General features: G+C 45.5%; 1 protein-coding gene across 1 annotated transcript; it reads right to left on the reverse strand.

Moving 5' to 3' along the window:
- Positions 1-14,815: 14,815 nt before the first annotated feature.
- On the reverse strand, positions 14,816-55,004 carry LOC146190346 (uncharacterized). Its single transcript, XM_084599789.1, has 6 exons — positions 54,935-55,004; positions 38,783-38,832; positions 35,679-35,694; positions 28,282-28,426; positions 16,690-16,978; positions 14,816-15,062 (listed from the first exon to the last, which is right to left on the reverse strand). Exons 2-6 carry the CDS (start codon positions 38,819-38,821, stop codon positions 14,826-14,828), a joined length of 726 nt encoding a protein of 241 aa, XP_084455915.1. The 5' UTR covers positions 38,822-38,832; positions 54,935-55,004; the 3' UTR covers positions 14,816-14,825.
- Positions 55,005-72,089: the final 17,085 nt, after the last annotated feature.

Genomic DNA, 72,089 nt, shown 5'->3' on the forward strand with positions numbered 1-72,089 from the left:
TATTGAGAGGCACCGCACTATTAAGGGAGAACCAAATGTGGGGTAGGTCAAAGCTTATGCTTAAGGAATTTATTTATATGACAACACATCGTTAAAGGCTCCCTCAGTGGCTCTGCTTGTGGATACATCTTTCGCGTACAATCACTTTGTAACTAGCTTAATCACTTATCTCTTAATGTTGCTTCTATATCTCACACATAATATTCCGCACCAAGTCTTAAGCTGCCATATTACTTATAAGGATGATCACCCGACATAATATAAATTTCTACTAAACAAAGCTGTGCAAACATGCCTGCTTGTCATAGGGTTAGCGTGTCTGGCTTGGAATGCAATGTTCCTATCGCCCTTCGATAAAATACTGAAAGAGCTGTTCAATATCATGAGCTAAAATAAGGTAACCATATTTGATGTGGAAACTTATAGATAGTTTGTTGACTGCAGGTAGTAACAGCCATCTGTCAGCAAATGCAATACTGATAGAAGCCTTTTTTATACCTAGGTTGCTTCATATTTTAGAATTTTCATATGTTGTGGACGATCGGACAGAGAGACAGTTGCGTTCAGCTAGCTGTGAAATACATGCGAAATGCATTCTTACCGAAATGTATGCCCAGAGCCTGAATTTAAAAAAAATATATATGTGAGACGGTAAATATCTAATAAATTTATCCAAGCTGAGTCGTATGGCTACAATCGGAAGGTGTACAGCATTCCATAAATTTGAAATTATACTATGAGTTCTCCTCTTCGAGTAACTAAGAGTTTGGCCTCGGCCTACCAGCAATCGGCGATCCAAGTTATATTAGTTCGTAGAATACCCCGGAACGCTATGTTCTTGATCTAAATATCTTAGGCTGAATATAATTTTCAATTGCATATTTTAAAAACTTGTATAGTTTTCTTTCCAGTCCGTGTAATTGGGCTTCGGGGGGTACTACTGACTGATTTATCTACTATTTCAAATTACTCCAGCTTGGGTATTATCTTCGACATTGGGCTGCTATGAAGAACAAAATGATATTTTTTATGTGCTGTATTTCTACTGCTTAGGGAGGGTGTTTTCTTAACGTTAGTACACCCATTACGATGTGTTGTGCATTTAAAATTTTTACGCCACTAACAAGGCAACGTTATGTTCTTGTCCGATCATAATTTCTCGCGGCCACTTTCTTCCAGGCACAGTGTCTAATACTTACCAGTTATAAAAATATTCAGCTCTTATGTTTGTAGGAACAAAGCGAAAATAACCGTGCACAGTATTCGGATGTCATCCATGTCCGATGAACATTTTTGAACGCCTCCGGGAAATAGACTCCGACATAAACCTCACTCTTTCCATCGAAACCTACTCTGCGTCAGCATGCTCGTTAAGCGTTTAACAGTTCATGTCTCCACAAATAACCCATAATGACATCCCAATGGTCCTCACCGCGACTATGGAATGCTTCATAGTTTGAAACTCGAGCACTCAAACCTTTTTCTTTTTACTTATACTTATTCTCTCTACAAGAATTAAAACAGTGGAAACCAAAATGTCTCCTGTTCTACCTCTGCCATCAGGTCATGAACATGACCATTGGCTTTTGTGTAAATCGTACTCATAATCCTTTATAAATTGCCCTCCTACTTATCTCATATTCTTAATTTTGTAGAATAATTCCTTCTTGGCCGCTGTCAGCATTGAGAACAAATCACCCAACAAACCGAATAATCAAGGATCAGTATTATGGCAGCCTTAAATACGTAAACTAGGAAGTGAATACTAAGTCCAAATAATACACGTATGTTTATTGTCTCAATCTCTAGTCACGCTATTATCATTCTTTCAAGTCAGTTCCTGTGATATTTAAATGCAGCGAACCTTATTTCAAAGCAAAAGTACAGCGTAGAGAGGATCGAGCGCCGCAACTCTGCTTAACACACAGTAAGTATAATAGGTTTCTCACCTTCGCTTAAGCCCACCTGTAAAACAAAAAGCATAAAAATTGTGAAGGAGGCATCTGCAGTTGTAGAAATATGGCATGACGTCACGCGCGCGGAGAAAATGTCTATCTTCATAAGCAACGAAAGACAGGAAATGGTTGAAGCTATTTCAATAACATTCATTTTCAGATTTTTTTTCTACATTGCCTCGATGTACCTGCGTCACGTTGACCTAATATCATTCAGCTAGATCACCCGATTCATGAAAGAGAAATAGAACATTCGTTGCATATTGCTATTACAGAAGTTATGCTTAAAGCGTCGTGCAATGAATTCAAGTGCCCTTTCCATGTCGTTGCGTACTAGTTCCCGCTCGCGAGAAGTTCTGGCCCTCTTTTGTGATTCTTCACGAAATTATGCCACGTTAAGTAGCGTTTCATTGCCAGGGTTCGTAAAACCCATAATCGTGATTATAATTTTATACTTGCTAATAAGAAATAAAAAACACCTCTACCTGGTCTTTCAGATAGTCCAAACATGTAAAATACAGAACAAAGTAGCAGCCAGCATTACGGCACAAAACGGCCTCCAAGCAATAAGCACAATAGCATGTTCCTAAATCTAAGTAGTTCGAACTTGCTTCATGTACAAAAATGCGCCTCCTTTCATTTCCTAAATAAGGAGAAAAACTCCAGATATACATTAATAACACAATGTAGAAAAGTTGCTGTCGGTCGTACTTACAAGTAAGAAAATAAGCCCTATAACCCCTTGACGATGAGTTTCAGTGTAGGCTGCTAGCTGTGAAAAAAAGAAAAAAAAAGATTTAAATAAAAATAACAATTTCAGTCATCTTAGATTAAAAAATCAGGAATGGCAAAAACAAAATCAAAGAAATACTACTCCGGTATTAGCGTTTGCGATTTCCGTCTTTTCTTTTTGCGGCGTTGTCTTTCCGCGCTGTCATCACTGCCAAGAATGACGTGAACCGTAAAATAACATTTCTAACAAACAACTTGATTGATCATGCACTGTTCTGAAAAGAGTTCGAAAAGAGCTGAATTTCTGAAAGCGCATCCTTTAAGCTACAGCAGCTGGTACATGCCTACATTACACTGATATTTAGGATGTGCGCGAGAGTGATCGCAACAGCAGATAGCGGTAAGTTACAGCAAAACTGGAAGCCGACGTATAAAAGCTACGCATTAACCGCCATGGTGGGTGAACTGCAATGCTTTTGTGTTGCCTAACCGTGGGTTTTACCCCTGAAAACAACGGCGGCGAAATTTGACGCACCTTAACTTATCGAAGGTAATCACGAGACTATTGAGGCAAGCGGTAGTGCAGGAAGGACCGCGGCCACATTTACTGAAGCGCAGAGGACCTAAGTGAGATAGCTGCCGGTCGAACCGAACCAATAGCATGTTCTCGTGGGTTCGCGCTAAGCTCTCGTCCCCCTTGTATGCATGCAGATGCGATGGCGCTACATAAATCTCCGCTCAGCGCGACCAATGACATCCGCATGTACATCCGCAAGATGAAACATGCGGAAAAAAAAAAATAATACGCCGAACAGCACTTACAGAGAGAGAGAAGGAAGTATATCCAAAGTAAGGTGAATAAGTCTATGCAGAGCTGCCGGGTCGGTGGTGAATGGTCAGGAGTGTTAGATTGGCTGCTTTTCAGTGAGCAACGGTGGCCACGTCAGGGGGAGTCAGGAGGAGGAGGAAAGACAGGAAGGTTACCCGTAAAAGAAACCGGTTTGAGTGGATATAAAAGTGGTGGAGTCAGAGGGACCAAGTTAAGAAACACCGCCTACTGCGTTCACATCAACGTCATGGCTGACGAGCGCGGACAGCAATCAGAAAAGTGGACGCGAAGGAATCGACAGCAATCAGAGGGAAGAAATGGCGTACACGTCTTGGACGGGATGGTCACAATCAACTAAGTTGAACGGTGCCGGCATCAACAGCTGCAGGGACTCTGCTTAAAGGGCTATCGTAATGCCCCGGGTAAAACAAGTGCCTTGGCGACTGATGCCTCAGGCAGTGAAAAAGACAGCGACCCCCGCCAGGTGTGCATTGAGCGGTGCAGCACAATTCTATCGGACCGTGCTACTTAAGCGGGCAGTATAGCCGCGTGACTGACGACAAAAAGCAGAACACGGCTCACCAGGTAAACATGGAGGGCTCAGCAAGTGGCGCGAGCAGTCACAATATATTGCTAGCTGGTCTGAGGTGGAGTTGCTCTGACAGAAGCTTTGGCCATGTTAGAGCTTGTCACCGATGCACGTTATGGTGTGCTACAGTGAGGCGTTGTTAAAACGTTAAAACGGCTTCTATGCACTCGAACCTGTTAAGGGGGCACGTCAATTTGGTCAAAGACATCGGCGGTAAGATTCCTTTCAGCGAGAAGTGACCGCCTAATCTGGGATGATATGCCGTTCACCTGAAGCTTTTCCGTCACTTTCACGAGCCCCATAATGATGCTTGGCGGGCGAAATTGCCAAGGCTATCGAGAAGTGTCCTCGGCGTGATCGGTTATCATTCATCTTTCCCTGTGTTCGCGGCAAGTGCAGGAGAACCCTCTGTTTTTCATTAAATGGTCTCTCTCTCTCTTTCTTTCTCTATCTCTCTCTCATCCGCAAGTTACGTCGTGCTATTCGCTAGGGCGAACATGGTCACCAGTATGTGTCGCACAGTGGGGCAGGAACACGAAGGCGACCGGCCACATTGGTTGCCGAATTAACCCGGCCATGGATGAGGACGACTATGCAAATACCCAAGAGCTAAGCGAGGTGGCTGGCCGTCGAGCTGAACGCTTTGCCTGTTTTCGCTTTTCTTTTTTACTTTACAAATGCTGCCATATATCGAAACAGGGGAAACGGACTAAGACTGAGGGGCAGAGATAGCGACCAACCTTTTTACTTGGATGGAAAAAGGAGAAAATACGCAAAACACAAAAAGAAAAACTAAATTTTAAATGAAGTCATAAAGCCCATGGGAAAGCAACACCATGGTGCCTGCAGCCAAGCTATACTAGAAAATTACGAATGCAGTTGATCACATCCCAGTGAGAACTTTTTAATGACGCAACGAACAGGCACGAGGCCATACTCACGTAAACGGGGCCAAATGTTGGCATAATCGGGTTTCTCTAATAAGCCAAGCTGCTGCAATAACTCCTGAAACAACCATCTCCTGAACGTGGTGAAGGAGCCGAAAAAACAGCAATAAATGGTCTATTGATGCTAATTCATCACAAAATGCACCGACGGAGGAAAGCACCAGTTCAGAGCTGCGTAAATAGTTATGGTAGCGCCGCCTCGTTAGAAAGACCTATGTCTCTAAACGATTCTACGTCTCCGAAAACTCGCACCTCTATCGTGCCTTGCTGCTGGCAGGATAGGCAAAATGATTTGAATTACGACTTCGCGGAGTGATCAGCTTCATTTATATAACACTGCTGCGACTCGGTACGCATATTATATGTACAATTCTATTATGTTTGGCTCGCGCTCATCCCGCTTCACCCCCTTCGTGCGTGGAGGAGCTGCAACGCTACACCATCCCAAAGGCGAGCCTCGCTGCGACCTCGAGTTTGGCAAATGACGATATCCGTGTTATTTTCGCTATCACAATACACATTTGAAGACGGCATAACAAAAAAAAAAAAAAAACATTCTCAAAGCTTTTGCTTGTACCTTTATATTAGTTCTAAAAGGTCGTGTTTGAAGTAAAACGTGCTGAGCACGTTAAATGAAAAATAAAAAACTGAATCGTATATGTAGCAGCCTAAAGTCGATTTAATGAGCCATTGTCTCGATGGAATGCACGCGAAGTTGTTAATTAAAAAAAGGCCTGGTTCTCATAAATCGCACGCACTATTTTTTGTTGAGAAAAATTAAATTTTAGGCAGCACTATTTCTCATGTTTTAAAATAGGAGGTAATCGCCCTAATTTCTTTGGGAAAAACGTGTTCGATGCTTCTAATTTGCGGCTCATCTGAACCCTTTGCTCGGTACTAATTTCTAACCAACCGCATATGTCCATAGTAACCTTTACTTTTAAAGATTTCGACAGCAAAGACACTAAATATAGGTGCCATTCCATCACAAAAAGGAAAACACATCTTGTAGACTTTATTTTGACATTGTCCAAAATATGGGCACTTTAAAATACGGCTCAAAATCTGACAACGTTATCAATGTGCACATTCTTGTCACAGGAAGTAAATCATGCATAACGCTGTTTTCTCCTAAACTCAGTCTTACATTTATTTTTGTCGTTTTATTCTAGGCTTGATAGCGACGCGATGAATCCTTCGCAAAGAGACTGCGTCGGCTAAAGCCAATGCTGCTGCCATGGTCACACTCGAAGGCTGCGTGAGTGATTGTTGAATCAATGACGATGTCGGTTTCTCTGTTAGGTGTGCCTTCTAATTATGCTTTCTCAAGGTCATCCAATTTAAGGCGGCTATTTGTCAAGAAGCACCCTTTCTTATTCTCTTAAATGGATGAGGATGAAAGATCGTGCTGACTATGGGCGCGTTGCATTTCTTTGGCCAGCTGGGTAGCTGCCATTTTTTTTTCGTTAAGACAAAATTGAAGAACGATGCTGCTATATTCATTTATTGTAAGATGCGTCTGTTCAGTGATACATCTTTTAACATGGTAATGGTTTTTGCGGTCGTGGGTTAGTTTCTGGAGCTGATTAATTTCAGTAAACAACTTTGTGCACAGAAAACAGGCTGGATTATTATATTTCGCTCTTCATACTCGTACTCGCGAGGTATGCTTATTAACAACTTCAATGTATTTTCTTCAGGTACAGCGCTTTGGCTGACGTAGTTCGAAAAACATTAAATAATCCTTGAGGTTGGACTATACTTGAGCCAAGTTGCACGCATAAGCTCCGCTCTTAAGGGTATTTCTTGCCTGAGTCATCGGCTGCCGTCTGCGGCTCGTCTGTTGGATAGCTGTTGGAGTACATGCACATTACTAATCGCTTAGCACTGCTATTTACTTCGTGCCGCTATTCACGCATAATCGTTAGCATGCAATCACAAGCTACCACATGAATGGCCACCTGGCACAGGTGTAAAGTCCGACTTTAACCAAGCCGTGCAAGCATGCCTGCACGACCGAAAGGTAGCGTGTCTGACTTGGGTTCTGGATTCGATACCCAACTCCTGCCACTTCGGCTGTATCATGTGGTCTTGTGACGTTGCACAACTGCCAAACAGTCAGTCCCCAGCCATCTATGTCCCTGTGAAGCACCACCTACACAGGAATACTTGCAGTTTATTGCTCACGACATTTTTACTGAAAGGTGCGCTAATTTTGTTGTATTAATTACAACATTGATCGGCAATCTTGTATCTTAATTTGATCATTTTGATGAGTATAGTGCATTGCCCAGCTTGGCCACATAGAGCAAAATTCACATGGTAGCAGCGATGATTTCCTTGATGTGCATTTTCTAAATCTTGCCAGTTCTTATTCCTGGTCTTGAGGCCAGCTGCCAAATACTTCTTGTAAACATGCGACCCTCTCAACAGTAACTAGGAAAATGCTTCTTAAACTAACCTGCATCTGAAGAACAAGAGAATATGACGTGAAGACGACGGAAAGGATAGAAGGAAGAAGAATCAAACTAATTCTCGGAGGAGATAGGGCGGCTAAGAGGAGTAACAAATGTGACTGCAGAGGTACGAGGCCCGATACGCGATGTAGTACTCGCAGCGGCAGGTCATTACAGAGGACGAAGATTGCTAGCTCCTGTAACAGACCTCTGCAAGAGGTTTGGCTTTCAATATGGGGTCACGGATTCAGTCAAAACTAAGTGATTGGCGGACTCAGTGTTCCAGACTGCCGTATTGTGAGTGGAGCTGAGGAACCGTGTCATGAGGTCTCCGACAAGATTTTATGAGTGTAGTCAGAACGAATTGGAGGCGAACTGCGGTTAGCAACAATAGATGAGTGTCTATCGCAATATCTGGATCTTTCTTCTCAACATCCGTTGTATTCTCTCATATCTCCCGTATCTAAAGTGTCGTATGCATATTTTCGTAATTTCGCTTTCACCACGGCCAGTCCAGACCCACCCAATAGTTTAAGAAGAGCAATGTTCCAGAGGCTTCCTAACGCCTTCCATCTTACGCACTTCAGTCATGTTACCGCTTCTGACCAACGCGTCTAACTTTGCGTCAGATCTCAACCTCTTCGCCAGGTTACATGTTTAAACTCAGCAGACAGTCAGACAACAGTTGAAGCAACGTAAAAGTTTGTAAACTGCACTTCGCCCGCTAAAACGGCATGCACAAGTGCACTTCTATCCGGTCACTTGATTGATCCATAATAGTGAGCAGTACAAGGATATTGCACGTCTCTTCTAGCTATAAAACGACCTCAGCGACTACTCTACAGCTTTCCCCAACTGAGCTCCAGATCGCAAATTCAAGCTCGGCCGCTGCGCCAGCGTCTTAATAACTTAAACGTGCATAAACATTGCGTATTAAAACCTAAATGTGCTTAAAAAAATCGCAAAGAATCTATTTCATTTCGATTTCCCGTTGTACGGTGTACGTTACTGCTTAACACACGTCGTGACATAAAATATTTTTTGACAACATACCTACATACTGGTTATGTTGTTTCGTGGAGTTTAACGTCCCAAAGCGACTCAGGCTATGATAGACGCCGTAGTGGAGGACTCCGGAGATTTCGACCACCTGGGGTTCTTTAATGCGCGCTGACATCGCACAGCTCACAGACGCCTTACTTTTCGATTCCATCGAAAAGCGGCCGCGGAGGCCGAGATTTGATCCCGCATCCTTGGGAACAGTAGTCGAGCGCGGTAAACACTGCGCTACCCCGACGCGACGCATACTGGTTGCATGTTCTGGTTACTTATATACTGGTTACATGCTTCGACGTTAGCGGCGTCGCAGCGTTTAGAAGCTTTATATTTTAAAATCACTGACGTTTTAAACTTCGGAGAGTGCAGTAATACAACAAAACATTACTTTACTAGTATCAAGGAACAGTCAGTGTTGTAGTCAACTTACTGGGAACATGGTGTTTCCTGAACTCTCCTTTCCTGATGTTATGATAGCGAAGTTAGAAAAGTGACTTGCAAGAGCTGCTAGGGCTTTTTTATCATTTTTATTCTATATTTCTTTCTCTGTTTTTTTTATTTTCTCAAGCGAAAATTCAGCATTCGTAGGTAACAAAAGTTCTACATTAACGGTTGAAAGGTCCTGCAGCTGCAGCCTTCCGACCATAACTGATGGGTGAGAAAATATGACATTTAAAGAGGATTTATTTGCTATCTCATTTCGATAGCACATCGCACCAAAATACTTTCGCAAAATATACTTTTAGTTTTGGTTTTAAGCCCATACAACAACTTTGTCATGACATTTTGAACAACTTTATTTTCTGTTTCTTTTTTCTAACTGCGGTCTATATACCATACCATCCATCCATGCATCAACCAGGAGATAGAAAAATGCTCGGAATATAACCAGCCCTTATACATAGCATTCATTAATTACGAAAAAGCATTTGACTCATATAGAGCATGCACAGCAACCATAGTTCGGCATAAAGAAGGTCACAAAATTCCTATAAAGAAAGGTGTTGGGCAAGGAGACACGATCTCTCCAGTACTATTCAAAGCTTGTTTAGAAGGAGTATTCAGAGACTTGGAATGGGAGCAGTTGGGGATAAGAGTGAATTGAGAATATCTTAGTAACCTGCAATTTGCTGATGATATGGCCTTGCTAAGTAACTCAGGGGAAAAATTACAAAGAACGATTGATAACCTAGACAGGAAAAGTAAAAAGGTAGGCTTTAAAATCAATATGCAGAAGACTAAAGTAATGTTCAACAGCCTCGGGAAGGAACAGCAGTTTACGTTAGGTAGCGAAGCAATGGAAGTATTAGGCGAATATATCTATCTAGGACAGGTAGTAACCGCAGACCCGGACCACGAAATGGAAATAACAAGGAGCATAAGACTGGGATGGAGCGAATTTGGCAAGCACATAGAGATTATGACTACCAGCTTACCGGTATCGCTCAAGAGGAACGTATACAAGTGTTGCATCTTACCTGTACTTACCTATGGAGCTGAAACGTGGAAGCTAACAAAGAGGCTTCTACCTAAGTTAAGGACCACGCAAAGGGCTATCGAAAAAAAAATGATAGAGATAACGTTAAGAGATAGGAAACGTGCAGAGTGGGTCAGAGAAATAACTCAAGTCACTAACATTCTAGTGCAAATCAAGAAATGGGCATGAGCAGGACATGTAGCGCGAAGAAAGTATAACCGATGATCGATTAGGGCAACAAACTGGTTTCCAAGGGAAGGAAAGCGTAGCAGGGGGCGGCAGAAAATTAGGTGGGCGGATGAGATTAAGAAGTTCGCAGGGGTCAAGTGAAGGCAGCTAGCATAGGACCGGGTTAATTGGATGAATATGGCAGAGGCCTTCGCCCTGCAGTGGGTATAGTCGGGCTGAAGAAGAAGAAGAAGATGATGATGATAATGATGACATAATTTGAAGGCCTATGTCGGTCCTGATGTAACCTTCCAAGCATTGCTATCTCCTCATAACAAGAAAAAATTTAATAATTTAGAGGCTATATGAAAAGTCCATTGATTACGGTATATCCTGAACATTGTGAACGAGAATTTTTGTCTAGCAATAGAAAAAGACCCATGGGTTGCAAACATCCACGGTCAGTTATCTCGAGCTGTGTGTGCACTTTCTCAAGCATGAAATATTCGCTGTTTGGATGGATGGATGGATGGATGGATGGATGGTCGGTCGGTCGGTCGGTCGGTCGGTCGGTCGGTCGGTCGGTCGGTCGGTCGGTCGGTCGGTCGGTCGGTCGGTCGGTCGGTCGGTCGGTCGGTCGGTTGGTTGGTTGGTTGGTTGGTTGGTTGGTTGGTTGGTTGGTTTATGGGGTTTAACGTCCCAAAGCGACTCAGGCTATGAGAGACGCCGTAGTGGAGGACTCCGGAAATTTCGACCACCTGGGGTTCTTTAACGTGCACTGACATCGCACAGCACACGGGCGCCTTGCTTTTCGCCTCCATCGAAAAGCGGCCGCTGAGGCCGGGATTCGATCCCGCGTCCTTGGGAACAGTAGTCGAGCGCCGTAACCACTGCGCCACCCCGGCGGGGTGGATGGATGGATGGATGGATGGATGGATGGATGGATGGATGGATGGATGGATGGATGGATGGATGGATGGATGGATGGATGGATGGATGGATGGATGGATGGATGGATGGATGGATGGATGGATGGATGGATGGATGGATGGATGGATGGATGGATGGATGGATGGATGGATGGATGGATGGATGGATGGATGGATGGATGGATGGATGGATGGATGGATGGATGGATGGATGGATGGATGGATGGATGGATGGATGGATGGATGGATGGATGGATGGATGGATGGATGGATGGATGGATGGATGGATGGATGGATGGATGGATGGATGGATGGATGGATGGATGGATGGATGGATGGATGGATGGATGGATGGATGGATGGATGGATGGATGGATGGATGGATGGATGGATGGATGGATGGATGGATGGATGGATGGATGGATGGATGGATGGATGGATGGATGGATGGATGGATGGATGGATGGATGGATGGATGGATGGATGGATGGATGGATGGATGGATGGATGGATGGATGGATGGATGGATGGATGGATGGATGGATGGATGGAATATAGGAGCGTCCCCTTTGGAACGGGGTGGTAGCAGTAGCTATCATGCTCATTTTTCTCCCTATATATTAATTATTGATTTAGAATGGTTAACTAAACCATCATTCTATTTATTAAATTTTTGTTCCTACAATACTAACATTATGTCACTTCTCTGCTTTTAAGCCACCAATCTTCCAGTCGTTTTTTGCTAGTTTCCACCGCCGGTTTATTCAACCGGCCACTGTTATCTCTAAACCCCAGAGCTTCAAGAACAGTGATTGCGCCTGCATCAACTTCCGGATGGATACCTTTACATTCGAGTATAATATGGTCAATTGTTTCACTGGAGTTTCCACATACAGCACATGCGTCATCTCCATTGTTAAATTTCTTTTTGCAGCTGCGTGTTCTAAGGCACCCTGATCAAGCTTCAAAAAGTAGGGCACTGCCACTTGAGTTATCAAAGAAATCTCCTTATTTTCACCTGTGATGCACGCCACCATGTGGCCGGTTGCTTTGTGCACTTTGAGGTCTTGGTGCTACTCTGACAGTGACCTCACCACTTCTCATCCTCCTCCACTTCACTGAACTTCCTCAGAAAATGCCCATTGAGGTAAGTGAAATTGTGTACTAGTACAAGGCCTTTGCATCGCCTTCTCTCCCATAAGCGAACATTACCACAAGCGGATGACCGATAAAGATCAGCCACTGAATCTGCGCGTACAGACTTGTGTAAAAGAGCCAGACGACATCATTTCCCGTATTCCGAGTTTGCGTCGTTATCGAGAGAGAGAGAGAGAGAGAGAGAGAGAGAGAAAACTTTATTTCAAAAATAAAAAAAAAGAGAAAAGAAAAAAGAAAAAAAAGGGGGGGGGGGGCAGTGAGTGGAGTCTTCATTTCAAGACCCCAGTGGCCTGGGCTGCCGCTCTTGCCTGAGTTACCAGCCTACGCTGGGTCTCTAGATCATAGCATTGCAGAGTGGCCTCCCACTGCGCCTCCGAATGGTGCATGTTTATGTGTGGAGGTTTGGGGCCTGTGCACCCCCATGTGACTAGGTAGGCGGTGAGTTGGTCGTTGCACCAACACTACGCCAAGTCTGTGTAGTGTTCTGGGAACATTAAGTTGTATTGATGTAGGTTGGGGTAAGTGTCGTTATCGAAGTGTCGCTATCTCACATGACCTCGAGTCATCTGATTGCTGGAAACGCCGGAGCCGGGTGTTGGCACTGCGGAACCGAAAGAGGTGGCAACCTCATGTTCCGGCGTTTCCATCAATCGATGACTCGAGGTCACATGAGATAGCGACACTTTCGATAATGACGCAAACACGGAATACGGACCCATGTGACTCGACTCGATTCGCGCTCGCACCTTCATTTGCTGGTACTTTATCGCCGTCCGCCTGTCGTGACGTAGGCTGCTGGGGTTAGCAGGCCCTGTAAAGTTCTCGGTGGTGTCGGCATGACACTACATGTGCCTGTCTCACTCGTATAAGACACGCGCACGCTGTTCAAACGCCGGTAAGATATGTCTGGTTCTGGCCCAAGTGTCAGGCCTGTGAGCGCCGTACAGCGCAAAAAGCGTGCAAAGCGATGCCAGTAAATCTAAAAGACGGGTGGCTGCGTGCCTTCTTTTCCTAAAATTCGTGCATCTTTTTATTTATTTTTTGCTTCATTGGCGAAATCGACGGATTTCTTTTTTTTTTTTTTTGCTTTCTGCAATATTGGAACATTAAACTGTAAATATCTAATGCATTGCATAAGGCACGTTTTTATGGCCAACAAATCCGCCGTAAACTCGGAAGCAGACATACGCCGCGTGCGTTTCTGCGAGCGCCGCCGACTGCCGATCCCCACTATCGGAGCGAGGATGGCACCACGTCTATGCCGATCTCGCGTCGAATAATCAAGCGTCAGCCTGTGACGTCAGTGGAGATGCGGCAGCGCAGGCGACACCAATGACTTTCGCGGTGTATATATGCAAAAGGCCGGGCCGTCTGCAATGGATGCGCATCGCTTGCGGTATTTTCAGGCATAATTCCCGATATTCGTACGAGCTGCGGTGTTGCACCACGAGGCACAAAAAAGAAACCGGAACCTGTTTTCACAATTTGTTGCGATCGGATAAATATGAAAACGAAGGGGAGCTGCGTTGAGCGCGACAAGTAAACCCTTCGGCGACAGATGCCTTCGCGGCTAACATGCGTTGCGCTTCTGCACTGAAACTTGGTTAGTTAGTTTCTAACTCTTATATGTCGTAATTGCTTTTCGGCCGCACGACGAAGAGCGCAGTAACAAACGCTTGCACCTTGTACACGTTTTGTTGTATATTGTTACGGCATGAAAGACGAGGAAGTGCGGCGCTAGCGCGTGGAACAGGGAGCGCGATGAAGGAGACGAAGGAGTCGATGGAGAGGAGAACAATAACAACTACTACTGTGTCTGTGACTGCGTCTGTCTCCTGCGTCAGTGATCCTTCACCGTATGTGTCTATGTCCTAAGTGTACCCCAAGCCCGTATCATTTTGATGGCAGCGGCGGGATAATGCCGGAGACCCGCTCGCATTACCAGGCTCCCGATGTGGTGAACGCAAGCCCATGCCGCCGAAGACACGGCGCCGCTAGGCCTAGATACTCGGAGGGGCTAGGTCCTTCCCAGCGGCTGGATGCTGGTGCTCATCGCTTCCGGGAACTATTCTCCCAGCGACTGTATGCTTCGGAGACCAGAATGGCTGCCCAAACTGCGGCAGTGGCACCTCTCCGGCGCGAGGTTCGATACCTTATGACGGCCGACTTGAACATAGCGGGACAGAAGCTTTTGGGCATCTCTGCCGCTGATTGCGACCAAGAGGCCCACTTACGGAAGCAGCTGGCCGAGCGGGAGCGCAACCTGTAGAAGCAGATCGCCACCCTCACGCAGCAGGAAGCCGAGCTCAAGAAGAAGGCGGACAAGAAGGGAGAGGTGGCCGCGCAGGCGGAGGATGCCCGCAAGCGGCTCCAGAAAGACATGGACGCTAGCAAAATCAATTACAGTTTTTTGCTGTGACTAAGCTTGGTAAGGTTGAAGCGTTTTGCGTGTTCGCAGCGTAAGTAATGGTATGGCCGCGATGTGTTCAACATACGAATCATCAACTCATATCATCTGCCATATGCACTTTATTGCTTTTTAAGAGACCGCTTCTTCCTTTGGATATCATCATAACGACATAACGTTTGGACGTACTCCCCGGTCACATTGTACATGAGGTGTTTTCCTTGTTTTTCAAGGTTATATTCCACATTTTCGAGCGATACTACGTTGACACTATGATAGTGAGGGTTGTCACCTCTCGGACGATGTACATGAAACGCGAAGTAGCCTTCGAATGTTACCTGGGCTTCGAAGCGGCATGACTGAAAAATAAGAAAGACAGTGTGCATGAGGACCACACATACACATAAGAAGCTAGATCAATCGCGCACAAATTGAAGGCAGTGTATGCTAGTGGACAAGGCCTTGTCCAATCAATAAAACAATTTGCATAAATCATGGTTCTTTAAATTTAAATAGTACCCCGGCCAAAAAACTCCTGCCTTTTTATTTCGCTCTTGCGACCGGTAAGAGAAAGCTGCAAGATGCTACACTCCACAATAAGCAGCCACTGAAGCTCTCTGATTTTAAACAGTAGTGCCGTTACAAATAATATTATGTTAAAACCTCTACTTCTATGCAATTAAATCAGGTTGCTGAACACTTGGTTGACAATAAAAAAGGCGCTTTTACTTACTCTGCTCTTTTATGGACAACCAAAGGCAAGAAACAGCGCAGTAATCAAAATGTGATCTATAATCTCGAAGCGATGCAAATGACTTCACATGCTTCTGGATATCATACACCTTCAGAAAATCCAGAAGCTGTGCTGTAAGAACTCTAAAATGCATGAACCACGTAAAGATTTTCTTTTCCTAAATACAGGCTCCTCTAGTTTGCAATCATATGTCTCTTCGAATGAACTAAAACACATGAAAACCGTAGTACCTATTGTTGCCATAATATTCTTTAGGGCAACTATTATGGTGTTTTGCAATACTTTTCTTCGCATTAACTGAAATCACACCAACGATTTTATCTACTACCTTTTGTCCCCTTTTGTCCCCGTGGAAGGAAAGTTTTAGGACAAAGTTATTTACCATAGGTTTGGTTTCGTTTGGTTTATGGGGTTTAAAATCCCAAAGCGTCGTATACTATGAGAGAAGCCGTAGCGGAGGTCTCCTGGAATTGCGACCACCTCGGCTTTTTTAACTCCGCTGACATTCCACAGCACACGTGCACCTTAATGTTTGCTTCCACGGGAAAGCGGCCGCCACGGACGGGATTCGATCCTGCATCATTGGGCACAGCAGCCGGACGCACTAACCACTGCACCACCACGACGAGTTTGCGCTGCCGACTAATCTTGTCAATTGAACAACATTAGCGCACGCAAACGTCCTACCATCTTGTATTCTAATATGCGCTTCATATTGCTCCTGGAACTGCAAACCTTTACCCACTTTTAGATTACTTGTAAAAAAAATCCCTGCTTTAAACTGGTAACATTTTATACTCACATAGAATCAATCATATGACTTGATGTATCTTCAGCTGATGTATTTCTGTACTGAAATAATTAAAACTTCCGAAAGAAAACTAAATGTGCAGCCGTGGACAGCGCAAAGTTGCCATTTGTCTGAAGGAGTGTTTTATTGCGGTTTTGCAACATCGAAATAATATTGTTCTTGGGATTAATACTTGCGTTTACACAGATAATCCGGAATATTATGAATGGGAAACGATGATCTGTTAATAAATCTTAGTTGTTCTGAGCTTATAAAACCTTATGAAAGCTTATGAAAACGTAGCTTATGGAAACTAATAGATATGCAACCACCTAGGTTTCATATTCTTAGCATAAGTCATCATTTCCTGTTTACATGATGAAGTAATGAGAGATAGATTAATGCCAAGATAGAACACACCACACCATGATACAATACTGACCATGGTGACCCTCCTCTGTGCAGTAGGTTTTTCTCGTTTTATGCGGTTGTCCAGATGTCTTGTTATCACAGTTGCATTGTTAATGTCCAGTTGAAGGCTTTGTGTCCATCGCGCGTTTGACTTTCGGAGCATGGGGATGGTGACATTGACTAAAAGCTGGAAAGGGCTCTCCATACCGCGGCTGATGTTCCAGGTGAAAGTTTCCCTGCAGGGAATTTCTGGGCCACTCTCTACGCCCTTTTCGTTGTTCTCGCAGCGCAGGTACGTTACATTTGCTTGGATTGGGTGCCTGGAAAACGCGCCATGTTCAATTTAACAGTGGATCTGGGTTCTATCTCAAACAGTGCGCTTCGCAAGTGCGCGTTATTGTATAGGAGCTGAAAATCAATGCACGCTCTTAGTCGAACCCAGCTCGTCTGCGATGTTGGCAGTCCTCAATGGGCTTGGGAATAGAACCTGTACTGATGTCTATTAGATCCATTTTCATCTGTATACAATCCATCTGCCAAAGTATTTTCAAAGACCTCTGCTGCAAAGTCAAATACAAAGTGATTCCTCTAAACGAAGCGTTATGATGCAATAACCTTACTTGGGGTTTGTGCTAAATATTGTGCTAAATATATGACGATGTAAACTATAGTACATTTCTTTACAAAGCTTATTTGAATCTATAGCCTGCGGGTTTCTTCAGTAGGGATGCAAGACTGAGTTCCCAGGGATTTCGGCTGAACATGTAATTTTCAGGAGTTAGGGTTTTAAGCTGTTTGCTAATAAAATAATTCCAGCAGTCCTTTCCAATAAATTTTTATTTAGCACAGAAGCATGAACAGCATACAAGGCAAGTAGCGCGCAATCTATAACAGTTTTTCCATGGTCCCATTAGTTCACAAAAATACCCTGATCAAAAACTTCTTCCTGGAGCACTTATATATATTTTTGTTCAAACTTAAGGGCTACTTTTTGAACCGTACCCACTACAGCAAAATATTAGGCTTCGTTCTTTATTACGCCATCACATGTTATACATGACATTTTAATAAAAACTCTACCTACGTTATGCTCCCCACGAATTATTTGGTATGGACCCAAGCGCGGCAGCGCATTACCTCCGTTATACGTCCAAGATTTTCATAGAAACGTTTTTGAGTCTTTAGAAACATTTCCTTTTCGCCTGCTCTATTTGCCTGCCTACTTTGCTCAAGGTGTTGAACCAGAGTTAAAGCTGAGCCTGTATTCGATGAAATAGAAACGAATCTTCATTTTTCACCATCTTGGAAGAGATCCTAATCAACAACGACTCTCAACTTTTTGCGAACTGTTTCGGCCCAAACTTCAGCCTAACATTTAGGGCATCATAGCCTGTATTTTTAAGACAAAATAAAGAGGTATTAAGCATAAACTTAAAACCAAGAGCAACCCTAGGCAGTACGTAAATAGCACCTTAATGCGAGATATATATCAAAGAAAGCACCGGCGTCTACCCGCCCCAGATTGCTTAGTTGTTACTTGTAAAGCATTTTGCGGCAAACCGATTGGCAAACTTGATTTTAAGGCCTTTTCACATATCTGTTAAAATACATATATTAACCAACTGTTTAAGACTGCGCTCTTTTCTTAATGACGTGTACCACCATCATATGAAACATATGTGTAGCAACTAAGCGCTATCGTGCAACGCCTACTTTAAGCAGCCATTGGCTGTTTTTGGCAGCAGCTACAAAAAACATCTTTGGAGAAAGTTTAGGCTCCACCTTTAGGAGTATGACGCATTACCATTAACGACTCCAGTATACTGCTTCCATGGCGGATCCCCATTCGCATGCATGCTACTTTTCTACTCACCTAATCACTAATGCCCTAATTTGTGGCTTCGTTATTTCCACATATTAAATGGCATACTGCCGTTAGCTACCATCCTAGTTGAAATACCATCTGACATGAATATTAACCTCTCCTTAACCACGTCGTATTGCCATGGCTGCGTTGCCTAAAGTTAGCCCGTCTGGCTCAAGGTTCAAATGTTCTGTTAGATTTTAATTTTCATCTGCTGCCAACTCGACCTTGTCATATATGTCGTGACGCCGCACAACCTGCCGAGCAGTCGTTATCTGGCCATTGAGTCTGCCAATACCATTTTCCAGAGGTATCCTTGGGAGTTTTCTCCCACACCGACGACTACCACAACGCCGACGCAGTTTTTTTTTTTTTTCTTCAGTTCACTTCACTTCACTTTAATACCTTAAAGACCCTCATTAGAGGGTATTACATAAGGGGTGGGGCGCACAGAATTGAAAAACAGAATAGGTAACATATATGTGTAAGTAAGTTATACAAATACAAGATTTTCACTGCGCAAGTACACGTGTGATTCGTTCAAGAAATAAAGATGGACATGTGATAGCAGCAAGTTCTCGGGGAAGGCCGTTCCAGTCGTTGGCAGTCCGGGGGAAGAATGATGAAGAAAATGTAGCGGTGCGGGCGCGAGGTCGGGACACTTGCTGCTGATGACCGGTGCGGAGGGAGATACGTGGTAGGGGTGCGCAGATGTAAGGTTCCTGTCGTAGCTCGGAGTAAAAAAAACTTGTGAAACAAACATAAACTAGCAATGTAGCGACGATGAGCAAGGGTAGTTAGGTTGGACTGTGATTTTAAGGATGATATGCTGATATCAAAAGAATACGATGAATGAATGAATCTAGTTGCTCGCTTTTGAACTGCTTCGATTGAATTACGCAGATATGCTTGTTTCGGAGACCAGATGGGAGATGCACATTCTAATTTTGATCTAACTAGTGATTTGTATGCGAGGAGCTTGACATGCTGAGGTGCTGAAGTAGCCTCACGGCTGCCGCGTTAAATTCTAGAATAACCGCACAAGAATATTTCAGCTCGACGAGATTGCAGACATAGAGCAGAAAGGTAGAGGGGCGCTTACGTAATAATAAAAAAAGTCACTTCTCTGTAGTTCAATGTCGCTTTCAGTTTGCGATATTTTGCTTATCTTCCGAGCATTTATAGTACCGGTACTACTTCTCGTGCTCTTCAAGGAAATTTTTATTCAATAACAACCGTGTGACAGTGTATGTGTACCATAATAAATCTAAACCAATTGCTGTATCTCAAGTGTTTACACGTAAATAAAAATTGATTTTATTTGGTTTGAACTATTTCTCCACAACTTACTCCTTTACTGCCACTGACACTCCCTAACGGTCCATTCACACTTGCGAGTCGCGATGGGCAAGTGACCAGCTGTCTCATGCGGCCACTCAGCCCGACCGAAGTTCATCCTTGCAAATGTCACCCGAATCGGTATCGTTCGGATCGAGACTTGTCGATCTCCACTGTTTACCAGCAATGAGAAGTCGGATGTAAAAGTAACTTTCGTTCATTTCAGCTGCGCCGCTTATTGGCTGCCGGTTTGCGATTTGCAGTCCCAAGGCTGGAAAATCTAGTAGTTTTCGACCAGCTTGTGACTATTTGCGACACTTACTTTGCAGCCCAATGGTCGTATAACCTCTGTGAGTCGCAAGCGCGAACCGGGCTTAAAGCATCGCGAGTGACGACGGTTACAGCGCAGGCACAGACCAGTGAAGTCCGCAATGTAAGCACTGCGATGACATGCTCCCGCATTAACGGTCCTTGTGCACAGAACATTTTTGCGAATCATTGAAAGCTTTATTTTTGTTGCTTTCAACAGCCCCCGGCATGCCACCTTATCACAGTGGTTGTAGCGCACAGAGGTATCTTATGCTCTTTGCTATATCTTTACGCTGGGTATCTCGACAGGCGATTTCGTCGTTTTAATTATTTCTCGTGCAGATGTAACTAGATCTATCTCGAGTGATTCCAGCCACTCGCGCGTGCTTCCACAATGCTCCAGTTCCTTCTGATCACATTTGCGGCATTATATAATGTTTCTTCGCTGAGAAGTGCAGCGGGCATTCGTAGTTCGCTGACCGCTGAACACGACTGCTGCTATCACCGCCGGTGAGTTGTTTAATTCTTGTGAGGGCGTAAGTCAGACTAGTAAAGAGCTTGTTTAAGTTCAACCTGTTTAGTTATCTGTTGCTTTCAGTATCACCGCCACGTGACAATATATCTTTACAAATGCAAACTCTGGATTGCCGTATAGGCGAAATGACCGCACCTACCATTGTTAACAGCGAATAAGAAGTTGAGAAATTGATTGGAGATTTTTCATTCTTTATGGCACACTTTATTTTTGGGAACCTTGACTGTGGTTATAAGGCGTGGTAGCCGCCGTAACGCTTGTTATGACAGCCACTGGCAAACTTTCGAAACCCAGAGACGGCGATTTCTAGGGCATCGTTCTGATATTTCTTATAAATGTAGGTAAACTAAACCCGGTTGAAATTAATGTGGCTTCCACCATGAAAATACGCCGAAGATTTTAGCAGGAAGCCACATGTTTTGTCAAAGTTTACCGATATCCACTATATAGCGATTTGGAGGCGTTGCTTTGATATTGCTATATAAAGCCCGGTATGCGTTTTGATTGCCCGTGCACGTGTTGGTGAAATACAAGTCTAATGAGTCCCATGATGGTCGTTAGTTCGCCATATGTAGTAGAGCGTGTGCCCAGATATGTAATAATGCTGTACCAGTTTTCGGCGGCTATGGCCGTGAGCATTAAATCTCGTTGTTACCTGCATGCATGTAATGAAATCATGTGTTGTAGAAGTGAAGCTTCTAGTTTCGTTCGTTTGTTCGTTTGTCGCACTATGTCTTTCACTGTTTTTTGTAGTTGTCGAAATTCATGCGTACAGCTGTAAGGTCCACTGAAATATATGGGATGAGTTCCCGTGGAAGGGGTGGGTATGGTTGCATGAACGGCAGAGGACCAACTGCGGCATATAGACGACGGAGAGCGTGAGTCGAAGTTCCCTATACATGTCAAGTCGTCGTGGCGCATCTCGCTAGGGTGTTGAATAGGGCTGCTGCTTAAAACGATGATTGACTGCGAAGCCAGGGACTGAAAGTAGAAAGCAAGTGACTTTTCTTTTGTTTATGTTTAGGGTACTTGTCTGGATGACGCTGAAGTGCGTATGCGGGTACTGGTAGAGAATTATGGAGAATATATATTGTCTAAAAATCTATGATTTAGTTGGCCTCCGTAACTTCCCTGTTTGTTTTTTCATTATTCTCAGCAACAGGCACAAAAGTTATGATAGATGCGACAACGAAAAAAAGTAACTTCAGCTTTTTGAAAGCGTGTATTTACTTTTCCGCTCAGGATGCATCACACTTACAGTTGAATATGTTTACACCTTTAGTTAAAGTCGTCACTGACGTTCATAAATTCCACTTGTTTGTAAGATATCCACTACTCCCATTATGGTGTTTTCGAAAATTGAATGAGCAGTGCGTGCATACACAACCAACTAGGTTTCCCGTCAATATTTCCCGTAATGAGCTGGAACGCAGGCTACTCCTCCGGTTCGCGCATTTTTCTTCGAAGACGTTTATCTATATATTCTATATATGTTATACATAGTCTTATTATCATTACTTCCACATTGAAACATTTTCAAAGTTGAAACACAGCTTATTAAGCTCATAAAGATGCAAACAGAACTCGGGAGAAGACCCCAGCATATTCACCACACGACGAAGACTTCATCTTAACAAAAAAGTCTCACTGGCTACTTGGAGAAAAAGTGACCTTTTTGCACGGATTGCAAGGTTTATAGCTCGATTGTTTCCTTTCGATTGTATGTTATTTTGTACATCTATACACTTCTTATCTCTAGAAAGCTTTTTTTTTTTTATTGGGGAAGGGGGAGGGGGGTGTTTATCCATTAAGGCATAGCGCATGAGGCAATCGAACTGAACTAATCCGCAGGCAGTCAATGACTCACGCTGCACATACGCTTGGGCGTTACATTTCTACAGCATACCAAGCGATTATGTTATTGCCAATGTAAAAACAATAAAGGTATTAATGCTCGTTTCTAAATTATTTATTGTATTGTGGCACTTTATTTTGTATGATGTCTGATACTATTTGGGATGTCCAGTAGCTTTCGATTTTTCATTCATGCGTAGGTTTAGAATTCAATGGGACCGTCACATTTTTTTGAACAGAAAAGTGGACTGTGCCCTGTAACTTGCTCAAGGCATGTACGTGATTCTTCCAGGCCTTCAGCCTTCAAGCTGGAGTTGCGATTGCTCTGCTTTTTGTAATCTGCCCGCCATCAGCTCCCAGAGGCATGACTATTCGAGGCTGGGACGCTTCAATGCCCGATGCCATCGGGAATTTTTAATTTCCGAACATGAGGGCAGTAGACGTCTCATAATAAAAAAAAATGACGAGAATAATATTCAAGTTAAAAGCATGCGACATCAAATTAAATATTGAAACTGTTTTTTCTTTTCCTTTTTTATTCTCTGGCTTTCACATTGCTTTGACCTTAGATTCATCTACTTTTCACAAACATGATGTACTAAAACGGATTACATCTAAATATCTCGTATAAGATTAGGCAAATATTTACCCTGCTAAACCAATGTAACCAAACCGAAAGCAGCGGCATATTTCGCTCTACCCGCCTCTCCTCGTTTGTGTGCGGCAGCCTCTCGGTGATCTACGTCCACTAGATGATCGAATTCGGCCTGTCGTCTTCGCAACCTCTAAAACGCAGGAAATTCACGAGGTTTTTCGCCCAGATAATGGCGCAGTTTCAACAAATGGCAGCCAAATCTTCACCACAGCGCTATATAACGGCGTGATCGCTGTGGTGAAGGTTTGGCTGCCATTTGTTTAATTGCGGGTCTCTCAATATGCGCTCTCTCACTCCGAACTGATCGTCAATTGCGTGAAAAATGAGACTGTGGCACTAGAGTTATCTGCCTACCAAGACTTTTATCCCAGTAGTAAACTTACCAGGTTACTACAGCTGTCATCATTCCGGCTTCCCAAATATTGTGCTGTAGACCACATCACCGTAAATCTTGCCCTTTTTTTTAACGCGAAAGCCTTTAATGCCTCATCGTTGCCGCCAGAAGGTTGTCAGCAGAGCTGTTATGCTTTCGAGATCTAGAGTTGAAATTACATTAATAAACCTTGTCTCCACCGGAAATCGAACCTCCAACCCTTGGATCCCCAGCCCAGCTCTATACGAACTGCGCCCCACCTCGAATTTTTCTTTTCTTTATTTCCTGGCTTTGGCAAACGACATAACCCGAAATTCCGATCAAAACATGAAAAGAGACACACAAGAAAATATACATGAATGAATGTCATGATCAGCCAGTGTTAGGCAGCCTTCATCGCATTGAAACTTCACAGCGGCAACAAAGGTTTTACCTTTGAGAGCCATTCGGGAGGTTCTGCAGCCACGTTTTGAATGGCAATAAACCACTTCCTACTTTCTCGAAAATAAATTCGAGCAGGTCTCGCATCCCTATCACAGTAATAGCCTGCCATTCTGGAGCGCCATATACAGTGGAGGCCCATAAGCATAGTTACGTCCAATAGAACCCTATCCTCATTCTGCTCTATGCTTAAATATCGATTGCCTTGCGAGTCATGTGGAAAATCCTTCTTTATGGTCCGTTGTAATATCTCCCAGGAATATATTCCTTCCCAACAATGTAACAAAAGCATACTCGATTATTTCTGGCTGCTTACAGACTAAACAATGTGCTCCCAACGGTAAAAAAAAACAAAGCCCCTCCCCTCCAGAAACTTCTTTGCTGGTAATGTTCCAGTATGTAATTAAAAAAAAAAGTTCTTAGCTCCTGGCGGAGCTTGAATTTTCTTTACTCTTTTTAATACATCTGTGCCAGGGCCTCCACTGTATATGGCCTTATACAAGTGTTCTGGGAAATAGGAAATAGAAATAGAGAGGACGGTAACGATCCCCGACGAACTTCGCAAGTCCCTCAAGGTAGCTCCAATCCCGAGAAACATGGACCCTAACCTCCACCAAGGTAGAAGAGAAGCAAGGGCCGATTTTATTAAAAAAACATACGCTCCTCAAGATACGACCGTGTATGCAGACGCGTCCTCGAGAGGAGGACACAACAAAATTGCAGTGGCCACGGTGGTCGATTCGTCTCTACGCGAAGTGACCAGCACCTCTATACGACACTGCACAGTAGCAGAGGCCGAGGAAGTAGCCGTTTCTCTAGCGGTGGCGGAGGGCTATAGAGCTGGGCGGTCGCTAACGATACTCACGGACTCTCAAACAGCCTGTCGAAATTTCATGATTAGTAGGATTGGTCGTCACGCGCTCCGTATACTCCTCGAAGCGAGCGACAGAATTAAAAACCACGAAGAAAACAAGACCAGACACAAATTTATGTGGGTACCGGGGCACATGGGGGCGGCAGGGAACCAAGAGGCTGACAGGATAGCTCGAGCATACACTACTTTCCGAGCATCCAACGCGTCCGCGGAACTTTTGCCAGCACACAAGGCATACTCGGCCATACTAGAAAACTATAGAGGAAGAAGAATGCGATATCCCCCACCGCACAGTTCTCTCACCAGAGAGGAAGCTGTCATATGGAGACAATTACAGACGGGTTCATACTCAAAACCTACACATACTAAGCAAAGTGCACCCTACCATATACGCTGACAGATGTCCGTGGTGCTATGAAAAACCAACACTATATCACATCACATGGGCCTGTCAAAACATAGATGATGTCCCCAAAATTCGAAACCCGAGTGCGGAGCAATCGGAGACTCTGCTGTCCAGCGACCGCTGCGAAGACCAGCAAGGTCTGGTACAGCGAGCCCAACGGGCGGTAGTAGCCAGCGGAGCCCTGGACTGAGGGCAACTGACCATTGTGCAAAAGTGGGCGAAGTCGACGGAGAAGGCTTGTGGATTCAATATGCAGACATCTCTGAAGACGTCCCAAAACCCACCAAGTAATATAGGGCTACATAAAGTATTTCCTCCTCCTCCTCATCTTCCCTAGCGTTCCTGCCATCTGCAATCCCACACTTGAGCACGCGCCAAGGAACGCCACGCAACAGCCGCCGCAAAAGCTGGACAGAGTTTGTCCACGACAGTACGAGCCATTAAAGGCTTTCGCCTTAATTATAATTGCTTTACAGGAGAGGAAAGGCGCAGTATCTATCACACTTTTTCCCGCAAGTGTGAGAGTTTGGACGGTACACCACCGCTTCTGTCGCGTGGCGTTCCTTGGCGCGTATTCAAGTGTGGCTTGCAGATGGCAGGGATGCATCCCGCCTTGGTCATACAGAACGCCGCAATCGCCGGACACACTTTGCCCATGACAGCATGAGCCATTAAAGGCTTTCGCCTTAATAGAGAAGAAAGAAAAAAAATGGCTGAGGCTTAGCTTGGTTAAGCCTGGTCAGATGCGAAGCATATTGATTGCTAAACTCGGCTTTCCATGGTTACACTTGGCTAAACTTTTCTTTCCTTGGTTACACGTGCTTTTACACGGTTTAAACTTGGAATGCACAATGTTTTCCCATCGCATAAAACTAGGACACGTCGTTTCTTCGTTCTTTCTCGCCGTGTTTTCCGTTCCTTTTCAAGTCGCTGCTCTCGTTGTTCGGGGGGTTTCTTCGGCACGCTTCCGTCGCCTAGAGGTATTCCAACGCTCCAAACGTGTCGACGTACTACTAGACTCACTGTCCATACTAGTGGAAGCGTTGCTCGTATCAGTGGAGCATCGTTGTCGCCGAGCCGCATGCCGAGCACGCTCCTTGGCCAAACGTTCTTCCCGCTCTTCTGGGCTCTCTGCAGCACGCCGCAGCCTTCGCTTTTCATTCCACCGCTCGGCTGCACTCCCTGGAGGCATCGCCACCTTTTGTGAGGGTCTACTGGAGGCGAGCGCAATAGTCTCCCCTTTATATATAAACCTGCGCTATACCACGTTGTCCGCACAGCTTGCAACCGCAACCGACGGCGCGAGCCGGTCCCCGTCTCTCCTCTGTCGTGACGTCAGCGTATCACGTGGTGTAACGTCACCATACCACGTGGTCCGCACGGCGTGCAACCGCAGCCGACGGCGCGAGCTGCACCCCCGTCTCTCCTCTGTCGTGACGTCAGCGTATCACGTGGTGTGACGTAGCATTCCACATTCTTTTCACGGCGTGTAACCGTCACGAAGGGCTGTGGTTTACCTCTAGCAATATGCTTCGCATAAAAGAAGGAGAGAAAGTCGCGCACCGCAACAACAGCCGTCATCCACAACCGAAGCAGTGGCGGGTGCAATGACGGGCTACAACAGATAAAACTTGGTGGCAGGCTAGCCCCCACCGCAAGCGGCGGTGGCTTACCTGTCCCATCCCCATCAGGGCCAGGATCAGCCACACTTCAAAACCTCCACTTTTTCCTCTGTTGTTGTTGTTGTGGCTGTAGGAAGAAGGCAAAAAAAAAATGCACGGGCCTGCTACTGGCTCTGTAGCCGAGCCACCGCCGCTGCCTCGTGCGGATAGAAGAGAAAACAGAGAAGAAAGGAAAAATAAGAAGGAGAGAAAGACGCGTGCCGCAACAACAGCCGCCGCCAGTGGCGGGCGCAGTGACGGCCCACAACAGAAAAAACTCGCTGGCTGGCCAGCCCCCGCCGCAAACGGCGCTGACCTACCGTCCCAGCACCGTAGGGCCAAGAACTGCCACCCCACTTTTTCCTCTTTACATCAAACGAATATTCCATAGAAAAACGCGCCGAAATAAATCTAACACTCTCCATGACCTCCCTGTAATATCCATAAATCTCACACACTGCTTCTTCGGTGGAGACAACAAACTTAGGCAGCAGGCGCCGCAGCCTAACATTTGGCAGACGGTGCCCAAGAATGGGTCGCAAAAGGCCCGAAAAAACAAAAATCAATTGATCACTTTGCGTAAAAAGAGATGGCCGATCCCGAAACCCCCAAAGATGAAGAGGGGGGAGAGCGGGAGGGGGGGGGGCACGCCCTGGATAGTGAAACGCTCTTCATAATTCCCCTTACAGGCGCCGGATCATCTGGGATTTCAAGCGTGTTTCAACACGATGCCCGCCAGTGCTTCCTTGCCAAGCTCCGCTGCCTTAAGAAGCAGCACCGGGGTTACAAAGGGGGTGTTAGCAGGAGAAACGATGTTCGGCTGGATGCAAACTTGTGATTGCCCGGCACAGCAAGGGGCAATTGTGGCCACTACACGTGCTTAGGAGCCATCCGGTAAACCGGTGTTCGTCTCCATTAGTACGTCTCCGCTCTGCTAAAAGCCTGTACTATCCGAAATGCAGGTATGATGAGGTAGGCTACCTTGAAAGCGAATTAAAGCAAGGCAATCGAAGCAAATTAGGTTAATTTTAAAGTACCTGTGACAACCTCTTCTCCTGTCTTGTAGCATTTGTCGTCTTATCTGCACAGGTTTCTTCAGAAGTGCCCATTACTTGACAAACTTCCTTTTTCGCCTGAATCAAGAACATAGGCGTTTTGCTACGTTTTGCTAACTCTGATATCTACTTTCCTCTACGTCGTAATGTAGGGCATCATAGGGCCTTCATCAAAACGCGGATTTAGCATGCAATACACGACTCAGAAGAACTCCTGGGTTTAATATAACAGCACTCTCAAGAACAAGTTATACGCACTCGCCCCTAGAGTAGTGTCGTCCCTTCCAGTAGTCGTAATCCGCTTTCAGGCTCCAAGTGTCAATGTCTCCCAAACTGTATTCACTCGCCATTTTCTCAATAAATTTATCCGCAACCGTAGTAAGGTTAACCGCCGTGCTTGCCCCTGAATATAAAGAAGAAAAGGTAAACGCCAATCTGTTAGAAGATGTCCCGGCGCCTAGAAGAAAATATACTGAATGAAAGTAGACAAGCAACCTTCTGGCGCAAAAAGGATTATAACTTCAACTTCAGCAGCCGCTTTCTACGTGTTCTTTCTTCAAATGCAAATATGCACTTTCTTCATGTTTTATGCACTCCAAAAAAAAGGTTACATTCAAGCCCTGCTGAGAGAAACAGACGACAGAACAGGGGAAAAAACGAGGGCGAAGGAATACACGCAAACATCTTGTGTTTGAGTGTATTTCTTCGTCCTCGTTTTTTCGCGCTGTTCTTTTGCCACATTACCACAAACCAGCTACCCCTCGCAAAAGTGTTTATTCAACTGAGAGACATCCCTATTTTTACTTCGTGCGCATGTCAATTGGCTAGTTGCAATTACCATTCCCACAATTTAACTGAAGTTAAGAAAGGTCAAAATACCGAAAGCTATGTTCCACCCTCCCTCATGTATAACACAAAAATGTTCGCTGTGAAATACATAGTTTTAAAATTGCAGTATAATTTTGAAGCTTGAAGATTTATGAGGTGGGCTTCAAGTTACATTATTAAAAATACACAAAAGGAGGTCCCGAAGTCAGCCGGTCAGCGACACCTCCTGTAAACAAAATACATAATATTGATACGTGGCGCTCACAAGCAGTGCGATGAAGCCCGTGCGATGAAGGCAGTGCGATGATGACGAAAAGGGTGCAGAGCAAAGGCACGAGGGCTAGGCAACTGGCCGTTCGCTGACCATTCCGCGACGTCCCTAAGCTTTGCAAATAAATTAATTTTGCCAACCGCTACTTCGTAACAATATACATAACTTAACTTTAACAGCAAAGTGACAACACGGAAATTGAAACTAACAAATGTTTACATAATGGTTACATTTATACACAGTTCCTATTAAATAAAATATTAAAGCATAACTGTGGAGAAAAAGCTGTAACCTCTTTCGTTAAGATAAAATAAAAGGACGTGAAAATAAAAGGTAATGAAACAAACAGCAACAAAATGATGATAGGGTGAGCAGGAAAGCAAACAATCTTTTAATGCAAGGAATTTTCCAGGCATTCTCCATCAAACCATTATGTAAGTGTAACTATAGCCCTCAGAAAGCAGAAATATTACGTTCCTTGGCGTGCGAAACAAAGAACCAAAGATTTGACGTGGCATAGAACAGGAACCACTAGTGACGTCTAGAAGTGAAAGTAAAAACTGAAAAGAAAGCTTTTAAATCTCTAAAATATAACGTCTGACTATAGCACCTACAGCAAGAATAATATTCAAGCAATGCGAAAATGCTTCTTAGTACCGAGATTCGTTTAAAAATTCACAAATCTAAATAAATCAATAATGCCCACGAACTTAGCTTCTAAGACCCATTACTGTAACCTCGTACAACTGTTAGAAAACTTAAACGTCTCTACCCCTTGCAGAAACTTTTACTCTCTCCTTTGTTTTAATTTGAAGCTTTGGCAAGAGGCAGACACTGGAACTTTGTACATACTGAAAGTAGTTACAGAGATTTCGATCTTGCCGAGTTCTGTCAGAGCAGGATCCACCTCATTTATGAATTTACTTGTTAGGGGTGGACCTAGGTTATTGAAATGTTTGCCTACAAGCACATGCACGACCATACATTAGCGACAGGCATGAAACATTTTGGACATGTTCCAATTCTGCATGTCTTTTGCAGCCCCATCAACGCGTGACGCGCAGGGTGAAGAGTTCATTCATTGTAATGGGCGTGCCCCTTTTTACGCGAGTATACGTTCGCTCGTAAAGCTGCCGCCGGACCCAAGTTTTGGTTCGGATATAGCCAAAATTGTTAGGAACATGGAAACAAAAACAGGGGCCTGTAGCAGAGGCGGTGTCTCTTCCCTTACGGCGCGATTCAGGTGGTTTGCTGGGTATGAATGAGTGGGTTAGAATTCCAGCGACGTAGAGAAGCGCTCTCCACGTACGCCCTCTTCCCTCAAGAATGGCACTCGACAAACGTTATGGCTGGCACCTGACGCGGGCAGTAGCTCTCGCTCGCTATTATGGCTCCCAAACGAATTTTATTATGTGGACGCCTCCGACCCAGATCGTGGGGGATGGTACACGGCCGCAGTCGTCCACAAGGTCAAAACAGTCAACACTCTTATTCAGGGCCCGCAACTTAACTCATCCGGAACAGATCAAAATAGGATTGGAGCTTCCTACTCCAACGCAAAATATATCATTTCGGACTCGTGATGGACCTGTCGGAACGTCGAACAGGGCTATAACCTTTGTTACCGGCGGCAGTACAGTCTACTGTATCCTTCAAAATAGCTCCTACATTGGCAACCCCGCCAACCAAAACATCATTGACTGCTTCCTACTCCAACTCAAAATATATCATTTCGGACTCGCGAGGGACCTGTTGGAACGTCGAACAGATATACCCTTTATTACCGGCGGCAATACAGTCTACTGAATCCTTCAAAATGGCTCCTACATTGGCAACCCCGCCAACCAAAACATCATTTGGGCTCTTGATGACCAGCGTCTGGCTGGAAATGAGGCTGCTGACGCTTCCACCCGTGAGCTCTCTTTCTGAAAGGATTCCTTCTCTCCCTCCGACTAGGACGCAGATACTAATCCGGCTTACACTTTCAACGATATCATCAGTTGCTGTCAATTTGGGCAGCGCCTTTACGTCCGCCAATGTAAAGGCCTTTCAAGGCGGATGAGTGGCTCTTACTCCGCCTGTATAGCAATACATTACTGTGCGCGGCCGCTCCAAAACATTTTGGTTCTGCTTTCTTTGGCAGCTACGCTCCCTCTGGAATGCTGTCTAAAGACATCTACCGAATTGTGTGGGCCTTCATCCGTTTGAGGTCGGGATAAAACCCGGGTACACCTCAGTGGCCGGGCGTCCTAACCATGGAGCCACCGCGGCAGGGCGTATTCTATCTGCCCATAAAAATGTTTTCTACCGCCACCGATTCAGGTATCCATCGCGCACTGTGACAGATACAGCGTCTTTACGTACCTATTAACCATATTGCAAATTAAGCGGAAGGGTCCGGGTTAGAACCCGACCGCCTACAGTACTGAAATTCTTTGATCCCAACATCGATGGGCGTTGCCAAGACTGTGGAAGGATCTGCAAGATCTATTGCAGGGTGTGGTCATGTGCTCAGAATTTTCACCTCCCCTTTCACCCTCGCCGAAAGACATGGCGGACTACTCTCTTCAACTGCTCCACACTGAACGTCCAAAGGGCTTTAGTAAAACGGGCACGAGACGGGGCATCGTCGTTCGGTGCTCCGGGCTAAAGGTACTGACCATATAGCGGTGTCCTTCACACTCCCAAACATTCCTTCTGAACACTAAAAGGTTTCACCACCCCCACAGGCGGCGGCTGCGTTTCGATGGAGGTGAAACGTGTCCGTGTTCTGCGCGATGTTAGTGCGCGTTAGAGATCCCCAGGTGGTAAACATTACTTCGTCGCCCTTCACTACAGAACCTACTTCTCTCTTTCCGCTTTCACTCGTACCATTCCTGCCTTCCCTTAGGGCACGGATCAGATGTCCACGGAGAAAGTATCAGATTATGAGTCTTTTCTTTCTTGTAAACCAATTTACGTTCACACAAAAATATTTAAAAATACTCGGAACAAAAAGGCAGCGTTAAAAGCGCTATCGCGTTTACTCTCAAGGCGAAGCTTTTGCGTCTGCAGTTTGTTATGGACTGACTGTTTTAGCAGAAGCCACATGAAGCATGGAATCAAGCAGAAACCAGCTGGAGGCGGCATTTGTGTTTAATATTTGCATTTTTAAGGCGTCTGCTGCTCATGTTTTCTTCTCAATGTCCTCTTACTACCAATGCATCTGAATTTGTTTCGCTGTTGCCTCGTAGATTACGTACATTTTCTCCATTTATTAGTGACTCATTTCAGTTCCTTTCGTTAGGAGTGTTGGAGGCGTCACTTCGTTGCATGCAGTTTCAGTGAACATGACGTTTACATAGTTTAGTAGTCGTTAAAGGGGGGATGAAACGGCTAGAAAGGTCACTGACAAACGTTTTCAATGCGCAGAACAAATGCTTCCGAGCATTCGTTCAAAGTAAAACTCATCGGAAAAAATCCAGCGATTTGTTATTAATTTTTAAAAACAGCGTTTTTTGAAATTCGCGGGCTGCGCCATTTCCGCGTGGCGGCGAAATTTGGGACTATTCTGCCGTGATTTTCTACGTCACCAGTCCCAGAGTGACAGGCCACGACAGGCTGCCATTGGGTGCAGCCGCGACGCCCACTACGTCACTGACACACTTCTGGTAGCTGCGAAAGTCGTCTGCTCGAGTGCTGCAATGCATGCGTGAACCCGAGCTTGGCGCTTCGGTTCGCGATGTTAACCGAAAAGGTGGTGGCATCCGACTGAAAGTGCGCGTCGGTGCAGGAGTGCGAAAAGAGCACTAGCTGGTCCGATTTAACACCGTACCGATTAAATAGGCAGCATCAACCTTTATGTACCGACCGACGGCGCAGCAACGTACTGTACTGTAGTCCCGTCTCGTCTTTGCCGCATCGACCATTTGTGCGGCGTGTTAATAATTAAATGGAACGTGCGTCAAAAAAAAAGGTGTACCCTCAGCTTCATCGCGAAAGTACACAAATTCGCACCGCTTAAGTGCAGCACCCGATGCCGCCAGGCGCGGGCGCTGCGGCCGACGGCACTCCGGTCGTGCGCCGCTCCCTGCTCGTCGATAGGCCTTGTTTCTTTTGCATCGCAGCCACGGCGGACGGCATTTTAGAATCGTCCGCTTCGCTGCGTCTCTAGTGTAGTCGCTCGCGTGCTCCTGTGCACGATTCTTGCGTGTAGCTTCGGAAAACAGTGACAACCTGCGCTGCCGAACTGCATGTGGCGAGCTGCATTGCTCATGTTTTGCGCCGTTGTTTCTGGATCGGCCGATGCGTACACATGAGATAAAACACGCGTGCACGTTACGCACTGACACTTCCTAAACTGTGTGCGTCCGACTGAAAATGCGCGTCGGTGCAGCAGGCAGCAGTGCGAAAAGAGCACGCAGGTCCGATTCAACACTAAAAAGGCAGCATCAACCTTCGTGTATAAATGAAACGTGCGTCAAAAAAGGTCTCTCCTTCGCACCGCTTATGTGTAGCACCGGATGTCGCCAGGTTACCGCAGCGATGCCGTCCGCGGGCGCTGCGACCGACGGCACTCCGATCGTGCGCTGCTCCCTGGTCGTCGCTAGGCCTTATTTGCATCGAAGCCACTGCGGACGGCGTTTTGGAATCACCCGCTTCGCTGCGTCTCTAGCGTAGCCGCTCGCATGCTCATGTTCGCGATTCTTGCGTGTCGGCGCGAAAATCAGTGACAACCTGCGCTGCCGAACTGAATGTGCCGAGCTGCTTTGCTGATGTTTTGCGCCGTCGATTCTGGCTCGGACGATGCGTACACATGACATAAACACGCGTGCACGTTGCGCATTGGCACTTCCTAAACGATGTGCGAAAGGATGTCAAAAAAAAAACACAACACTATCTTTTTTGTTAATCTCAATTTTAAGATTCGCGGACGAATAATTCGTGCTCACCTGTCATATCCGATATCCAAACTCTGTAGCGACCATCAGTCCGTGCTCTCGTCGGTGATACGTACGCGCATACATTCCATTCGTTATGCACAAGAGATGCTTCTCGCCGACCATAATGAAAGCAGCTCCGGACTAAAAGTGACGACGACATATGTTTGCACGCGGGCAACTCGCACGCTCGATCGTCTGCCAGCATCCATGCAGAGTCGATGCTATCGCGTCAACTCCGCGAGGGGTCACCGGCCGCCGTTGGTCAAACCGCAGAAGACGGTACCAAAGAGACTGACCCAGGCAGCGCGAGAGAAGAAAGCGGTCTTGTAGAAAGCCGTGCTCGGCAGGAGTGCACGCTAATTTGCGCTGAATGGGACAGGGATATGAAGGGAAGTGCTCCCTCCGCGGCGGCCGCCGGTATGTGTGAACTCCCACCTGCAGGTATGCGCTCGCGAACGACCCGAGTCGTTCGGGCTGCTGTCGCACACAATTCCGAGAGGTCAAGAAACTGAAGACACCGGCGGCCGAGGAAGACAGCAGGCAAGGTTGAAAGCTATGCAAACGCAGACGGGACGGCAAAGGCAGACCGTGAATGCATAGGCGACGCTCGGGGTAGAGTGTAGTACACTCTACTCGGGGGAAAACAGGCGCGACGACCGGAAGTCTGAGAACCGAGCGTCACCCGATGGCGCTTCGTGGGCGGGGCTAGCGGGGCGGAGTTCCCGAGCTGTTTTCTTCGTTTTTTTTCTGGTGTCTCGGAGTGTTGAGTTGAGGGGAGCGAGGAGGAGCGCCATTTTTAATCGCCGATATCTCTGGTGTTAATGAAGCTAGCTAAAAAATTCTTGCGGTGAATTGACCTGTGAGGGAGTACCTATCTCTCGAGCGATTTGTTTTACCCCGTTTTAGGCATTGCATGACCCCTTTAAGAACACGAGACGTTCTTTTAATGTATTGAGCTCTCAGTATTCCTGAAAGAATAAAATGGGCGTCAGATTTGCCAGTCCTGTCAGGTGCTCATTTCATCTCTGGTAATTTTTTCCACTCCGCCCTTTGCTGTCTCGCCATTCGTTGGAACTCTGCCGGATGAAGCGTGCGAAAAGGATCTATTACACAAGGCTTCTCTGGCTCAAGTGAATTGAACGTATTCCGAACAATTTAAATAAAATGCAGCATTACGACTGTCATCCAGAAGCTACGTAATAAGTAGGGAACTGTGAGCTCGTATCATTGTCTGCTTAAGAAAATATTGTATTCATTTCTACTGTAACTGCCCACGACCTCGTCTACAAGGAATATTGCGTTACAGAAACCATCTTTTTAATGAAACGACTAAAAAATCCAGGTTGTTTGCAAGCTGTGGGTGACGAAGTGCAAAAAATAATTATATATCACTACCTCACTCTATGCTTCCTCCCAACCGCCATCGCAAAGCCATACAGTCGACACTTTTTAGGGAGCAGGTGACCTGCCAAGGTTTTGGCTGCGGCTTATTATGATGTTGGCGCCGCGCATTAAAAAAAAAATGGTCTCTGATACAGCTACCATTTCGAAAATGAACGAAGAAAATTGAACTGCTTTTTGACTCATGTGAAAAGTTTCACATAGCATGTTTTTTTAATATATAAATTTCTCACCTTCTTTTAGCGAAACCTGCAAAAAAAAAAATATCCGCAAATGCGTCAGAACAGCATACATCAGTATCATCCTGAAGGCATAGCTAATGAAATACTCTAATTAACTCAATAGACACAATGTTTTTATTTTTTTTATTTTTTTGCAAACTCATTTTACATTTCAGTTTGCTCAAAGCTGAGTAACGTAATATTTTCCTTCCATCATTACTATCAAAAACGTGCGATTTTGGAAAGCAAGACACCCTCCATTATTGTCGAGTCTTATGTAAAGCGTAGGTGCAGGCATAAGTAAATACATCACACCATTCCTTTGCAATTGCAATCTCCTTTTCCCTCTCACACAAAGAGACAATATTTGTAGATAAGAAAGAGCAGAAACATATACTAACAGCCTGCACTTACCGCAGCTGAGCGGCATATGCTTGAAAATTTGTTTTTTGCGCTGAAGCTTAGCATAATGGGCTCTTTCCCTCTCCTTCCTCGCAGTCCACCTACTACTACTAAAGTTTCGCCCCCGTGAGATGCTGAAGTTGATCATCATAGTGACTGTGATAGCACAGGCCTTATTGTGACATTGCAATTGCTAGCGATAGCCAGTCGTTATCTACAAGTTCTCAAAGCGAAAGCCCTCAATACCGCCATTATAATTCATAAAAGCTATATTTTTTTAAGACCAAGCTGACTAAAAAACTAAAAAGACCACATATTGTGCACATTTCAGGACGCACACTTGCCTCAAATCAATAAGTCTCAGCACCAGGTGTGCATGTTCTTTTTAATTTTAAAGGGGTTGTATTTTAAATACAATAACAAAACTGTGTATTGCCGCGCCAACTTGCCGCACCACGTCCTACAAGCCGCTTGTGGCTTAGACGTGCCTGTTGAGTTTGTAATGAAATATGATGGCAATAAATTATTATTATTATTATTATTATTATTATTATTATTATTATTATTATTATTATTATTATTATTATTATTATTATTATTATTATTATTATTATTATTATTATTATTATTATTATTATTATTATTACTACTACTACTACTACTACTACTACTACTACTACTACTACTACTACTACTACTACTACTACTACTACTACTACTACTACTACTACTACTACTACTACTACTACTACTACTACTACTACTACTACTATCGACGCCGCATCAAAACGCGACCGGTGAGACTAGAGTCGGAAAAGTCTATTCTTTGGACGAGAGGACAGCGGTGCAGTAGACATGGGCTATACATTCTACGCCCAAAAAGACGGAAGAAAAACACTTTTGTTTTCTTTTCTTTAGAATGACCTCCGGTGTGTCGTGCGGGGGTTGATTCGCAGTGTTGTTCATTGCATTCCATATCGAATATTTAGACGCAGAACACGCATATTTTACAGGCGAAGGGGAACACAACGTCCCAATATATGGCTGGCCACAGAAGCGTTAAGAATGCTCCCAAAGATTCATAAATACGTATCACTTAAAAAAGTAATGACCACCACAACCATTGATTAGTACAAGCTTCGAGAAAGAATAAGTTCCAATCTTGCGAATTAGCAACTTCTCGAATATAATTTCTAAAATCTACTTTGCCAAATGAAGCTTACGAATATTTATGGCAAGAAGCTTGCAGAACAAAGAAACAAGGAAATAAAAGTCACGGAAAAGTCACGGAAAAGTCACGGAAAAGTTACTAAAGTTCATATTTTTACGGCCCATAACAAAAAATTAGGAAGACCTTCAGCTCTGCCTTAAGGATAAGGCTCGATAGAGACCTGCAATCTTCTTTAAATGCATAGCATACTCATTAGCATAGAGTCGTAAGATACTGCAGCACAAGGATACTACGCCATATACATAAAAACATTCTATGCCGCACTAGCGTGCCTTGTGGGGTCAAATTAGCATCCCTGGCTTGCAAGCAAAAGTTCATGGGTCCGGCTCCGGCTGGAACCTGAAGTTTCTGACCTTTTTGTTTAACAGTGATATTTCTCTCTAGTTGAATCATTTGAGACATGTGACGACGCTAATTCAAAATGCATTTGGCATTTTTTTGTTCGTTCTTATTCCACGCACAACATTATGTTCGCGTTTTGGGGTCTGTAAAATTCTCACACGAATTCTATGGCTGTGATGTCACGACCCTGTCGACCGACCAAGAGTTCTTTACGAAGACGCTAGGCGCCAACGGGACAACGCCAGGTTTTTCGCTGAACAAGGGCCTCAAACCTACAGCTTTAAAATTTTTGAAGCACCCTTGGAAACATACAATCCAGCAAATAACCAAGCATTGTGCCAGAGAGTCATCGGTAGTGTATGGCGCTCGTCAAGAGCGTGGTCATCCCATGCAAGCAAAATGAAATCTTCGGACTAGGAGCGCTTCTTGAGATACAGTATCTCAAGGGGCGACCCTGGACTTCGTAATTTTATGGTCTTAAAGTCATAAATATGGCAGAGTGATAAGGACGCTCGGCTGCTGATCTAGACGACACGAATTCATTTCTGGTCACGGCGGCCGATTTTCGATAAAAGCAAAACATGACACGTTATTGTATTGTGCACACTTGGACCACTTTAAACAGGGTAGGTAATATATATTTTAGGAGCCTTCCCCAAAAACTTTTCTTAGATGATGTCGCTCTGGGACGTATAACTTTACGACTCAAAACCAAAGAAGACCAGAAATGAAGGAAAATATATTGACAATTATTTTTATTTATGATTAAGCACAAGGATTTATCCTCGACTCATATTTCCTGCACTGATGCTAAGTTATAGTTTGAAATTTCTACAATTGTAAATCGGGCCATCAAATGTGAGCAGTAAAATGCCCTGATATAGTCTTAGTCACCTTGCGCAATCTTTTTACGGAAACGAAATGTTTAGGTGTTCATAATTCTAGAAATATATGTGGAAATGATAGTAATGAAGCGCAACACTATTTTAGCCTCTTCATGACTTTTGCACACTATTTTTCAAGCTAAATTTCTCCATTAACCACTCCAACTTCCTCAATATATCTCACTTTATATCCATTTGACCCCTGTCTACTCAGTACGTGTCAGCGGAAAGAAGACTCCACACATCATGATACTTACGAATAGAAAAAGAAGGCCCACAGCCACATTTCGGTACATCGTCCTGAAAACTATAGAACGAGAAAAAAAAGTTATTGGTTGTCCATTTTACTTCTAAACCCGTTCGATGTGTCGACTTAATCTTTTAGCTAAGCATTACTGCAGACATTTTATGAAATATGGAATGGAAAAATATATGGCAATAGAAGTTTCCGAGGTCCGCTGACATTGACCAGATTCCAGTAGGAGCCAAAAAAACTAAGTAATTTCAATATAGCGCAAAATTTCTAGCTAAAGGAAGCAAAAGCAATATTACGCTTACCATGTTTGTTATAAATACGTGTGTTTTTGCTATAAATAATAGTGTTTTGAATCAGCGCAGAAAGAAAAGAAAATAGCGCAAATCTTTGCATATTCTTGCTTGGTCATCTTGCCAGCCGTACACGGCAAACAAATCATTTTTTAGTGCAAACGATATTTTTTCTGGAATGGTAGTATCCATGCCAGAGTAATTTTGATATATTATAACAACCACTAGCTAGCCAACGATACACATATCTTTCTTTGAACCGTTAAATGGAGCTTGATTCGCAGGTCCAGCCTCGTTTTTTATTAGAACTCTTTTTGCAAAGTTCGTTGAAGAGAACACGCGCTCGGTATTATTATTCGAAACTGAGAGTGACGAACCATATACGCGTTGCGTAAGCTGTGGGAAAAGATATTCGCCAAAGCTGTCGTTGCATCATATGCTGCTCTCCACAAGAAATTCAAACATCAAGTTTAATCATGTGCGTGACTTCCAGGTAACAATGCATTTCTTGCTTTATTGCGTTTTTACATTCCTTTTCATGAATATCGATCAAAAAAGTCAGTATTGATAAATTCTCATAATCACTATTGTGCGAATTGGGTATACATTTTAATATGAGAAAGGGTCCGAATTTTCCTGTGGACCGAAAAATGCCTTCCAGCCCTCCTCGATTCCTCCTAGTTCAATCATTGGCTTAACACACGACCCTGACAGAGTGCTTTTTATTCCCGCTATGTTCCAGCGCATATGGAGTCTAGATGCGCATCCAGTCACGCCACGTGCGCACGTAGGCTCCCTAAGCGCTCCTAAGGATGCTGAATGCACACCAGGCGCGCGGACGGAAAGGAAATGCGTGCGCATCCTCCACCGAGACCTAGAACATGGGACCAAAGTTTGGCAATTAGATCATCATAATGCTCACTTGCTACTCTATCTGCAGTTACAAAACAAATGGCCTGTATATATGCTAAAATACACGTTCAAAATAGCGAGAAAATTTCCAGGGAGTCAACATAAAATTTTCGTCCCCAGCGATGGTTGTAAAGTTGCCAATTTGGAGCAAAGTTGCCACCAACGGCAACCCTCACTCCTGCACATAGATAATGTCACTTGGTTGGTGTTCGTATTATCCACAGTTCTCGTATATAAAAAAACGCTCTAAATACTAAAACAAAAAGCCCTTCTATAGTTCATGTGTCAGTTATTTTGTTCCCACCGTGGTGAAGATACAACAGTTTGTCGATGTAAACGTGCGCGAAATGTGGAACTCTACAGTCCGCTCACGGTCCACATCAAGCGTTGAATGTTCGCTAAGGCACCTTGTCCCGCCGCCAGGGCCCGCAAGTGGTATTTAAAGCTTGGGTTTAAAGACTACTTATACATGCTGTCATACAGGGTTGGGCACCCTATGTGATGGTATATTGTGGAGAGAATTGAAGGGGAAATGAGGGGCTTGTTATTATAGACAAAGGAAAGAAGTCAGCATTCAGCCAGGGAAAGGAAAACATACGCTTTTCTTTTGTATCCTAAAGCTACACTACGCGGATCAGAGCAGAGTTTCGCGTGTCTGTGCCGCCCGTTATGCGCATGCGCGAGAGCCGCCAAATTCGAAGCGACCAACCAGAAGTCTCATGCCTAATCACCATTGGATCGATACTTAAAAAAATAGATTGTAAACCGGGGAATCGAGCCTCTATCCCTTCGATTCCCAGCCCAGCGCTTTACCACTGCACCACGCCCTGGATCGTTAAACGCTGCTCATAATTCCCCTTTTCTACAGTGAGAAGGATAGCGAGATTTCGAGAGTGACAGATAGTGCGCCTTTCCTTTCCTGTAGACGAATTATAGAACGCCGGTGAACTTTAATGCGTTCAGTGAAATGCTGGTTGTGCTCGACAAGGGGCGCACGATGTACCGTCACAAGACGCTTTCTCAAAGCGGCCGCGAGAGAAGCCCGGAAGACTAAAACTTCCCAGAGCGCACTGCCGCGGGCGCTTTACGCTTTACGCTACGTATATCGAGGCATATCAGAGCTAAGCTACTGCCAATCTTTTATTTATATTTTGATATCGACCTTATTGAGGTCGCTATCGAGCTCAATAGCAAAATTTAGATTAAGAAAAACCATACGCTTTCTCTTCCCTGTCCAACTGCCGGCTTCTTTCCTTCGAGCATATTGTACAAGTACTTCAATCACCATGTACCATATGACTCTGAAAAAGTATTTGAACGAAAACACACACAACGCGGGCAAAGAGATGACAAAGGTGATGCCATATGGTGACAAATTGTCGGTATTGAAGCTAGAATAAGCCGTGTTGATCCATAGGCGTAAGAGCATTTGTTTGTTCATAATTAATAAGTTCACCAGGACCAATATCTTATGTTAAATATGGCTTTAAAACGCGACGTGCCAATATGCATGCTCTCCGAATGGGACTGCAAGCAGCCTGAGAACATGCTGCCGCTGCCTATTTCTAAATCTGTGTCGGTCGTCGGAGCATGCATGAGCACACCGACACAATGAAAATATCTGACCCGGTAGTGTTTATGCCATTTTCTAAAACGTTTAACGTGCCACAGAGGTTAGTGCGTCTATCTAACATCAACGCAGAGCTAGTCGGAATTGATAAAGAAGAAAACCAGCTTACTCATTACTGTGGCATAAAAAGGTAATACAAAAATCATGTTGCATGTGAAATGGTTTTAACGGAGTAATTACTCATTGACATCCACCCAAGCGCAGCCATACGGCTACAAGTTATACGGCTTTCTCAGAAACGTAGTTCGTCCTGATCCGGGAATTGAAACCGGCTCCATCGCCTTTCCAGGGCAGTCACTCTACCGACTGAGCTAACCAGGACGGTTAGCAGAACCTATGGTAGCAGACCCTATAACTCGAAGTGGAATGATCATCATCATCAGCAGCAGCAGCAGCAGCCTGATTATACCCACTGCAGAGCGAAGGCCTCTCCCATATTTCTCCACTTATCCCGGTTCTGTGCTAGCTGCATCCACTTGACCCCTGCGAACTTCTTAATCTCATCCGCCCACCTAACTTTCTGCCGCCCCCTGCTACGCTTTCCTTCTCTTGGAATCCAGTTTGTTACCCTCAGCGGCTATCGGTTAATTCAGGGGAATCTCCCAAGCTGGAGTATGTTTCTAATAAGAGAGTAATTACTCCTTGACATTGACTCATTGCGCTTGGGTGGATGTCAGTGAAACCTACTCCATCTTGGGGGTTCCCCTAAATATTTGACCATGTGAAATGGTAGTATCGATAGTTCATAGATTTCGTTGGCACGTTGCGTTTCAGCTAGTATTTATTTAATATTGAAAAGATATTCTCTTTTGCTTAGGTTTTGAAAAACTTATCAGGCTAAATAGAAACCATAAATACGTTTTAATCCTAAACCCCTTTTCTTTGAAATCACGAATGCTTCTGTTTCCTTGCTCTATTGCTATTAGTATGGCGTGTGGTCGTTTTGCACCTTCATGTGTTCGCTTTTATGATGTCAGAATCATTTGGCCTACAATTTCCACTGAATGGCACGTAGGGCGCCATCACACAGTTGCAGGCTACTATAACGGATACAAAGCACTGCCAAACGCAGTATTCCGCATAAAAACCGTAGAAACGCCTACGAAGTCGAGCGACAACAAAGTGAAGAGCCAGATAGGGATGCCCACTCGGGCACTAATTGGGACCGATCTTGGCTTAGGAGTTAGCCAAGGCGGGACAATTCTAGGCACGAGTTGGAAATCCCGCATGGGGTCCGCACGAGCTCACCCGAAAGGCCCGGGCTATCCACATTCTGCACTAATAGCCGAATGGGGGCAGTATCACCAAATAAAAAATAAATTCTACTTTTGTACAGGTGGGTGCCGCTACTTTGATCAGTGCTTTAATGTTCATGTCGGTTAGCACCTCCAATACCTAAAAAGTACCGGCGCGGGCTCTACGAAGATAAGCCCGATTTGGGCTGGCCCACATGCTGGCCTCATGGGTGGAAGTTGTCATTTTCAGGGCTGCCTACAATCTATTAATGAAGTATGAAACACTGAGCACTATTTTATTGCGAAAGCAATACTACGCCAGGTCTAACCGCTCGTCGTTGTGTGCCGTGTCCGTGTCCGTAGTCCCTGAGCCGGTGCTGTGCCTAACAGAAGACGAAAAAGAAGAATAAGAACGCTCGTTCACCCGCAGCTAATGCTTTCGCTCCATATTCGGATCAGCAGCATTGAACCCTTCTCATATATTTTTTACGTGCTATTCTGTACTCAGCAACATCAGTTCAGTTCAGTCGTTCAGTCGTGTCCGACTCTTCGTGACCCTATGGACCATGTCACGCCATGCTTTCCGGTCTCTCACTATCTTCCTAACATCACATAACTTCATCTGCAGTGCCTCGAGGATGCCATCTAACCATCGCGCTCGCTGCCTACCCCTTCTCCGGCGACCCTCAACCTTTCCCAACATCAAATCTTTCTCCAGCGACTCCTCTCTTCTCATCAGATGTCCAAAGCAGCTGAGCTTTAACTTTAGAATTTTACCCTCTAATGAGCAGTCAGGGTTTATGGTTGACAATATCGACTGATTTGATCTTCTGGCAGTCCAAGGAACTCTCAAGAGTCTTCGCCAGCACCACAATTCAAATGCGTCAATTCTTCGGTGGTCAGCCTTTTTCACAGTCCAACCCTCGCATCCATACATCACAACTGGAAAGACCATAGCACGAGTTATACGGATCTTGGTTGGCAGACTAATGTCTCTGCTCTTTACTAGGCGGTCAAGGCTAACCATTGATCTCTTTCCCAGAAGCAGGCGTCTCCTAATTTCATGACTGCAGTCTCCTTCCGAGGTAATCTTAGAGCCCAAGAAGAGAAAATCTGTCACAGCTTCCACTTCTTGTCCCTTGATGCTCCAGGACTTGATAGGGCAAGACGCCATGATCTTTGTCTTTTTAATGTTCACTTTAAGTCCAAACTTCTCACTCTCTTCTTGTACGCGCATCAGAAGTCTCTGGAGTTCCGCTTCACTTTCTGCCATTAAAGTGGTATCATCCGCATATCTAAGGTTGTTGATACGTTTTCCAGCAATCTTCACTCCAGCTGAAGACTCGTCCAGACCGGCCTTCCTCATGATGCACTCTGCATATAGGTTAAATAGGCAGGGCGACAGTATGCAGCCTTGCCTCACTCCTTTCTCAATCGGAAACCAATCAGTAAGACCATGCCCAGTTCTAACTGTGGCCTCTTGCCCTTCATAAAGGTTCCTGAGGAGACAGATGAGGTGAATTGGAACTCCAATCTCTTAGAGAGCTTGCCACAATCTGCTGTGATCTACGCAGTCAAACGCTTTCGCATAATCAGTAAAGCAGAAGTATATGGGTTTCTGGAACTCTCTTGCTTTTTCCATGATCCACCGAAGGTTGGCAACTTGGTCTCTAGTTCCTCTGCCCTTGCGAAACCCAGCTTGCACGTCCGGAAGCTCCCGATCCACATACCGCTGCAGCCTACCTTGGAGGATTTTCAACATCACCTTGCTAGCATGCGAAATAAGCGCGATCGTGCGGTAGTTGGAACAATCTTTGGCACTGCCTTTCTTTGGAATGGGGATGTAAACTGACCTCCTCCAATCCTGTGGCCACTGCAGGGTTGTCCAAATCTTCTGACATAATGTATGCAGAATGTTAACAGCGTCATGGTTGAGGTTTTGAAGCAACTCAGCTGGAATGCCATCAATTCCGCTAGCTTTGTTCTTAGCAAGGCTGGCTAAAGCCCATTCAACTTCACTCTTCAGGATGCCCGGCTCGAGATCAGTGATCACAACCGTCTTATGTTGGGTTTGCACATTCGGGTCCTTCTTGTACAGTTCTTCTGTGTATTCCTGTCACCTCTTCTTTATCTCTGCGGTTTCAGTGAGGTCCTTGCCTCGTTTGTCCTTTATCACGCCCAGCTTAGCACAGAAGCTTCCTTTGATATCTTTGATTGTCTTATACAGAGCTCTTGTGTTCCTTAATTGGCTGTTGTCCTCAACGGCTTGGCACTGTATGTTCTCTCCTTGCTATTTTCTGAAAATCCGCATTGAGAACCTTGTATCTTTCTCTTTCCCCCATAACTTTTGTCATCCTCCTTTCCTCAGCTATTTGCAAAGCCTCTTCAGATAACCAGATTGCTTTCTTGCACTTATTTTGCTTTGGAACTACCTTAGTAGCAACTTCTTGTATTATATCACGAACATCAGTCCACATCTCTTCGGTCTCTTTGTCTTCTAGATCTAATTCTTGAAATCGATTCCTCACTTCCACAGCATATTCTAATGGAACTTGATCTAGATCATATCTGAAAGGCCTTCTAGTTTTCTGCGTTTTCCTCAATCGAAGCTTAAATTTGGTAACAAGAATCTGATGATCGGTGCCACAATCGGCCCCAGGCCTTGTTTTTACTGCTTGTATAGCGCTTCCCCATCTCTGCCGGCAAATAATATAATCGATCTGATTCCTGTACAGACCGTCCGGTGAAGTCCATGTGTACAGGCGCCTCAGGAGCGTATTTCCAACCCTATAACAATATGGGCTGGCCCGCATTGTCCACTGGAATGAAAATTTCCTTTCGGCGCAGTGTCGAATAGTAATGGCGCGGGGAAGATTCGGAGGTAGTCCAGTACGACCCCGCAATGCAGAATCCTTACTGCTGCATATTAAGGCGATAGCCTTTTTGGGCTCATGCTCGCGGATCGCGTCCGTCCGTCCGTCTTTAACGCTTTCGTTGCGTGGGAGGTGGTAGCTGGCAGCTGACACTGCCGAGCCCTAACTGGACGTAGGGCTTCCTGAGATCAGGCTTGGCAGGAGCTGCCTGCTTGGGCATCTCCTTTCATATGGGAGGGTGATAGCTGAATCAGCCTGACAAGGCCCTTGCATTCACGTTATCCCTAGGCCACGCAGGGACGTTCATACGGATCGGTTCAATTGGGTCTTTATATGTTGACTGATAGGTTACGCTGTCGCCTCATCGCGAAGGTGGGAGTGAAAAAACTTCTAGGGGGCACTTTGGATCACTAAACTGCGATGAGGCGAAAGCCTATTGCTCTGTGGTCCGAAGCCTTCCACTGCGGCACCTCTTTCTCTCTGTTTTCGCTCCCACCTTCGCGATGACGCGACAGCGTAAGCTACCAGCCCACGTATAAAGTCACTCTTCAACCGAGCCGTATGAACGTGCCTGCGTGCCATAGGGATAACTTGAATGCAAGGGCTTTGCAAGGCTGATTCTGATATCACCCTCCCATATGAAAGTAGAGGCCCGAGTTGGCAGCTCCTGCCAAACGTAATGTCAGGAAGCCCTACGTCCAGTTAGTGTTCGGCCACGGCAGCTGCCAGCTACCGCCTCCCACGTAATGAAAGCGTTATGGACGAACGGACGGACACGATCCGCGGGCATGAGCCATTAAAGGCCATAGCCTTAAACCAGAGAGAAAGAGGTGTCATAGTGGAGGGTTTCGGACGACCAGGCGCCTCACCACCTTTCGCCTCATCGCAGGGAAGTGATCCGAAGTTTTCCGATTTTCCGATTTTGAAGTGAAAAGCTTCACTACGAGGGTCGGAGCCAAGCTTCGCGTGGGTTGCATGCTACAGAGTCATATTCTGCGCATGCGAGAAACCAAGTGACGTCACGCGCAGCGCAGGTGGCCGCCGTCACCAGAGCCGATTGCGTCGCCTGATCTTTCGCCGCAGCCGCGCGCTACTGCGCATGTGCGCCGCCGCTGCTTCTGCGCGCTCGCCTCCTCGCCATCATTTGACCTTTTGTAGCAGCCGCGTATTTACTGCAGTTACTACACATGCGCAAGGAGGGCTATAACTGCGCTTGCCAGAGAACAGGCGTGCGCACTCGCCATGGAAGGAGAAGAGAGTGTGGCTGCTGCTAGACGACGCAGAAAATCTACCGATCCAGAAGTGCTAGCTTAGGAGTTGGCTGATAAGCAGCGATGAAAAGCTCAAAGCTAAGCGAACGGCCGAAACACCCGAAGAACGGAAGGAACGCCTCTCTAAACGACGCAGAAAAGAAGCTTAAAGCGGCTTTTGGCCGCGTCCACGGCCATTGAGAGCAGCGAAATGAGCGAAGACGATCAAACAACTACGCATTGTCTATTGCCTGAACAGCGGCGAAGAAATGAAAAGCGCACCCAAGGTTTTCGCTTCTGATATCCAAGCTTCAACAAGCTAAGCCATTGCCAATTTTTTTCTGCCAATACTGAATAACACGATCTACCGGGCTAGTTGGTTGCGATTCCTTTTAACAGCAGAGCGCATATAAGCACTAAAAATGAAAGAGATCATCTTATCTTCCTATCTCTTTCATTTTTTTTTTCTGATTCTGTGCGCGCGCTGATAACACAAATATATATTGCATAATTGCCATAGTTACCAGACTCAATCAGATACAGCCTTTAGTAACGGCATAATATGCTTTTAATTGTTGTCCGAAACCTTCAGAAGAGGCAATTATTGGCGCGTGTTATCAGAATTACATAAATAAAATGACACCACTCAAGATAGGATCAAGAAGTTTCGGAGTGTTAATCCCGGCTACAGCCAATTAGGGACCCACTGCGGCCTTACTTGAGAAGCTTAAATTTTCCTCATCTTAATTTTACGCCAAGGAACCCGAATATTATGCTGTATTCGCCCACAAGTAACCCAAAAAAAAGCACCTGTATACAACATGCTGGCATGTCCGTTTTTAGCCTCACCATGGCCTATGCGTGGCCTTTTCGGCTTTTGTGTGGGCAGCCTCCCCTTGAGCAAGCCCTTCTTCTACTTATATGCTTAATGCCTACAATTGCGTCGCATCGCGCCTTGCAAGAAACCGATGTGGACAGCTAGCGGGTATGGCCACTTTCCAGCCCCGCCAGAACCCAAGCGTTACCTATCGAGCTTTAGGGTGGGCAGCCCCATTTAGGATAGCTCAGGAAGTTTTTACCTAAAGTCCACAGTTCTGTCGAACCTGCCGTCGATTACCCCAATAGGAACCCAGGTATGTAACGTGCGGGCATGCCCCTTTTAAGCTCTTGCAGGTAAATCCGGGACCTATTGGGCTTTTGAGTGGGCAGCCCCATTTAGGTTAGCCTCGGTTTTTTCTGCGCAAAGCCCCAATTTGCTTTGCATCTGCCCTAAAGTTCACTAAAAGGGACTCTTAAAGGCCTGATGTGGAAATAATTGCTCAGATAGTCTTTGCCACGCCTACATTATGCCCAAATGGGATAAACAGCATCAAGCCTAATTTGGGCTTGCCCACCTCATCTATTCGAAGCACTCTTGCTCCCAATAGAAGCAAGCATCTATTGGAAGCACCTATAGAATAGATCTATTGGAAGCACTCATGGGTATTATAGTGGTTTCGCCTACCCAACTTGCCCATACAGACCTCAGGGGGGGGGGGGGGGGGGGGGCGTATTATATGCTTTTGCGAGGCTGATGAAGAGACAGAACCAAGCAGCGGCCACTATCAGCAAGGAGGCGCCAGGTATTGGTGCGGATGGACCGGTTTTATATGAAATAACTTCTTTTTTCTTACTTCAACTTGGAAAGGCATGCAGCTTTCGTACAAGCGTAGCCCGTGTAAATATCTAAAAAAAAAAAAAAAAGAAATATGGCCCCTAATAGTGTGCAAACGGTAAAAGGCAATCTCTTCATCATCTTAGAAGTCATGTTTTGAATGACACTGATATTCCTAAATTTACCGACCTAATTAACGGCCGCTTTTGTTTGGACACTTATGTTTTATGAAAGATGCAATAAAAAGGAATGCTAGCTGCTCTCTGCGCGATTTTTTCAAAAATATTCTGGTTGACCTGAAAGAGGGGAGGAGGGTTGTGTTAAACAATATTGTTAGCATTAACGGCTCATAAAAAGGACATGACCGATGCGGGGCATCACGACTGGCGCTAATGCAAATAAACGAAAAACTGAAGGGTGCCCAGAAAAAAAAAAAGCGACAAACATCTAAGGCTGACGCGTTCTTTGCGAGTCTTTTCAAAGCTCTCTGGCGTGCTCCTCCTCCACTGACCCCGCTCCATGTAGCGGTAAACAAACGGTTGTTATCCTTTTCCGTGAACTTTTTGCAAGCTTCCTCTAACGAATCATATACTGTTCGACTATACATGTGGTAGATTTGCTGACGTTTTGGTTTGATGGCATGTAGACTTTCACCTTTCATCTCAGCTAACAGTACGGCTTGCTTAACGGCCCGGAATACCATAAAAACTACATGAATTGGTTTTGTTAGCACTTGTTCGTATCGTTATTCCACTCAATGAAACTGAAAGCTGGCTCTACTGAACACTTATTAACTTAACAGCTGATTAGAAGCAAAGTTTCGTCTTTCTTAAACCAGCATTCATATTCTCTAGAAATGGCCTGTTCGTTAATGTATTAGTGAAATGTTAATATATTCAGCTTCACGCTATCAAACCTAGGCTAGTAGTGCGCGAGAGTTAAATTCAAGATCAACATATTGTTTCCTCGTCTAGCAAGGTTTTCCAAAAGGCTCGTTATAATTTCCCACTCAACAAAACGCGCATCATAGTTTTTTGTCTGTTAGGTTTTTCCAGTGCTATTGCGATTTTGTTTATCTGAGCTTAAATCGTTGGGCTGCTATTTCGCTGTGTTCATCTAACTTGCGGCGAGGTAAAAACTTCCTGTGTCATCATACACATATTCCCGAGATTTGTACCTTTTTAGTACGTTAGCACCGCTATCCGCATTTTTGAAAAAAACGTTTGCTGAAGCAGATTGGACCTTTGAATTTCGCCCCCCACAGAAATGAATAACAGAAACAAGGCCGAACTGCATCATGCTTGTGTTTTGAAACCACGATGGCGTGAACGGATCTTTACCTTAACACCGCGCAGCAATAGTATGCCATTTCCCCAACCGTTCACTGCTCGTAGTTGTTCGTCTCTTCAAATATGTAAATTTCCACTCTCAGGATATACATTGCATGTGTCTGAGCGTTTGAGGCCAGCCACTCAGCCTTCGCCGACGTCAATCGTCGGCTAGCTCGTCGCACCGGCAATGCGAAATCATTTTTGACAGTAATGTTTGGCGAAAATGGCACTGGAACTATACGTCGGCCTATTGACGCTTGCCGCAGCTCGAAACGATGGTCCATGCTGCTGGTGTCTTCGCCACTGCAGTCCCCAGTTGAACTTGAAAGCTCTAGAAATTCACAAGTTTCTCCCTAACTCCCCTTTCACTCAAAACTATAACTCATGTCCCGGGCGTGGCGTGTAAACTTTACGCGCACACATGCTACAGCCGAGCAACGCCCAACGTTTTAGCCGGTTTCAGCACAGCCATGCTCCCGCAATGCAATAGTCTTGACCGGGGAAAGCAACAGGCGCTAGGGGCATCATCGCAAATGTGTGCGGTCATCATTATCGAAGACACAGGAAGCTCCTGCGGACGCTGGTTTGTTATCTCGGCCTGCAATTGCATAAGAGAGCTCTAATCTTCATTTTAACCGTGCGCTAAACAGAGAAAAAAAAACACGATTGGGACGTATGTGCATATGCTTTCGAGACTTAAGTTGTACAGGACGACGATGACGAAGCAGTTGTGGGGAACACACGCAATTGTTCAAAAAAGAAATAAAATAAAGAAAGGAAGAGAAGGGATCGCTTCGCTCTCATTGTTCATGGCCGTCCTACCGAACGCTCGAACGCGATAAATCTGACCGCGGAGAAACCTTTCAGTCATCGCCCGGTTAATGTATTTTCCCTGCAAAACCAATGGATAGAGTTAGCGTTTTATTACCAAGGAAATTGAAGGGATTGTTCAGTGCCCGCATTGAGACGAGCCAACCAGCTTTATTGTAAAAACTTGTATTTGCAAAAATATAGTGACTACGAAAGCATTTATAAGCCCTTCTGACGGTTGAACTCCTCATCTCTGTGGAGTTTCAGTGCGAGCGTATAGTTTGTTCAGAAAGTGTTTTTCTCGGTCGAGTGTGTATCGCGAAAAATCCATCGATTACTTTTTGATGTTCTGCAATATTTTTCTCGGCGAAGGGGACTGAGAGGTATTCTTGCTTAATTGCATTGAAATAAGAATAAAGCGAGAAATCTGGGCATGTAGCAAACGTCCAAAGTCCTCATGAGGAATGGCGCAGCCGCCCCTCCAGCAGTATCTCATCATACAAGATTGCTTGTGTATACGGCACGTTCTACTTGGCCGTCTGCAAGCTGGAGCTCACTGGCGCCATCCGTGACTAAACGTGCCAACTTCTTAGCACTCGTCTCAAGCTTGGCTTTTCATCTAAGCTTGTTTGCACTGAAAACTTAATGCACTCAGCTACCTAAATAAAATATTAGCAAAATTATACGTTATCCTTTAACGTATTAAGAGAAGCGAAAGGGTTGGCATTAGAGTGCACTCCATGTACACTGTTTGCCTTCAATATGGGGACCTAAAAAGGTGACACGCCCTCGATCCGCCCGAAACAGGCGTTACAAGAGGCTTCCAGCGAGTGTGTAGATAGATAGTGAGTAAGTCATGAAATTGTGATTTTCGATATTATATTGATAGCAATAAGCGGCGCTGGTACGTTGTGTTGCTCTGTCTACTTGAAGCGAGGCCATAGCGTTAAAAGCCCTGTTCACAAAAAATATATCGTCGGCGGCCGTCCGCAGGCGTTGGTCTTGCGAGCGAAAAATTAGGAGCATGGCATTGACAAGCTGTAGCTGGCAGCTGACAGGTATGGGTAAAAACGACCCCGAAAAGAGCGTCCCCGGAAGATTCGGCTGAGGAAAAAAAAAGTCCCCGGAAGAAAAGGCCCCTGAGAAAGCGGCTTGTTGCTTGCCTCATCACCGAGGTCTTTCTTCGCCGCAATGTCGTTCTTCCCCAGCTTATCGTCCGCGTTACCCAAAATAGCGCCTAACTTCCTGTCCTGAACTTCTGTTTGTCGACCCAAGTTCTCCCCGAAAGAATATCCCTTGCTACCTTGTCCCCTCTCACAGACTGCACCATCTCTGCTCTCCCGCCTGGGCCTTGGTCATTTGGTGAATGCCACCGGCGTGCAACCCGATCCCGACAAAGTTCGCTCTGTTCGTTCTTTTCCTTCTCCCCGTTAACCACCGTGATGTTCCATATCCTCCCGGATCTCTGGTATTGCTCCGGCTCCCGTCCCGCTGTGTGGGATGGTGCGAAAACCTTCTGCCCCACTACACAGGTCCGTATCGTGTATTACGCCCAGTGGCTGACGTAACTTATGAGATTATGCCGCTCCGCTCAAAGTCACCGTCCGCTGTACCCACTTCTGAAATAGTGCATGTGGCCCGCCTCAGGCCATATTATTCCCCCTCTACACCGCAAGCCTAACACGCACCGGGACGGTGCCTTTTTGCCGAGGGGCATAATGTTACCGGGGAACGCGTGGACGACGAAGTGGTGTGGTCACAGACGACGAAGACGACCACAGAGGATCGCGGGCAAAATGAAAAAAAAAAAATTCTTTGCTACCCAATTCTTGGCCGATCTCCCTCTGTGGGTATGTGCCATAAGTTATTTGGACAACAACAACAACTGTTCCAGAAACGACGACGCAGACAGTGTGAATGCTCAACGACTCTTCAAGTCTATGCGCCGAGTTCTACCCCTCGCAGCGCAAGTTCTACCTAATACATCCCCGTAACCTCTTATAAAACATTTAAATTATAAATATGTAAATCAGTTATATAAATTAAAAATCAGAGTGCCGAAAATAGAGCCAATCTAGGAACACCTATAATAATGGTCTTTGATTCGGAATTAACTCATGATATGGCCACTACTTTTTGTCGATTCAGTAAATCAGTCATGGGTAATTAATTCTAGGGAGGAACCCGACACGCGATCTGAAGACAGTTTAAAAAAGGTGTGTCATAATCAATGGCATCGAATGCTTTAATGAAATCGACCACGACGGATTCTACCAAGGTTTTTCCATTATTTTCCGTCTTGCATTTATCAGTAAGTGCTATCAAAACCAAGATAACCGAATATTTTAGGAGAAAACCGAACTTCCTTGGCGGTAATAGACTAATTTTTTTTTGTAGTTAACGAGATGCTCTATAATTAGTATTTCTATCACTTTACTGAATGGAGGAAAAATGGGAATGGTCCTGCAGTTTGTTACAAGGGCTTTGTCTCTGTATATATATATAGGCATAATTTTGCTCTATTTTAACTAATTGAGAAACATGCCAATCTTAAAAATTACATTTAAAATATGAGAAAAGGCTTCGACGATGACTCCTGTAAGTTCACTGATGTGATGTATACGGCCGTTATCTAGGCCGCAAGCTGTGGGTTTTCAAATATGTAAAGTTACGCGCACTTCAGATGGTAAGGTAGAGAAAAGGAAAACAAATCCATTCTAGAGGACCACACTGGTTACTTTGTTCTATTTTGAAGCGGTCTATTCGACATCGCACTCTGTGCAAAGGTACTGAATTCTTGCCAAAAATATAGACTGCCATGGACTCCGTAGACCTCGCGTACGTCGCAGCTAAGCCCAGCTCTCTTGAAAATAAGGTTTAATGGTTACAAAATGGAAAATGTTTTGAGGTTCGGTGATAAAACATTTAGGCGGACACTCAGCTCCACCGTTAAGGGTATGACACGAAAGCTCTTCACACACATGAACCATGCTTCCTTTTTAATATTTTGTGCCATAAAGGAGGGGAGGGGAAGAGGGGAAGCATTTTAAAGGGTCACAATGAGGGAGGCGTTCCAAGTGGTCCCGCAGCTGTATTCTTTATCAGGACCCTTTGGAATGTCTTTCCTCCTACACCTCCTTGGAATGCCTATCCCCTCAAAAAAAGCGTGTCAACATCAACCTTCTTCAGGTGTTGACTCATCATCCACCCCTTATGGTATTTTTCCTGCTGCTGCCGCTTTTTATTTTCTTTTTCAGACTACGGAACGACCAGTTCCAGGCTCGGAAATTCATACTGAAGAAACATTCTTTCACTCCTTGTCCTACTTCTTTATCCTCCACCCTCCCTCCTCCCTAGCTTTAAACACCCAAAAGCGTGTTTAACCCCCCACCCCCTCCCAGTGACGATCGCGCTGACCAGACGAAGTCAAGCCCACGTGTCAAAACGTTGGGTCGGCTTGCGAACTATCTGTCAAGGTGACTTGAAGGTCAAAGTGAAGCTTGTGCGATGAATACTTCGAGCATATGATCTGGGCATGCAAAGCCCATAAGCCTCCCTCAGAACTCTTGCCTGATCCTTCTAAAGAAGCTTGGAACAAGCTAAAGTCCAGCGATGACACTGGCATTCAGTTCAAGGCCGTCGAATTGGCCGGCGTTGCCAAAAGTCTCCATGGCCTGTGGCACGCTAGCTGACTTCCTCTATTCCTCCCACTTATTGTGAATAAAGTTTTATCAGCCTCAGCCTAGCGTAGAGAAGCTTTCGTTTCAAAATCGCGGATTGAAAAGGCGGTGTTACAGATATCGTTGCAACAATCACAGCTTTCGCCCGTATCACTAGGTTCAAGCCATGCTTAAACCGCCATAATTTTGGCTCGATGTCGCAGTTTCAAGTCCGGCCGCAGCAGTAGCGCTTTGACAAGGGGAAATCTCTATGCGCCTGTTTACGAAAACGTCGTGCAAGTTAAATAACAGAACGAAATAGAATTTATTGCTCTAAGAAGTGACCTGGCGTTGTCTAGTAAAACACAGTAATCAACAATGTTGCTCCATGATTTCGCAATTGCCAGTTTCAGAATTTTAGACGTCGCTGAACTTCCTACTGTCCACATTACAGGGATAGAACAAACAGTCGAAATACTGGAGAAAAGCCATTGAAAGTAGGAACTTACTTCGAACTCGGTGGCTCCGCAAGCCTCCTTGTCGGACCTCGTGGCAACGAACTTAAGAGAAAGAATTTTATAAGAGGGGTAGAGCTTGTCTATATATTTTTATCAGTATTCTGTGCCTTGTTTATTTTTTCGCAGAAAGTTATTATGTGCTCATCAAAATGTATGGTCTGCCTGCAGCATAGAAAGGGCAAGTTATCTTTCAGCTGGAACTTTCCGACAGTGATTGATGTATGTAAACTGTGACATTTAAATATTATTTGATTAGCACCACATTTCTGTAGTGGGCCTCAGTAAGAGACACTTGATGAAGACACTATCAATAACCTTCTAAACCCATGATTCGGCTTTCCCCTCTCATGTGAATTATGTTACTTTATACCTCTCTCCAAATTCAATAACGTCAGAGGAGACCTTAGGAGAGGAAGAGACCCACGCCGTAGACGAAGTTATCTTCCAGGCGTTGATATTTCCTCATCATAAAAGAATCACAAAATGGTTTTGAACAGTAAAAAAGAGAAAAAAAAAACAAGAACCTTTACACGGGATATGCACAGTGCACCAGTTAAATACAATTGGCCAAAGCACTGTTTGTGCAGAAACAATTTCTAAGGCGAAAGCCTTCAATGGCTCATCGTCGTCATAGGCAAAAGTGTCACGCTCTTGCGGCGGCTCATTGAACCGGTACTTGAATGAATTAATAAACTTTGCCTCCCACCGGGGAATCGAACCTTCATCTCTTGGATGCCGAGCCCAGCGCTTTACCACCACGACCCGGGTTTTGCTTTTCTGAGATGGTATTTATTACACGTGGTTATGTACAAAAATGGTTATGTGCACAGACTATTTACAAGCACTCAGCCGTTGCTGAGCTGCGCAACAGAACAAATACCTAAAAGGCAGACAAATATAAACACCATGCCACCAGCAGAAACCGGTGAGGTTTAAAGTCATTTTCTTCATAAATGTCCTTCAGGTGCAGCATCATTCTGCTAAAATGGAGTCTAGATGGAACAGCAGGTTCAATGTTGCGATCCAACATGCGTGTCTTCCATAAGCTATGAAGTTCAATAAGGAAAACATGTCATATGGTTCGTAATCCGATTGTGTAACAGCAAGATACTTCAAACTGTACGAATTTGGAACAAAGTCTTTCTTTAGAGTTCTTTGCAGCACATCCCAAAACATAATCGCATCTTTGCAATAAATTAAACAGCGTTTAATTGTTTCAGGCACATCACACAGATGGCAGCTTACGGAAGATACAAAAATATTTTTTCAGTGGAGCCATGTGTTAACAGGTAGACCTTCGGTGTGTAATTTAAAGACAACTGTTTTCGTGGAAGGAGAAATCTGCACTTTACTCGCCCTCTTTAGCACATCATGACCCTTAAGACCAAAGTACAAGGAACGATCAGTTGAAACCTCGGCGGTGATGCAGGCATTGCGAAATCAGGGGGTAGACGAGCCGTACGTGAAAGTGCTGGAAGATATATATAGTGGCTGCACAGCAACCATAGTTCTGCATAAAGAAAGTAACAAAATTCCCATAAAGAAAGGTGTTAGGCAAGGAGACACAATCTCCCCAGTACTATTCACAGCTTGTTTAGAGGAAGTATTCAGAGACTTGGAATGGGAGCAGTTAGGGATAAGGGTAGATGGAGAATACCTCAGTAATCTGCGATTTGCTGATGACATTGCCTTGCTAAGCAACTCGGGGGATGAACTGCAAATAATGATTGATGACCTAGACAGAAAAAGTAGAAAGGTAGGCTTGAAAATCAATATGCAGAAGACTAAGGTAATGTTCAACAGCCTCGGGAAGGAACAGCAGTTTACATTAGGTAGCGAAATACTGGAAATAGCAGGCGAATATGTCTACTTAGGACAGGTAGTAACCGCAGATCCGGACCATGAAAAGGAAATATCAAGAAGAATAAGATTAGGGTGGAGCGCATTTGGCAAGCACTCGCAGATTATGACTAGCAGCTTACCGGTATCGCTCAAGAGGAAAGTATACAACAGTTGCATCTTGCCTGTACTCACCTATGGGGCTGAAACGTGGAGGCTAACCAAGAGAGTTCTACTTAAGTTGAGGACAACCCAGAGGGCTATGGAACGAAAAATGGTAGGGATAACATTAAGAGATAGAAAGCGGGCAGAGTGGGTCAGAGAAATAACTCAAGTTACCGACATGCTGGTGTAAATTAAGAAGAAGAAATTAATGGACATGGGCAGGACATGTAGCGTGAAGAGAGGATAACCGATGGTCGCTGAGGGTAACAAACTGGATTCCAAGGGAAGGAAAGCGTAGCAGGGGACGGCAGAAAGTTAGGTGGGCGGATGAGATTAAGAAGTTTGCAGGGGTCAAGTGGATGCAGCTCGCACAGAACCGGGTTAAGTGGAGAAATATGGGAGAGGCCTTCGCCCTGCAGTGGGTATAATCAGGCTGATGATGATGATGACAAGGAACGATATAGTGATGGTGGAAAAAGCATTGCCATCAATTCCTTGTATAGACTCTCGCGCGAAAAAGAATATAAGTACTCATTCGAGAACCATACTGTCAAAAACCGCACCGAAGCATAAACTTTCTGCATAAATCCTAGTAACTGTGGGCGCTCAGTAGAATCTGAATACACCCCTAAGTTGGGAAGCAAATACATAAAATTAACTTGCAGGAATGTTCTAATAATCGCAAATGAGCCATCACGAAAAAAGAGGAAACGGGCAATTAACTGCCTCACATACAGGTGCACTAAGCCGAGCCCCCCTGCACAAACAGGCCTGAATAGGTTGTCACGTCGTATCGGTTCAAACTTTGATGACCAAATAAACGTCGCAAATATTTGGTAAAAACGCTGGATGTGATGTCTAGCGCAGTGGATGACCTGAAGCACGCAATAATTTTTGTCGCAAGAAACATGTTGCAGGCCTGAGTCCGACCAAAGATTGAAAGGCGATAGGGGACAAAAGTATTATCACAACGCTGGACAACTGGAACTCGCTCTTTCCAGTAATTTGCACTTGAATTAATTGCATGCAGTGGAGCACCCAAATATTTAGCTGCTCACATTACCATTCCACTCCTGCATATCGGGGTGATGTCAAGCCCCATGAACCAAACCAAATATCAGCACTCTTGGAGTGATTCATCTGAGCACCAGAAACGATGCCAAATTGTTCTATGCTGGATATAACTTTTCCTATGCTTGGTTTGTCAGTGCAGAAATACGTAAGATCATCCGCATATGCAAGCACTTTTATCTCATTTTCAAGGAGAGAGAAGCCATGGACACTACTATTACGTAAAGCACTCAAAGTGGCTCCAAGTAAAGAGCAAAAAGCAGCGGAGACATCGGACAGCCTTGCTTCATAGAAGAGTTGATCAATACGGGGCTTGATAGGTGGCCATTTACAATCAGGCGAGTCGAACAATTCTTATAAGAAAGTTGCACCCCGTTGAGCACTACAGAACCAACATTCGCTCGCTCCAGAAGAGAAAACAGGAATGAACGACGAACTCGATCAAATGCAATTTTTTTGTGGTCGACCTGTAGTAAAAGCAACCTGCTCATGAGTGCAGGAGCACGATTCGAGGATTGTGCGCGCAATGTGAACATTACTTTGAATGGCACGACCCCTCAAGCCGCACGTCTGGTGAGGGCCAATGAGAACTGACATTGCCAACAGAAGGCAATTTGATAAACTTTTGGCGAAAATCTTCTAATCTACATTTACAAGTGTGATTGGTCTATAGCTCTCTACTGAGCGTAATCTTTCTTCATCAGTACTCCTTGGAATTAAGGTTTGGTTTGGTTTGTGGGGTGTAACGTCCCGAAGCGGCTCAGGCTATGAGAGACGCCGTAGTGGAGGCTTCCGGACGTTTCGACTACATGGGGTTCTTTAACGTGCACTGACACTGTGTGAAAGTTTGTAAAAGTCTCGAGGATGTCCTCTACATCAGAACTCATCACGAAGACTTCCAGCAGGATAGGAGCAAGAACAGTTTTAAAAGCTTTGTAAAATTCAGAGGAAATGCCACCAGGACCAGGCATTTTTGAGCGAGGTAACTGATCAATTGCCACTTCTACCTCTTGTGGCGTGAAAGAGCTATTAATTACACAACAATCATTTTCTGATAAAAGGGTCACCAGGGATGTGAAACGCGAGATAATGTCAGAATTTCTCACAGGAGGAGTGGCACTAAACAACATCGCGTAATAATTCACGAATACGGACGTAATATCATTCGTACTTGGAACCAATGTGTCATTACGCATTAATCCCGGAATCAGCTTTGCAGTCGCATGATGACGTTCATCAAGCAACGCTTGCCGCGTCGGGCGTTCGCAGTGCCATAGCCTCTTATGGCAGTGCAAAGCACACTTGACACCAGATTGAATTAAAGCACCCCTGTATCGTTCAGTATCATGTTTTTGTAGTCCATTTTTGACACTAGCAGTTTCGTCCGTATATGAGCCAGGGGATTCACATTCTAGTTCATAGAGGTTGTACAAGCTTTTGTTAAGTGCCTGCCCCTAACGTTTCCTGCCGAATTATTTCATTGAGACAAGTTTATAGCTATCACACGTACTTCCTTCTTGAGCATTTCTCAAGCGGCAAACGAGGGCAGACTTCCGGAAAAACATGATTGGGGCTGTGAGCGCACAAGAATGATAAATTCTTGGTCATTTACCCGCGAGGAGTGTAACTTCCACAGTTCCCACTGCGGCCTAAACTTTGAATGGTCATTGCCGCCGAGCCGGACCAACACCATACAGTAATCAGAAAATGAAACCGGTATAGTTTCGCATACAAGCCCGCGGGAAATGAATGTACAAGATGCGTAAATCCGGTCTAGACGACGTGGGAATACCCCTGAATGTGAGTTAATGATCTAGAAGATCGGCAGGACACTTCTGTATCAACTAGTCCTGAATCTTCTGTAACACGGAACAAAAGTTCACCGCTCCTGTCACTGCGTGCGTATCGACTGGAACGATCTATGGCGTTGAAAACGAAATTGAAGTCGCGCATTAGCACAAGATGTCGGTCACAGTCCAGTAATTAGCTATGTGTTCAAAGAAACTTATGCGCTCAGTCACTGTATTAAGAGCGTAAACGTTAATTATCCATCATGGCTTCCTAAAAAGTAGAAGATCGCAACATATCAACCGGCCCTCGACGTCGACATTATAAGTTAGGCCAAGACAAGGCAGTGTCTTTCGCAGGAACAGAAAGCAAACTGCCAACAAGCCCACAGCATGCGCGACAATGACACTAAAATCTTACAAAAAAGGGCTGTAGCGCCCTCTCGGGCTCCTCCTCACTCTCTATCTTCGTCTCTTGGACTGCCACAATATCTAGACGCCTGCAGTGCAAAAGTCGGCGAAGTTGCATCTGTCTCTGGCGAGTCCTAAGACCCCGTACATTGAGAGTTGCAAGCACTACCTGTTCAGAGACCGCCAAGGTGACAGCACATAGTTTTGTCTAAAATTCTATCTGCCTGTCGGAAGATGGCGAAGCCGCCTCCGAACCACCGCCAGGCCTCCTCGACCGCGAACGCCGCCACTACAATTCTATCTGCCTGTCGGAAGATGGCGAAGCCGCCTCCGAACCACCGCCAGGCCTCCTCGACCACGAACGCCGGCACTTCCCTTTGTGCTTCGACGCTCGACCGCGATGGCGATGCTTGTTGCCAGCTTGATCGTCTTCCTCACTGGATTCGGTGGCGCATGATGCACTGGCTCATCGGCAGCAGCGAGCCCGTCAACTACAGGATCCGGGCACTGGTCTGGACGTTGCTGCACAGCAACAGCCACAGAGGTCAAAATGTCCGCGGAAGCACTCGCAGGGTATTCGAGAACAAGTGGTAGCTCGTCGGCGGTTGACTCCTTTTCAGAAGCTTGACACGACATCTCGTTCAAGGCCTGAGGCGCTGCGTGTTCACATTACTCTCAGACGCATGAGCAGTATTTTCTTCCTCATCAGCCTGTGGAGTGATACTTGAAGACTCAGCCACAACGGTGGCAGGAAGGTCGCCAGACGCATCATTATATCTCAGAGGAGTCCATGATGTGCTGCCGTAATGCTTCGTCAAGAGGCCGGACTCGATGCCGAAGCTTGTCCGCTATGTAACCACACACTCCTCCGCTGTGTGGCTGAAACAACGGCAATCTTCCAAACGTGCCGTACGGCAGTGCCGACGAATGTGTCCTACGCGGTTGCAGCCGAGACAGAGAAGTTATCGGCCAGGTATCAGAACGAGGCTTTGCACTTCACACATAGTTGATATGGAACGTCACCAAAGCTAACCCCTTCGGCAAGAGTCAGTCACATCCAGGCTGAGCGCATTCATCTGTTCCATGTCGACAACTTTCCAGTTTTCCATCGAAATCGAGCTGACTTTGCCATAAGCTTATAGAGCCTCCCGTGTCCCGTGTAAATGTGTTATCCAAGAGTTCAGAGAGCCACAGAAGTTTCACCTTTACCTCCTTAGGTTACGGATACACGACAACACAGCGACGGTTCTTAACCAATAAGTCTCCACATGAGAATAGTTTTTCTTTAGACTGTGCCGATTTGCATATGACCATCCAGACAGGCGATATTTGAAATTGTCCGATAAAGCTTTGTTCTTCCAAATCCACGTGCCAAAAGGCGTCTCTGAAGTCTTGGGCATGTTATTGGGCGGCCGACGAGGTCAGCATGAAAAAATACAGAGTCGACGACAAGCTTACCAGTTGGGAAAAGGGGAAGGACAACACGGTATTCATTACTACTGGCATTAACCTCAGCAGTACCTCGGCCAGAGGCTGATTGAACCTTTGTAGCGGAGAGAATCGTGGGCGGGGGAGAACACCACGCCCCGGATCGTGAAACGCTCTTTCTACACTCTTCCCCTTGTCTACAGTGAGAATGATAGCGAGATTCCGCGAGTGACAGATACTGCGCCTTTCCTTTCATGTAGAGTGAGTGAGTGAAAAACTTCATTTAGCTCTAGATTGGCTCGTCTTCTGCGCTTTTCAGATGGCTTCGTCCATCTTCTAAGACAAAGGTCGGTTGCCCTTAGTCCAGGGCTCCGCTGGATGCTGCTGCCAGTTGTGCTCGCCAAATCAGACCTTCTTGGTCGACTCGGCGATCGCTGGAGAGCACTCCCTCCCATTGCTCCGCACTCGGGTTTCTTATAACGGGTACCACGCTTATCCTCTGGCATGCCCACGTTATGTGGTACAGCGTGGGCGGTTCTTGGCACCAAGGACATTTGTCAGTGTACTATGTGGGATACATTTTGTTGTGTACGTGTAGGTTCTGGTACGAGCCCGTTTGTATCTGCCTCCACGCGACTGAGTCCTCTCTGCTAAGGAAGTTGTGTAGTGGTGGGTACCGCTTTCTGCAGCCCTTGTAATGGATTAGTATCGCCGAATAATCTTGGGGTACAGGTTCGTTCCCCTTGAGGTCGCCTACGTTGAATGCTCGGTAATAAGTGTACCCTCGAGCTATCCGTCCGCCTCTTTGTTCCTTGTTACTCCCGCGTGTGCCAGCGTCCATACTATCGTATGCTTGATTGGTTTTTCGTTTGGTTGTCGTGTTATGTAGCCCCCAGAGAGGAGTATGCGGAGCGCTCTGTGCCCGATTCTGCCGTGAAGATAGTTGCGGCATGCTGTTTGTGAGTCTGTAAGGATTGTTAGAGACCGTTTAGATCGATAGCCCTCCGCTGCCGCTAGAGCAACAGCCGCTTCCTCAGCCTCGACTATTGTACAGTCTTGTAGTGATGCGCTGGTGATCTCGCGTAGCGTCGAGTCAATCACTGTTGTTACCACATTGCTGTTGTGCTGCCCCGCTGTTCTGGTGTATGTGGCTGCGTCCACGTATACCGTCGTTTTTTTGGGTGCTAATGTCTTTTGTAGGTATTCAGCCCTTGCCTCTCTGCATGCTTTGTGAAGGTTGGGATCCATGTTCCTGGGTATGGGCGTTACTTTTAGTGTGTGGCGATGTTCGTCCGGGATTGTTTGTGTCCTTTGTATCTCTTGAATTTGATCGGCACGGCCCAGTTTCTTAAGCAGCTCCCTGCCAGGTGGGGTCTGCTGTAGTCTGCGCACTTGGAGACTAGTTGTGCCTCTCTCAATTCATCGAAAGTGTTGTGTAGTCCGAGGGCTAGAAGCTTTTCGGTTGAAGTGCTGTGAGGAAGGTGGAGTGCGGTTTTGTAGGCTTTGTGTAGAATGACGTCCGCCTGTTGTACCTCACTCTCGATTGGGTTGTAGTAGGGGAGGCTGTATGTCACTCGGCTGACTACCAGGCATCTAACCAGCTTGAGTGTGTCCTCCTCTCGCATGCCATGACGTCTGCGTGAGATGCGCGTGATCGTGCGTCACTTGTAGAGTGGATGCCTTGAGTAGGGCGAGGGTGTGGGTACAGCGTTGGTTTGACTGTATCCACATCCCCAAAATTTTGATGAGTGTTTTTTCTGGTATTGATTTCCCCTCGAGGTAGACGTTTAGCTTTAAGTCGTCGCTAGTGGGGACTATGCGGTTGTGTCTTCCTCTCCAAACTCTTAAGAGCTCGGATTTCTCTGTGGAGCATGCTAGCCCTCTTGCTCTGACGTAGTTTTCTACGCAGGTGGCTGCCTTTTGTAATTTCTCTTCTTTCTTTCTGAGCGAGCCTGTGTTAACCCAGATGGTGATGTCGTCGGCATACATGGCATGATGTATGCCGTCGATTTGTTTCAACTGTTTTGCCAAGCCAGTCATGGCTATGTAGAAGAGCGTAGGAAAGATGACCGATCCTTGAGGTGTTACTTTGTTTGGCTATGGAATTTGTCTGATCTGAGGTCCCCCAGGCCAATTGTTGCCGTTCTGTTCGACAGGAAGGCTTTGACGTAGCCGTAGACTCTCCTCCCGCAGTTCACGTCGTTCATGCCCGTAAGGATAGCCTCGTGACTGACATTGTCAAAAGCCCCCTTGATGTCCAATGCCATTATTATGTTCTCTCCGCTCTTGGGACGTTCCCGAGTTCTCCTTTGATTTGAAGTAGTACATCCTGTGTCGATAGTTTTGCTCTGAAACTGAACATGCTGTGGGGATACAGTTCGTTGTCCTCCATGTACTGTGGTAGTCTCAGCGTCACTACTCGTTCGTACAGTTTCCCAAGGTACGATGTGAGTGAGATATCGGTCTGAGGTTCTGAATTTGTAGTTTCTTGCCCGGTTTAGGAATCATGACTACTTACGCATGCTTCCACTCCTCGGGGACGGTCTCCGCTTCCCAGTGTTTGTTGAGAAAGTCGGTTAATTCAGCGACTTGGTCATCACTGAGGTTGCGGATGAGTGCGTTATTGATCTTGTCCGCACCTGCGGCCGTGTTTCTGGTTGTGTTTCGAATCGCTGCGTAGACCTCTTCTCGCGTGATGGGCCTGTCCAGGGTATCGTTTTCTCTTCCCCGGTAGTGCTCTGCGTAAGCCGCTGGGTTTGTGTCCCCGAAGCACTTAACGCGTACTTTCTCCAGGAGTTCTGAGTCTGGTCCCTCGAACTGGTGGATTAACCGGTAGATGGCCTTGTTGTTTTCTGCCTTGGTCTTGGTTGGATCTATGAGAGACTTGAGGATATGCCACGTCCTCGCTGTGCTCAAAGTTAAGTTGAGGGAGTCGCTGAATTGTTGCCAATTTTGCCTTGCCAATTGCGCCGCGTACTCCTCTGCCTTCGCTGTGACTTCTGCGATCTTAAGTTTTAGTTTCCTGTTTACTTTTGTTTCTTCCATCTCTTAGTGAGCCCGCGTCTAGCTTCCCACAACATGAGCAGCCTGGCGTCTACCTCGGGTGTAGAACTTTACATTCAATGAAATGCTGGGGGCATTCAACAAGGGGCGCGTGATGTACCGTCATGACAGGTCACGACGTCACAAGGCGATTCATGCATATACGTTTTTCCTCCGCGACGCGCATCTTTCTCGCCCTCTTCTTTTTCTTTCTTTTCTATTTTCTCTTCAATCCGCACGAGGCAGGGGAGGTGGCTCAGCTACAGAGCCAGTAGCAGGCCCGTGCATTTTCTTTTCGTTCTTCCTACAGTCGCAACAGCAACAGGGCGCGCGACTACGACCTTTGACGAGATCCTTAGGCGAAGAATAGCAAGACATAACAGAGATTAAAGATTACGCAGTAAAACTTTGCGAACAAAACTGGTGTAGTAGGTGCGACGAGATGAAAGGGAAATTGATCACTGCCTTGTCGTGGCGGAGGGGCTTGCTAAACTCGATGAAGTCGTGAGCTCTGCTATGTAGGGCCACCCAAGATAGACAGGTCACGGCAGAAAGTTCTGACAAAATGTGATTCACTGGAGAAGGTAATGGCAACCCACTCCAGTATTTCCTGCCAAGAAAACCCTATGGCCGGTCACATAGCTTCGATTGAGGAAAACGCAGAAAACTATAAGGCCTTTCAGGTATGATCTGGATCAAATTCCATTAGAATATGCTGTGGAAGTGAGGAATCGATTTCAAGAATTAGATCTAGAAGATAGAGAGCCCGAAGAGATGTGGACTGATGTTCGTGATATAATACAAGAAGTTGCTACTAAGGTAGTTCCAAAGCAAAAGAAATGCAAGAAAGCAAACTGGTTATCTGAAGAGGCTTTGCAAATAGCTGAGGAAAGGAGGATGGCAAAAGTTATGGGGGAAAGAGAAAGATACAAGGTTCTCAATGCGGATTTTCAGAAAATAGCAAGGAGAGATAAGAATGCCTTCCTGAACATACAGTGCCAAGCAGTTGAGGACAACAGCCAATTAAGGAACACAAGAGCTCTGTATAACACAATCAAAGATATCAAAGGAAGCTTCTGTGCTAAGCTGGGCGTGATAAAGGACAAACTAGGCAAGGACCTCACAGAAGCCTCAGAGATAAAGAAGAGGTGGCAGGAATACACAGAAGAACTGTACAAGAAGGACCCGAATGTGCAAACCCAACATAAGACGGTTGTGATTACTGATCTCGAGCCGGGCATCCTGAAGAGTGAAGTTGAATGGGCCTTAGCCAGCCTTTCTAAGAACAAAGCTAGCGGAATGGATGGTATTCCAGCTGAGTTGCCTCAAAGCCTCAATCATGACGCTGTTAACATTCTGCATACATTATGTCAGAAGATTTGGACAACCCTGCAGTGGCCACAGGATTGGAAAAGGTCAGTTTACATCCCCATTCCAAAGAAAGGCAGTGCCAAAGATTGTTCCAACTACCGCACGATCGCGCTTATTTCGCATGCTAGCAAGGTGATGTTGAAAATCCTCCAAGGTAGGCTGCAGCAGTATGTGGGTCGGGAGCTTCCGGATGTGCAAGCTGGGTTTCGCAAGGGCAGAGGAACTAGAGACCAAATTACCAACCTTCGCTGGATAATGGAAAAAGCAAGAGAGTTCCAGAAACCCATCTACTTCTGCTTTATTGATTATGCGAAAGCGTTTGACTGTGTAGATCACAGCAGATTGTGGCAAGCTCTTCAAGAGATGGGAGTTCCAATTCACCTCATCTGTCTTCTCAGGAACCTGTATGAAGGACAAGAGGCCACAGTCAGAACTGGGCATGGTCTTACTGATTGGTTTCCGATTGTGAAAGGAGTGAGGCAAGACTGCATACTGTCGCCCTGCCTATTTAACCTATATGCAGAGTGCATCATGAGGAAGGCAGGTCTGGACGAGTCTTCAGCTGGAGTGAAGATTGCTGGAAATCGTATCAACAACCTTAGATATGCGGATGATACCACTTTAATGGCAGAAAGTGAAGTGGAACTCAAGAGAATTCTGATGCGCGTACAAGAAGAGAGTGAGAAGTTTGGGCTTAAACTGAACATTAAAAAGACAAAGATCATGGCGTCTTGCCCTGTCAAGTCCTGGAGCATCAATGGACAAGAAGTGGAAACTGTGACAGATTGTCTCTTCTTGGGCTCCAAGATTACCTCGGAAGGAGACTGCAGCCATGAAATTAGGAGACGCCTGCTTCTGGGAAAGAGAGCAATGGCTAGCCTTGACCGCCTAGTAAAGAGCAGAGACATTAGTCTGCCAACCAACATCCGTATAACTCGAGCTATGGTCTTTCCAGTTGTGATGTATGGATGCGAGGGTTGGACTGTGAAAAAGGCTGACCACCGAAGAATTGACGCATTTGAACTGTGGTGCTGGCGAAGACTCTTGAGAGTTCCTTGGACTGCCAGAAGATCAAATCAGTCGATATTGTCAACCATAAACCCTGACTGCTCATTAGAGGGTCAAATTCTAAAGTTAAAGCTCAGCTACTTTGGACATCTGATGAGAAGAGAGGAGTCGCTGGAGAAAGATTTGATGTTGGAAAAGGTTAAGGGTCGCCGGAGAAGGGGTAGGCAGCGAACGCGATGGTTAGATGGCATCCTCGAGGCACTGCAGATGAAGTTATGTGATGTTAGGGAGATAGTGAGAGACCGGAAAGCGTGGCGTAACATGGTCCATAGGGTCACGAAGAGTCGGACACGACTGAACGACTGAACTGAACTGAATACGTGGAGCCTACTCAGACAACTACTTGATCCTGAGAATTCGAAAACCTAATCGGGCATAAGACTGACGAAAGCCAGACACGCGTTCGAGTGCACGGGCGAGGATCTCATGGTGAAACTAATTAACATGCACGTAGGCGGCACGCAAACCTTCCCCCTACCGGATTACGAAGGATCCTCAAACGAGGCCCTAGACGCACTGATCACGGAGGTGGAGGTTCGGGCCGAAATTTTATGCCTGAAAACAAAATCGGCTCCCGAACCCGACAGAATCACAAACAAGGTTCTCCGAAACTGGGACGATACCTTCGTCCGCACACTCACGAAATACACGAGCGGCATATGAGACAGAAGCCGCCTCCCACAACAGTGAAAGACGGCAAGCGTAATTTTGATACTGAAGCCTGGCAAAGCCCCACAACTAGAAAACTTATGACCAATCTCTCTAACCATAAGGAGGCTATGCTCTAACATCATGTATAGGGAAATTGATGGAGCGTGTAGTCCAAACGCGACTAACGCGTTTCATGCAGCTTAAAGACCTGTGGCTGCAAGAAATGGTTGGGTTCCGACCCGGCCTGTGCACACAGGACGTAGTGCTTCGCTTGAGACACGACATCATAGAAAGCGAAATCACGGACGCGAGGGTACTACTAGGTCTACACCTGACAAATGCCTTCGATAACGTAAAACACGCGGCGATTCTTTCTGGCGTCCAAGAATTGGTGGTCAGAAAGAAGACGTACCACTACGTAAAAGTCTTTCTGTCGGTTAGAACGATAAAGTTTCGGGACATTGAATCCTCTACCGTCAGAATAGGAAGCATGGGTATACAACAGGGTTCGGTGCTGCCCCCGTTTCTCTGCGAAACCTCCCAGCAGAACTGAGGAAGGTGGAAAACTTAAAATTCAGCATGTACGCGGACGACGTCCACCTGTAGGCCTCCCAGGGGATTGAGGCGAGCATCGATGAGCGCCAGACGGCGGCGGACACCTTGGTGTCCTACGCGGCCGAAAGGGGCCTCTCGTGCTTTCCGTAAAGCTCGGAACTGTTTATCTACAACCCGAAGGCGCTCAGGTGCAAATGCCAGATAAACATCAACATAACAGTAGACGGCTAAACAGTGCCGAAAGTCTAACAAATTACGATTCTGGGACTGCTTCTGCAAGCAAATGGATACAACGATACAACGGTAAAGAAGCTGAACGCGTACGCCACGCAAGTCACGGGTATGTTAAGGAGAATCGCACTCAAGGGTCGGGGTCTTAAGGAACGAATCCTCCTGAAACTACTGCAGGCTTACATCACTAGACGCATATGCTACGCCACACCATTCCTGAACATCAGATCAGACGAAAAGCAGAGAATATACACACTCATCGGGCGATGGGCGAAGAGGGCTCTGGGACTACCCATCTCGACTTCGACTGAACGCCTCCTCGAAATGGGGGTGCGCAACAATTGGACGGAACAAGAAAGATTGAGCAGAACCACCACGGGCAGAGCCATCCTCGGCTGGGTGGGTCTGCAGTCAGATAGTGGAACAAACGACAAAGTGGACATTCCTCTAAAGTGTCGCGAATACATAATAGTGCCCTCCTCCCCCCCCCCCCCCTCCCTACCTAAAAACATGCACCTTACTTACAACAAGGAGAGGAGACTAAAAATTAACTAGGGCTTATCTTTGGTTAAGCCTGGTAGGGCCCGTATTCTTATTCCGAGTTTGCGTCGTTGTCGAAGCCTCGCTGTCTCACGTGATCGAGTCATCTTTTTGGTCGAAACACCGGAACCGTGTGTTGCCACTACGGAACCGGAAGAGGTAGCAACATCAAGTTCCGGCGTTTTCACCAATCAGAGGACTCGAGGTCGGGGAGATAGCGACACTTTCGATAACGACGAAAACTCGGAATACGGGCCCAGAAGTCACATCTTGTCTAGCGTTCCTGTGGTCTGCAATCCCACACTTTCACGCGCGCCAAGGAACGCCACGCGACAGCCACCGCAAAAGCGGAACACACTTTGTCCACAACAGTATATGAGCCATTAAAGGCTTTCCCCTTTAGAAAAGGGCCGAGACACTCGCAAACAGAGCGGGACAAGTGAAGCTGGGTGTGGACGCGGCTAGCGGCAAGTCGGGAGCGGCGGTGGCTGCGGTCGTCAACGGCCGCGGTGTACCCGCCACTGCCACGTCCGTTAGAAGTCGAAATGTGGGCACGGCTGAAGAAGTTCCGATAGCACTCGCTTGCGTTGGAACGGAAACCAGCATACTTATTAATGACAGCTAAACGGCTGTCTGGAACTTTGGAAAGGGAGGGTCTCAAGGGATGATTATGGTCATGATAATGAAATATATATATATATATATATATATATATATATATATATATATATATATATATATATATATATATATATATATATATATATATATATATATTTCCTTAAGGGGCCGCCCCTTACAGTTGCTAGGTGGTCTCCTTCTTACGAGAGCCCATTAGCGTCGGCCGCGGCCCGAGCCCGCTCGACCAAAGCTCGTTGCGCCGCAAGGCCGCCTCCCAGTCCTCCCGGGAATTGTTGGGTAGGGGGGATAGATTTCGGGTTTTTCGACATGCCCACACCGTTACACCGTTTTCCGACATGCCCATAAGTACTGAAATAAATTAGCATTTCAATTTGCACGGAAAGAATTCAGAGTGGCAAGTAAAGCTTTGTATCAAACTGAGGAAGAAAGCTAGTGTAGTCTTCAGCAGTCAGGTATTCCCTTCAACGCCTCCACACTTTCTAAGCCTTCCTTCAAAACTTTCCGTGCATATTTCAAAAAGTTATTGCATAGCTCATGAACGCCCTAAATGGAAAGACTTTCCAAACAAAAGTTCAATTTTCTCACTCAACACGCTCTTTTGAGGAATTCGTTTCACCATGGCACCGCACGAGATAAGGTCCTCGTGTCCTCGTTCCTAATCGTTCATGTCCTGGGCGCCTCTAGCTCGTCCATTTGTTTTCTGTTTTATTTTTTTTCTCTTCGGAAATTACACGTGAACACTATATGCAAATTTGTGCCCTGAAAGCAATATTTCTATTAGAATTTCGTGGCAAGGATACTTGTGGTGTCAAGACTGTCAGTACTGGGCCCCTCAAAAGCTATAAAACAGAAAATTAAAGAGGATATGAGGAGTTCGGTATGCTACACGAACAACAGAAGCCAACATTCGGCCAGGTCAAAGAAACGATAGAGAATGTTTTTTTTTTTTTCAAATTTCTGCTGTTTACCCTAAAAAAAAAAAAACTGAAATCATGCTAGGTAGAAAGATAATTAAATACAAAGTAGCAAAGACATCGCACCGCTGAGGTAATCCGAACCACTGGCCTCCAATATTCAGTCTGGTGCTCTTACCTGCTGAACTACAAGCGACCGCTGTACAGTCTTTCTCTTTCTTGGTTATTAATGTTGCCTTTAACAGAACCTTGAGAGTCTTCACTAGCGCCACCCTCATCCACAGCGACGTAATTGTAACATTCCAGCTACATACCATTCACATTACTACCCCTGGCTCAGTACACCTCTGCGCCGACCAATGTACTAGCAGAAATTTATCTCGTCGTACTCCGGTTCCTTCGTCATCCTAGACAGCCTCAGCGTCATTATTTACATTATTTCCGAAGTTACTTAGGGTCATCGCCGCTGCCGCAAATTCCAGCTCGCCCATGTCGTCCTCCTCAATCCTTGCCATCAGCCCGCTGACTGACGCACTCGTTTGAGGTCGAGCTTTAACTGACCTGGGCGAAGCTGTATTATAGCTCACTTGTTACCGTCAGTTATTAGATATTAGAACGATGCAACACACCTCTACGCGCAGTAGAGAGCCCATCATCGTATTCGAAAGCTACTGAATCCTGTCCTTCGACTTTTCCAGACTCTCTTTGTCATCTATGCAACTTATGTCATCGGCATCGTTTTTTAATGCTATTGGTCAGCTTCCTGCAAACGTCATGCATCTGTTATCGACCAGAACTTATTCAAAAAAAATTGTAGCATTCACTTTTAGCTCTTACAAACGAAAATACGAATGTGTAGTGCATAGTAATGTTCCTTTATGAGACTTTTGCTTTGCATTTCTGGTCTCATGTGGGCGGCCCGGTCGGCCTTTGCCACTTTTGTGCAAGATCGCCTCTTACCGCAGCCGTCGCGGCAGCATTTTTTGTGGCTGTAGTGCGCTTCTCGCCTGTATGCGTTGTCTCTTTTTGTATTTCTCATACAACTGCGGTCTCGAAGCCCTCCTACGCGTCGACAGGATTACGAAAGTAATGCCTCTGTATCCTACGACTATTCACCATGAAAATGGATGCCCTGTACGTCACCTTATGTGCAGGAAGTTTGGGGAGGCGCCACCGTCAGCGATCACGCCAAGACAATAACGTGCGCTGGTAGTATCCTCCAATATTATACTGCTGGACACACTAATATTTCAGGCCGTGTAATGGGAAAAAGTCTCATATGCAAGCCTCCTTGTCGGTTATCTTCACCGAAGCGACTTTAGCAGGTCCTCCCGCCTAATCTGCTGAGAAACGGCGGACGATGCTTGCGTTTTGTCTCTTTCTAAGTTGTTTTTTCCGTACCTTTTTTTGTCTCATAGAAAATTAGATGGT

This window comes from Amblyomma maculatum, chromosome 4 (genome assembly GCF_055883805.1).
Source record: "Amblyomma maculatum isolate TAMU_Amacu chromosome 4, ASM5588380v1, whole genome shotgun sequence".
NCBI lineage: Eukaryota > Metazoa > Arthropoda > Arachnida > Ixodida > Ixodidae > Amblyomma > Amblyomma maculatum.

Bases quoted from the DNA above. Each gene is read 5' to 3' on its own strand.
- LOC146190346 (XM_084599789.1), bottom strand. From the start codon at position 38,821: ATGTACCGAAATGTGGCTGTGGGCCTTCTTTTTCTATTC. The intron at 16,979-28,281 runs GTGCGTATAACT...CGCGTTTTCCAG, and splicing joins CGACACTACTCTAGGGGCGA to GCACCCAATCCAAGCAAATG. The intron at 15,063-16,689 runs GTCAGTATTGTA...CTTATTTTTCAG, and splicing joins CACAGAGGAGGGTCACCATG to TCATGCCGCTTCGAAGCCCA.